The sequence below is a fragment of the Magnolia sinica genome, chromosome 9 (genome assembly GCF_029962835.1).
Source record: "Magnolia sinica isolate HGM2019 chromosome 9, MsV1, whole genome shotgun sequence".
Taxonomy (NCBI): Eukaryota; Viridiplantae; Streptophyta; class Magnoliopsida; order Magnoliales; family Magnoliaceae; genus Magnolia; species Magnolia sinica.
Genome location: NC_080581.1, coordinates 60466677 through 60538765, shown reverse-complemented (window position 1 = coordinate 60538765; position 72089 = coordinate 60466677). Strand labels below are relative to the sequence as shown.

Sequence of the window (72089 nt, the reverse complement as noted above, 5' to 3'; positions counted from 1 at the left end):
TTTTTTTTAAATCTCATTCCATGAAATGATCTCCTAGGATGGTCAGCGTGGATATAATACATAAATTATGATGGGCCCACAAAACTATGCCTCCGTCCATCCAAGTCTCTATAATTTGGAAAGATTACCATGATTTGACAGTTAGTTGTATCCAATCAGCTGGTCATACATCACCCTTCTCAATAATCAGTTTGATCAAATAATTAGATGGACCACCCTTACATGTTGTGTCAAGGCCGTTGATTGGCATGGGAGAAATAGTAAAGTGTAGTGTAAACTATAGTAAACAATAAATTAAAATAAGGAAACGACCGTCGATCTGAGGGTATTTCGCAAATCCGGCTTGTGCAACCCGGCATGGCAGGGTTAGGTGGCTAAAGTAGCTCGTTCTACCCCAAAATCATAGTTTACGCCCGATAACTCATTCTAGATTGTGAGATACGCCCGATCTAAGGTCCGACAGTCCGGATCACTTTTACCGCCAACCGGGCCTTTTCTAATCCATCTTGGCCATGAAACTGTCTGTGACCTGCTCTACATCAGTCCTCTCGACTTCAAAAGAACTCATCCTGCTCTAGTTTATGATACTCGGTCAAGTCCGCAATATTGAAAGTCCGTGAGATCGCCATATCATTTAGAAGATCAACAACATAAGCGTTATCATTGATCTTTCGGATGATTGGTATACGTCCAATCTTCTTATTCTTTAACTTATTGTATGTCTCGGTCGGAAATATATCTTTACGCAGATGGACCATAACGCGGTTCCCACATCATGTACCAATTGCGGCCAGTAATACCACTCTTCTACAAGAACTCATGTCTTGTCTCACCTAGGTGTCCACCGAGGCCACCTCCATGTAGCTCCTGAATAATTTGCTTTCTCAGAGAACTTTGGGGAATGCACAATTGATTCCCTTTAAAGAGAAAATCGTTCTTTATATAAAGGTCACTGGGGTGACCTTTTTGACACTTCATCTAAGAATCCTTGAAGTCCTCGTCCTCGGCATACAACTCTTTGAGACAGTCGAAGCCAACCACCTTGTTGCTCATCGTAACAAGTAGTAATGCACAACGACTAAGTGCATCAGCCACCTTGTTCTGCTGCCATAACTTGTGCTTCATAACGAACGTGAGTTCCTGTAAAAACGCAACCCATCTAGTATGCACACGATTCACGTTAGTCTGACTATTAATAAACTTTAATGCTTGATGGTTGGTGTACAGAACAAACTCTCTTTGATTCAGATAATGCCGTCAATGTCATAGTGCCTGAACAACTGTGTATAATTCAAGCTTATACATCGACCACTTCTTTCGAGCTTCACTAAGCTTCTTGCTCTAGAAGGCTACTGGCCTGCTTCCTATGATAATACTCCTCTAATTTCAACATATGAAGCGTCATACTCAACCTCAAATAGCTTGTCGAAATTAGGAAGCACCAAGACCGGTGTTGTGGACAAACGATGCTTGATCTCATGAAAGCTCTTGTTAGCTTCATTGGTCCACTAAAACGGTTCTTTTTTCATGCAATCTGTAATAAGCACGATTATTGTCCTAAAATTTCACATGAATCGACGATAGAAGGTCGCTAACCCGTGAAAACTCCTCACCTCATGAATTTTGTTGGGATTGGTCATTCCCTAATGGCTCGCACCTTTTCATCGTGCACACCGATGCCAGTAGACATTATAATAAATCTTATGAACAACAGGTTGTCCGTTAAAAAGCTACACTTCTTCACGTTGAGGTACAACTTGTTAATTTGTAGGACCTGCAACACCTACCTGAGATGTTTCCTGTACTCCGTCTCATCCTGGATATATATCAGTATGTCATCAAAATATACTACCGCAAATCAACCAGTGAACGATTTTAGAACTCGATTCATCAAATGCATAAAAGTGCTTAGTGTGTTCGATAAATCGAAGGGTATAACCAGCCACTCATACAACCCTTGGTCTTGAATGCTGTTTTCCATGCATCACTGGGTCGAATATGAATCTGATGGTATCCGCTCCTAAGATTTAGTTTAGAGAACACCTTAACCCCTTTTAATATATTGTAATGCTCCGAAAATCGACACCCGAGTACATAGACTTTAATCCCGAGTTCTCAGGTGTTAACCAAATGAAAATGCATGTGTGACCTCGTTCAGATTCACATTTATTTCACATACTAGCAATCAAAGTAGCGTAATTCAATTTAGCGGATCCAAAGCGAGGTAGAGATAACAAAAATCAGAAATATAGGGGTAACAGTAAAAATATAATTCCAATAGTAGTGATCGCCTAAAATGGGAATTATACAAATCACAATGAACATACCCAAAACGATTAAAGTGTAAAGTTTTCAGTTTTTGCCCAATCCTCCAAAACATGATGGAGGTGGCAAAAGTTGATATAAGCCTACTCGTATGAGGTCTCGCAAGTACCTGCATCAATAATATGTTTGGTTGGTGTTTTAAAGCACCATCCCAGGTGGGAGTGAGTAACTAACTCAGTGGTTTCATTAGTTATAAGTCACACATGTTATCGACTCAATCAGCACAGTTAATGATAAAACAAGAAGTCAACCACTTCTTAGATACTCTTGTTAAATGCATGAGGGAGATTATGAAATGATGCATGCACCTCACAATCCAACGCTCCCTTATAAGCGACTTCAACGCCTATTTCGCAAATGCCAACACTTCCTCACAAGTGACTTCAACGCCTATTTCGCAAATGCTAATACTCTCTTATCACGTGACTCCAACGTCAAATCGCCACATCCTATCTAATGCAATGCGATTGATGTATATGTTAGCTGAGTAATTATAATATTCCATTCATCCATCATATTGACGAAGATAGGATACCAACGTTATATCACAAATCCTTATCCGGATCAAGTGGCTCGTTACTGTATGTAGCAGCTCCTTACCGGCGTCTCTTGATCCAACTTTAGATGTCACCTATTTATCTTACTAATCAATAATTTCAAAGCTACAGCATGATACCCAAAGGTATAAGGATCAACTCGGTATGGATCGTCACCCAAAGACCGAGTATGATCACTCAGTTTTGAGATGTGACCTTGTCACATAAAATCAAACTACTATAAAGGAAATGACTCGTCACCCAATTCCATTCACCACCGAGTCGTTCGAACGGTACTCTAACACACAACCATCGGCCCGGTAATTTGACATGGGTCATTTGAACAATGGTCTATCACCTCCATTAGTGTTCACTGGTTACTACGGGGAGGCTCGTCACCCTAGCGTATGCCGATAGCTCGGACACGGTATCCCATACCACCATGCCCAACTCATAAGTCTTAGGGGGATCATATCGCACTAACGGTTGTGAATGAACTCACCCATTGAGAATGAGGTATCATAGATTCCATTTAGTCGTATCATACATTGTGAACATACATGATCAAACGGCTGGTAGACTAATTTGATTTACCTAGAAAAATCACGACACAACTGGCATTGGATGCAAGCATCTCATGCAGTCCAACTACTGTCGGTCATCCATTTTCAACCCGAGTCAATCAAACAAGCATAAGGTGGCCTCCCAAATTCAGGCCACTCACTTAATTATGGCAGTTAGTCAACTGACCCAACATTATAAGCAACCTAAGCATCACTACAAACTTAGCAATTCATTATGCTGTCAACATATATTCAATGACATAACCACATAGGCATTTTATCAAACATATGAGCATCCATACAACGCTCATCTAATCACCTAGGCATTTTATCAAACATATGAGCCTCTATGGAATAACACATTCACTAGAATATTTAATCAAATATGTAAGCATCAACAAATCAACACATCCAATCAAGCATTCAACTAAACATACGAGCATCATTAGAATAACGTATTTAATCATGTAGGCATTTTATCAAACATATAAGCATCCATATCCAACCAATAACATATATTATATAAAAAAAAATCAAAATGTTAACATATTAGTATATACAAATTCATCTACAAGCATCTAATCATTAACTGAGACCTTCAAGGGTCGATAAATGAAAATCTAGGTATAATGGTCCGCACCTTATGATGATTCGCCCGACTCATGGTGCTCGTAGGGTTGGGATATTAGGAAAGATTGTCGAAAAGCCTAAACAAGCATATAAGCTTGTGAGATTAGGGATAAACAACTATTGAACCCTTTATTATAAGTGAGATTCAACACTTACCTCAATCGTTGTCGGGAAAGCTCCAACGATGGCCCCGATTACGACGAAGTGACTATAGAGAGGATGAGAGGGTGGATGTGCACTAACACTCACACCCCAAGCTCTCTCTCTCTCTTCTCCTTTCTCCTCTTTCTCTTTTCCATTTCTCTATTTTTCTCTTGCTCTAAGGCATGAAATTTGTATGAGAGGAGGGGGTGCCCAAATGAAAGTTTTATATAGTGCCAAATTTGGTATAAATGGCCTTAAGGGCTGGATTTTTACTATACTAGATTTAAGGGAGTGCTTTTCTACCCTTTGGGGGCCACTATGGGGTGTAGGAGTCGACACTCACCGTTAGATAGTTGGCCCTAGTGATGATCTATGCACAGACATAATCAGCCTATCATTTGGACACGTCGATCGATGGGTATGATCAGAAGTCTGTTCAATGATCACCAATGGTCGATCGGGGCTACGACTATATGGATATGTGTGAAAAAATATCGTTAATCAGTATTCCAATTTTGACCATGAATTGACGGTCCAAAAGTCACAACTTCGTGGAAGAACAAAGTAACTAGTTTCACTTAAGTTCCAAATTTTCACTTAAGGCATTCACACATCTCATGCACTTGGCTTGCGGGTCCAATTTGAGCAATTCGAGATGCGACCTCGGCTCGATGTCTCGTGATGGACGTCAAGCCCACTAAGACAAACGTCTTTCTATAGTATCGAGTTGAATGGCCCACTAACGAGCGGTTTAGAGTTTGTTTGGATAATCAAGGCATTTCTGGAATGAATCATGTATCAAGATTTCATGTGCACAATGATTAGGGCTTGGATTATCTAAGTTCATAGTGTGACCTATTTGCTGCTAGCAGAAATAATGATTCGAACATAATTACCTTAAACTATTGGTTCGTAGGCTAAATGAGTAGTTGGGTTGATTTGGTTTACTAATTAAGATATGACCTCTACCTTTTTCGATTTTACGTAGGTCTTTATTTAGTTACAGTTGTCTCAATTAGTCAGTGATAGGTTGGCTAAATCTGACCCCAGATGAACAAATCACGAGGCTAGATTTGAGATTTACGTGATCAGGTGGATTTGTTAGCTTCCTACGGCTAATTAATTGGGTTTGTATGGTTCTTTACTGGTATCACCCGCGTATAAATTAACATTGAGTGTTAATGGTCAATAAATGATAATATAAGTTAATTATATTAAAAATTTTCAAGGGTTTTTTGAAATCCAAAATAGTAGGATGTTACACATGTCAAGCATGTTGTCTAACTGTGGTAATAGGAACCGATATTTAATGGTAATTTTGTTAGTTGTCAGGCTATCGACACACATATGCCAGCCTCCATATTTTTTTAGCGTTAATAATGCTGGTACGATATATAAGCCCATGCTCTCTCTCAAGAGACCCTTATGGATCGATTCCTCCACTTGCCCTTAAAGTATCTCACACTCCTTTCGACTCATCCGATAATGAGGCAGGTTGGGCAAGCTAGCCCCAAGGACGAGGTTTATGTGATGTTGGATGTCCCTCATGGGGGCAATCCATCAGGTAAATCTTCAAGCCAGACTTCTTTGAATTCGTTTAGCAATAGTCTTAAATTTAGAGGAATATTGTTTGAGGGTTCCCATTCCTTGCCCTTCACCACTACGGTATATACCTTGCCGGTATCCTTGGATTCCTTCATGAAATCCTGAGTGGTGAAGAGGGAACTCCCCTCTACTTTAGAGGCTTCCAGGTAATTCTCTGGTGCCATAGGGGTAATGATTATTTTTCGACTATCCTTGACGAATATGTAAAAACTGGCTCATCCTGGATGGGTCGCATCACGGTCCGACTGCCAGGGTCGACCGAGTAACATATGGCATGCTTCCATATCGACCACATCACAAAGTATTTGATCCTTATAATTTTTGCTAATTGAAAATGAGATAGTGCATTGTTCAGTTACCTTGGTCTCGTTTACCTTTTTTTATCCATGTAGTGTCCCGATTTCCACGTAGCCAATTACACTCACGCCTATACATGACATCCACCTCTCGAGGGATAAAGTAAAATATTAAACATAACGGATCAGTACAAGTGGAACAAATAAATAAATTTCAGGGATGAAATTTTGTTTAAGGGGGGTAGATTGTAACACCCCAAACTTTTCAATACTCGAGTATTAAAAGTCCTCGAGTGTTACCATGAATTTACCCTATTATGTATATATGTACGGTACCAATCTAGCTAACCTAACCCTACATCCATCCTCCAATGTGAATCTGACCGATTAAGAATGATCTTCATTCATAAATCAAGTCATCCGACCGTTAATCATGTGGTCTGATATATTTACCTTCCCATGACTAAATAGGTGAATAGCTTTTTATCTATAATGATTTAGATGTAAGTTCTTATGTAATAATTGTTTAAAAATGGGCATAGAACCATGTAGAACCATTAGATTTCACAAAACTCTTAGATCAGCAGTAATTACAAAAATGCCACTAACAAATACCCCTGAATTCTAAATCGCATGTTTTCCACTATCCGTTTAATGTGAAATTTTATATTATACATAATTATCATAAATTAACCATACACGTCAAATTTCAGCCCTTAGATCATAGTTAATTAGCTACTTGACCTCTACATCTGTCCGTACACTTATCAAATCAAGATTCCGATCCGTTCATCTTATTCGCCCCATATGAATATGCTTAACCTACCATTAGAATTATAATATGAGGAACTTACACGTGTACAAGTCACTCGAACCTAACGGTATACACGTCGTACCCCTAATCACTCCAGAAACTTATTTTATGTATATCTGTTTACGAAATTGATCGTACATATACCTGTATGCACTGTTAGAGTACCAACCATCAAGTTTTTACATTTTTAGCATATCATCTGACCACCCATCGCATTTGGATCTCCCAAATAGGTCTTCAGAATATTAGGATAATCTAGTCATTTTGAAGATTTTAAGTTATATGTCCAAACCACCAGGTAATGTTTCAACTAGATATGTAAAACCTCAGTCCTGAAGGACGAAGTGTGTTAACCATTTAAAAGAACATCTTGGACATCCTTGGGAGATCGGGACCCAAACTGGACTGATAAAAAGAGCATGAAAAATAGTAGATATCTGCCAAATTTCAAGGTGTTTGGATAGTGTACTCTAACATAATTGATGTCGGAAGGTGATTGAGGAATTGATGGTAATTTTGTAAATAAAACTAGCACCATGCATGACACTATTCAACCAGTACTAAAGATTTAACTGAGTATCAATTCCCACTTATTTAGATAGTGCAGCCCACTTGATTTACGAAACTTCCTCATCTTTTATCCCGTGTCCTAACATAGTGGGACAAATATGATGGACGGAGTGGATTGCTCACCAAACATCACAGTGGACCCCACTTGATGCCATGACCAATATGTATCAATGTTACGTTGCCTCAACAGGCATGTTAGAGCAGAGGTACAGTCCGATTGTCAAATGTGTTATGGCCCACCCAAGACTTAGATTTATCCCATATTTGACACCATAGCTGGGCATGACCTTGCAAAGATGATGGATGGAATGGATTTCTAAGAAGGTCATCAAAAGTGGACCCCACTTATCAACATCCAAACCGGATTAGAGTTCTTTCGTACACAGTAATGGCACCTACGAAAAACCGTGAGCATTGGAGGAAACCCATGCCAAAACATCAGTGTTTTCTTAATCTATCCGTGATATGGACTGTCTGATCTCTAAAGGAGGGAATTCTGACCCTTCCCAACTCGAAAAGGAGATGGACTTCAAGGAAAAACATGACATTCCTCTGATACTTAAGTGGCATAGCCGCATCATGCGGAACTATTTTGAAACCCATCCTGAACTCGAATGTGCCTCATACTTTAGCTCTTAGGACAACATGTCATGCCAGAGCTAATGAAGGGACTGGATCTTCCAAACGACTGTGATTGTGGACCCCACCACTAACGTGGAAACAATCTATCTGCAGCAGACGCGAACAATAGGAGTCCCAGCACACCCGGACGTTTTTGCACGTTGAACAGCCCAGCAGTGGATCACAGCTTCGATATAGACCGTTAAAACCCAGGTAGAGGGAATCTCGACCACTTCCAAGAAGTCGGATCGAAAGAATAGGGTTGATACTCGCTCCAATTTTGATCACATGCAAATATCCTCTTGTTCTTGTTGCACAGGAAATAAGGCTGCGTAAACGGGACTTGCGAGAACGTTTGCAAGAAGAGTCTGGAAGACTCATTGCATCAATATAAATAGGCATTTCGTTCGTTGTTGGAGGAAGCACGTGAGAACATTCACAAGAAGAGTCTGGAAGACTCATTGCATTAATATAAATAGGCACTTCATTCGTCGTTGGAGGAAGCATCGCAAGAGAGAACAAGAAAGAAAGAAAGAAAGAAAGAAAAGAAAAGAAAAGAAGGGAGAAAGAAGGAAGGAAAGAAGGAGGTCAGCCGATTGTTGAGTCATCAAACCAAGGTAGGCCAGCAACGCTCCCCCTAACTTTCTCTTTCCTTTCTAACTGTCCAATACGAAACATCTCAAGCTAATTCAAGAAGAGTCGACTCAGCCTAGAGGTTCGAGTGTGGACTCGAATCAAGGTGAGCAGAGGTTAAGCCTCTCATTCTCACAATCATAACTGTAACATACACACCAGCCTAAAACAAGTTACTGAAGAAACTAACCATTTAAAATTGTTAAAAACCCTAGGTTAAGAATCCAACCCTACATCACGTACTCACTCTTAAGGAAGACACGGACAATAAAGGTAAGGGTTTTATCCTTTAAGCTTACATTAATTTAAGTTGATATATTTATCCTCCCCTTTTATGCCTTCATGCTATTTTACCGTGCATTTTACGTACCTTTTGTCTTTATTGAGTTGATGCTTTTTATCTTGCCTTTACACTTATCCTTTACATGCCTTTTATCTATCCTCAGATTTTCATTACTTTCCCTTTGTTTTCATTTTAACTTGTTATCATCAATTATTGGCCCTTTTGAGATTTTTACATAATATCCGTTGTAAGGAGCTTTCCTGGATTCATGAGAGGATATGGATACAAGTCTTGCTCTTACCTTATCATTGATTTGGCTCTAACACTCTCCGTATCCAAGAATCGACAATGGTCGCTCTTCTACTTATGAGTTGGCCATTGCCACCCTTCTTAAAGAATCGTGTTAGGGTCAAATATTGCATATTAGACCCCAATTATTACCTGATTTTATGAACACGATACTGTTTAATGGCCTATTTTAATCGTGTTTGTGCTGCAAGGTGAATTTAGGAGCCTAGACTGAAAAAAGGGTACTAAAAGTTTGGATTTAATGCTCTAAAGTCACCAAGGCAAGGGGTGGACCCCGGGGGACCGAGATCGAAGAATTTACATGAAGAGATCCAAGAAAATCAAGCCATTTACGTTAAAGAGGCGAGGCCTAAAAATCATCCAGAATGAAAGATCACAGGGTTCCCACCATCCGTTCAGCTCGAAACTTTATATATGGCCTGCGGACCATAAATTAACTGTACACATCAATTTTCAACCATTGGATCCTTGTAGAAATGGCCCAACGGACAGATCAGCCCATAAATCAGCAATCTAGGGCCCATCTGATATCTAGATATGCTTCAATTTTGGTCTCAACCCCTTAAATTAGATGAGGAAGCAGGTGGACAGAGTAGATCTTACGTAAACATCACTGTGGGCCCCACACAAAGTGCTACACATGCACCCCTATGGTGCGCTCGCAGTGCACCATACGTAAGGTTGGATCAAACGCCGTTTGACCCGACAAGAATTAGAATTTGAGAGGGAATCTCCCTCCTCTCTCGCACAGGTGCGGACGGACGTCCACTGTGTTATGTTGTGACCCACTAGCATCATCCCAATGGATGATCCAAACCGTCCATTATGATCGGAGGCCCAAAATGACCATACCCTAAGTCTCTCCACATGCTTCCGAGCTGTCACGTGCACCCTGTTTTGAACGCAAATAGATGGGCTGCGGTGGGATGACTTGTAGCCAGCGTAGATGGGCCGCATCAAAGGCAATCCAAAATTGTCCCTCTCCAACAGAAATTCTACCGCGCATCCAATGGATGGAGTGGATTTATCCGTCGACTCCGATCATGGACCCTACCAAGCATCAGCACAAGAGCATTTCACAGCCAGTGCACGTCCGTGAAAGCTGGAGGTTTCGACTCGTAGTGTGATCTCGTTCTACTTCGGACCAATAATCCGAACCGTTAAGATGGAAGCTAAGCAAAAACAGTCCGCAGGGACATCATCTCTTTACAAAAACGCACCTGTGTACGAATACCATGCCCAACACAAGATGGGTTGTGTTTGCCTTTTTTTGTGAAAGGAGTGCATAAGGTTGCGCACTCCACCGACTCTTAGCCGACCGCCTCTTGTCCACACATGCAACCGACTACCCGTATGCCTATAAAAGGAGAAAAAAGAGAAGGAGAGAGAGGAATCCAAGCTTGGACATGTGGGGCAGCCGTGGAGGCGTGGGGCGGTGTCACGCTCTAAACCCGGAAATTGGATTCACAGGAATCCCGATCACCAAAGCCAGTGCCGACAGCCTTCGTAGTGCCCCATTCTCGGCTCTCAGCATAGCATACGCCAGATTCCGATCCTGGTATCCTATAAGGAGGATTTTGCAACATACATTTGTCTCGTAATAAGCATAACCACAAGTTTACCCAAATCACAAAGGCAATATCATCATCACATATCCACTAATATAATCATTTGAGTACAGTGCTAAAAGGGAAATACATATATCGAAATTAAAGCTTCAAAAGTCAGCTACATGCTCCAAGCTCCACGCTGCTGCAACCTAACGCCACATGCACTCATCTGTCGTGCATAAGCTTATAGAAAGCTTAGTGGGTGGTGAAAGTGTGTGTATAAGGTAAGTGCCAAGTAAGCAATATCAGAGTAATCTGAGTAAGTGGAAATATACTGGTAAGTCCATAAGTACTATCAGCCGTACCAAGGCTATGCAATACAAGGCATGAATGCTAATAGCCATATCAAGGCTATGCAATGAAACATATAATAAGACAATAACAGATGCCAAGGATGTAATGTAATATGCAAATCCTGACAAGTCACGAATACCATCAACCTCATCTAGGTCATACATCAAACCTGCGGTATCGCACGATCATGTGGGGATAACTCCGTCTCACAAGGAGTCCCATAAACATCTCAGCCCAATGGCATCTACTTTAATCAATCATCCATCACAACATGCATACGAATGATGGGGGTCCACAGAAGGACGACGAATATAGTCTAAATATCAAGATAAGCTTACTGATTTAAAACGTGTCATGATAGTTAAGGAAAGAATCCAACTTTTAGCCACCACAACATCGAACGATGCAACCGATGTGGGACAAAGTTCTACCTTCACTGTATACACAGTAGCCTGCCAATCACTGGTAGCTTGCCTAGGCTCCTCAGGCCCCGTCCACATCAGTGTCCGCCCACGTGCGCCCGCCCACATGTGATCACAGTGATGGAGCGTCACAATATCCCCCACCGAGGGCAGATTCGAGTCTAAGTGCAATAAGTGGGCTTCCTTACCCTCTCTATCGCGCAATAAACTGGACTTTTCTATGGGCCCAATATATACACAAGGTGGCTCCAAGGTGTAGGTATCATAATGCTATGTTGTCATATACTCATAATCGGTATTGATAACTGGCACTGATAATTAGCCTCGACAATCGGCCTCGGTATTCGGTATTGATAACCGGCACTGATAATCAGCCTCGACAATTGGAATCGGCCGAACAAGGCCTAAGGGAGGGTCACAATGTAGACATTAAACCATCATTGCCAAACAATGTGGTCATTTAACCAACATTGCTCCCAAGGGGTAGCCCATACAAGGGATTCGCACATAACTTAACGGGCCATACATATATCATACTGGGCCTCAACCATGGGCTTTGAATACATCACAATGGGCCTTGCCAAATGGGTCGAAAATACATCGCAATGGGCTTCATCATATGAGTCGGGAATATATCACAATGGGCCTTGCCAAATAGGCCGAAACTATATCACCATGGGTCTCTACCCATGAGCTCCAAATACTTCACAATGGGACTCAACCCACGGGCCCTAATACATCACAATGGGCCTCAACCCATGGGCCCCAAATACAGTACATCGGGCCTTATCAAATGGGCCCCAAATACATCCAGATGGGCCTAATCACATGGGCCTCATATATATACCAAGGTGGGCCTCAACAACTAGCCTTATACATATCAAATGGCCCATGTACAGCTAGCAGGTGGGCCCGGCACAATAGGTGGGCCTTGCATACACGACAGGTGGGCCTTATGAATCACAGAATGGGCCCCACCAGCTGGATATACTATGCATACATTATGGTGGTCTCATGGATGAACTGTGTATATAATACATACATCACTATGGTCCCCACCGTCCAGATAGTTGGACGGTGTGGATATAAAACATATACATCACGTCGGGGTCCACCTATACAACAGGTACATCAAGGTGGGTCCCATTGATCTGAACAGATGGACGGCTTGGAGAAATATATGTAATCACGGGGACCCTCGAGCGAACGACATGGAATAGAGCACATGCATCAAGGTGGGGTCCACGTCCCCTTACTAGACTAATGGAGTGGATATAAAACACTTACATCAAGGTGGGTCCCACCAAACTTGCTGACGTCAACACACTAGCTGGAAGGCTGGTGTGGGACCCGCATAACTTGCTGTCGACAATACAGCAGTTATATAGCTGTGAGGGCGCACTGGCCAATTCGTCCACAGAGGTGGGTCCCATGTGGGGGCCCACCATAATGTTTATTTACCGTCCAATCTGTTGATAAGGTCACACGGACCTGAATGAAGAAGAAAAACAAATTTCATAATGATCCAAAACTTTCATGGCCACAAAAAGAGTTTCAATGGTAAACGCTTAATCCTCACTATTCTCTGCCGTGTGGGCCACTTGAGTTGTGTATACGGCTGATTTTGGGTGGGGGCCCACTGCCCTAAGGGGCCTACCTAATGGGCGGTGTTGATGTTCAACCCACATCATGGTGGGGCCCACGGCTGGGACCCGTGGTCCCTGCCCACTCGTCAAACGCAGGATGTTGTTGCGTCCTTTCATGGTCAGCAGCAACAGCGCTGCTGCTGCTCCCTCTCTCTCTTATATTTTTTTTAATGTTTTCTTGAGGTTTCTCATAGGTGAGACCCGCATCAGGGGAATCCGACCCAGCCATTGGTTTTTATGGCTTAAAACATACCCATCAAGCCCAATATTCAATATATTTTGAGGTACAGAAACATTAGGGTGGATTTCAACGGCAGACACACTATTTTCTATGCTATGGCCCACCAGATATTCAGATTAACCTCATTTTTTGGCTCAACACCTAAAATGAAGTGGGGAATGGAATGGGTGGCATGGATTGGATCCATATGTCAGGGTGTGGACTGTATGAGTGGCCCACCCAAAAACATTAAATCAAACCCGTTTTGCAGTGAGTACACCTCACTGTCTGTTCACTCGTCACAATGTCCAGCATCCCTGAACGCTAGACGGTTTAGGCATGACACATGTACAAGGTGGGCCTTGCTCTGGTGGGCCACCAAATGCATGGATTGTGTGGATAAGACATACACTAAGGTGGGGTCCATCCAAGTGAGCCACATGGCCACATCATCACACACAAAAAAAATAAAAAAGAGAGGGGAAGAGAGAGAAAGAGAGAAGGACACGTGTGATGGAGGGCTCCGCCACTATGAGCCCTCCCTTGCATTCAATCATACATTAAGTGGGTCCCAATACATGTGGGCCCACCAAATCAAAGATCAACGGTGGAGATTCCTTCTCCACCAAAATAAAAGGTCTAAATGACCTTTATTCATGCAAGGAAAAAAATAAATATCATGATGGGGTCCATGGAGAATGGCCCCATCATGGAATGATCATGAGAATCAAGGTGGGCCATCGGCCACACCTAAGGTCCAAAATGAGATCCATACCATCAATCGGTAGGCCTCACTTGGCTCATCATCAAAACATGAAAATCTAGCTTATAAAGCACCCACCGTTCGATCTTCTTGGTCCGATGGAATACCGATCCCCTTGTGTCCGTCTTTAATGGAGAGAATGAGAAATGAAGGGCTAGGATGATGGATCTTGAGATGGAAAGTGGGCCAAACAAACTCACTTTTCTCTCTTGAAATGCTTGGACGTGCACCTCTTTGGTATTGCTTGGAAATGTGAAGAGAAAGAGAGAGAAATGGTGGTTATAAGGGAGAGGTGATGGATGGGAGTGATGGATGTGAAGTGATGTTGTACTTAACATGTATGGGTGTGTAAGAGAGAGGGTGAGAGAGAGTTGACTTTGGAGTTGCTCTTGTACTTGACATGAGGTGATTGATTGAGTGATTGATTGATGAGACATGTTGTAGAGATTCTCTTGGGATTGTAAACGCGCGACGTTTTCTCGAACTAAACTCGAGCCCACTTCTCCTAGCCCGAGTATCACCTCGACGTGCGAGACACGGCATCGGAACCATGGCGATGGCGCGGTCGCAAGGGTACAAGTCTCAGATCGAGCCGACTCTAGAATACGGGATATGACTCGGGGTCGCGCACAACTGCCGATAAAAGATCGCAGGTCACCGAAATTTGACCGGGAGGACTGCGAAAGCCTAAGGAACGGTACGGGCTAGGATACGGGTCTTACAGGCGGGCCGACAATTAGAGTTTTTTCGTCTCCTTTTTATTCTTTTAGTTTTGATTTTTTTTTCTTTACTTAGCTTGATCATGTCTACATCTGGCTAAGCCTCTTAGCTAGGGCTAAGAGGTGAAGCTTGTTGTGAGATGAGAGACTTTTCTTTATGCCTTTGATTTAAATTTAACTGATGTTGATTCTAGTTTGATTATATGGAATGCCTTTAGTTTTTAATGATTTGTTGTGACTCAGATTACAATGGATCTGCAATATCTTCTGGTTTTTCTATGCATGAATAGAGGTTATGGTCATAGGAGCCCTGTTGTTTACCATCGTCTCACGGTCATGGTTGGATGATGGAATCCTTTCCTACATTCATAACTCTCTCAGATTGGATGTGGATTGGTTAAATTCTGTTGTATACTTTGTCTCCTGTGCATGGTCTTGTGATGGAATCAAGTCTAATTCTCATACTTCTCATCTCTTGAAAACTGGATCAAAGGATGTTCATAGTTGATTTTTAATATTATACTTTCCATCTAGATGAAGATAGGACTCTGAGTCCAGATTTGTTCTTGAATAAAGCATAGATCTCCCTAATCTCTACAAGTGGATCCTCTGAAACCCTAGTTTCCTACTCTTAAATTGTACAGATTTTAGTTAAAGTGTTTCACCATTATCCTCTTAATTCTCTTGATTTAGATTACATCTTAGTATAGTTCTAGTTCGAGTTACTTTCAGATTACGTACAAGGTTTAGACCTTGTGGATTTGACCTTAGTTTTACCGAGATTATTACTACATCACAACCCTATACTTGGGGTGTGAGCAAGTTTTTGACGCCGTTGCCAGGGATTGATGGTTACATTTTTCTAAAATTAACTGGTTTTAGAATTAAGTTAAGATTAGAGTTTTCTAACTTTAGGTTTAGATTTTTTTTGTTTGATATTTAGAAACTAACCTAACTTTCCTGTTTTGTAAGACCCTAAGATAGACTTCTAAATTAGTAATCTCTTTCTAATTTTCTATTTTTATGATTAGGTTTTAGTTTCTATTTTTAGAAACTTTCTAGTTCTAGGATTTCTTTTTTCTTACTTTCTAATTTTAGGTTTAGAAACTAACTTGTTTTTAGAAACTTTCTATTTTTAGAATTTCTTTTTAGGAACTAATTTATTTTTAGAAACTTTCTAATTTTTAGAAACTAACTTATCTTTCTTTTTTTTTAGAACTTCCTAACTTTAGGATTTCTATTTTTAGAAACTAATTTCTTTTATTTCATTTTGCAGGATTTTAACGTAGGAACTCCAATCTGGTAACTTATTTCTAACTTCTCCTCTTATTTTCCATATTGTTGTAGGATCTTTTCTTTTATTTTTCTTAGAATTATATTCAGAGTTTGGGTTTCACCATGGAAGAGTGGGTATGTCAATATGCTGAGATGGATAAGAGTTATTGAGGAGGGATGTACAATGGCTACAATGTAATTTAACCTATATCTCAAGATTTTTCTGAAACTATCATCGAGAACTAACTGGAATATTATACTCCATCGGTTAAGAAGTCCTTATGCGATCATAATTAAGGGAATGCGGACTATTATCAATCATCATATTCTCCCACATATGATCCGTATGACTATAACCAGTGAAAACATTAAAATTGGGAAGACGAACCAACAACATGTTATAATGATTATTCTCTTGGATACCCTACCTTTGAGATCCAACCAGAAAAAATTCAAGAGGATTCATTTCAGCGTAACATGGATTGTCTTGCGAAAATTAGAAAAACATTGGAAGCGCTTAATTTGCGCCTCGATAAGATAGTGGAGGCTCGTTCATCCCAACCACAACCCAATCCAGAAATACAATGCAAGGAAAGTGATCTTAACTCGCTTTTGAAGAATTCTGGAATTTGGAATGAAGAGTTGGATTATGTTAATGAGCATATGGTTCAATTTCTCGAAGAGTCGATCTCGATGACGGTTCAAAAGAATGATCAAGAGACGTGGGTGTCTTTCAAATATAATGATGATGACACACTTCACTCACATGACACACTAGGTTTCAATGATGAGGGAGAGGTTAGTTTATTCGAACCTCAACCCAATTTAGAAAGAGAATGTGAGGAAAGCGATCCCATCCTAAGAGTGTATTGCATTGAATTGGAAGATGATGCATATTGGGATGACGATCATGAATGTGCAACCCAAATTTCCCTGGAATCAATCTCAAGTTTGGTACAGGTCAATGATCAAGCATTACATGAAGTGATCGATCATAATGAGCTACTCCACTCACCTGTATAACATCCTCGATTTTCACTGTTTTGGATTTCCATTCTAACTCTTATGAGACATGTTTGGACCACTCCCCTGAATTGAATGATGATATGATTCGGGAGAGGGACGAGTTGCTCGATATGACTCTGAAATTTGAAACCACCCAGTTAAGGCCACCATCTGAGCTGTCAAGTTTTAACGATTCAATGCCTCTTCTATGTAGTATCAATGAACAGAGTCCTCACATTAATACTTCGTCTACTGACCCTCAATCTGTTTGTGCAGAGCTAGAGCAAGGAGCATACTTCTATCTACTTTTAAAGACGATGGATTCTTTGAGCATCTCATTATAGATTTTAATGTAGAATTTCTCAACTCTTTGGATTATTGCTTGGCACACTTTGAAGATTCAAACGATCCTATGATAAAAGAAATAATGGATGCCTTACAAGACAATACCTCAATGGTTATCACAGATCGAGGGAACTTATACTCTGAAATCCTTTCCTCCATAGATCTTGAATGCTTACCATTAAAGGAGGAGGAGCTGGAAATTGAACCGGAGTTTGAAACTTCAGACTGTGTTGAGACTACATCACTTTCTGAATTCTATTTACTTGTAGTCTCTGATTCACCATGGGATATTAACGTTGACACTTTTTCTTTCACATGTGAATCATATATACTTTGGTTACCTCAAGCGATGGAACAACAAATTTTTGCTGAGGTACATAAATTTTTCTAGACATTCATGCTCCAGGGCATCCAAGCCTATTGCAAAAAGGGCTTCTGGATGATCCTGTTGAGAAACATACTGAGAAATTTATCCAGATATTGGCCAGAAGAGGAACCTTACGACATGACTGAGTAGCTTTTCCCCTGCTTTCATAGGACTAAGGTACTTTGCTTTATGCTGTTCTAGGATAGTCAGCTTTATGCCGTTTTAGGATAGTCAGCTTTATGCCGTTAGGTTAGTTTGCTTTCTAAGTTGTTTTAGGAGATGTTGCTTTCGTTGGTTTCACTCTTGTACTGACCTGCTCTCATGTTGATATCTCTTTGGAAAGACTGTTCAATTTCCTCGTCAAGTACTATCTTCCATCACTTCTCTTTTACTTTTGTTGTCCCATGTGCATTGCGTGCTTATTTCTTTTACATTGAGGACAATGTAGATTTCAAGTTACAGATGGGAGATTAGGTTACCTAATCAGTGTTTTCTCGGTCTTGAGCAAAAAATTGTGAAATTTTTTTGAATTTTTTCTGAAAATTCTTGTGAATTCGAAGTGATTTTGACGGCCATATTTGATTTAGAATTATAAGATACTTAATGTTGGTAATTTATGACTCTTAGATTCGGTCATTTGTTAGATTTAACAGTTAAGTTCGAATTATTAATTCATTATTAGAAGTTTTAAACATTGATTGAGTCATGATTTCACTTGTCACACCTAGCTTACACATTATAGCTTCAGTTCGATATTGAATTGTTAACCGGGTAATCATTAGGCATGGAAGGAGCCAACCTGGAGAATTTATCCATCATGTTCATTTAAAAAAAAAAGTTGTCCTTAGAAAGGGTTGGGCGAATGATCTTCACCATAGGTTTGCTCCCTATAGGTGAGGGATCGATTCCCCAATGTTAACATGGCGTGAAAGCCGCTGATAAAAATGAAATTGAATTGTAAGACAAGTTTTGGTTTTGGTTCGGTTATCCAGAGTGTTCCTTTTGGATATCAATGTTATCATGAAAATTGACGATTGGACCTTTAATAGTGATAAGTCAAGGCAACACTATACACCTATGGAACTCAATGTTTAGAATTCTTCTGATGGATAGATCAATACTTTAAACTTGACTATGAAGTTTACTGTATGCTTGAGTCTAAGAGAAAGTAATGCCCAATATTCATGAATCTTAGAATTCTATTGACTAGATTGTTTTTCAAAATTCACTTGGGTTTATAGAAATTGTCCCGTAATTCTTAAAATATTTTTCACATACTTTCCTCGAGACTAGCAAAATGCTGGTTGGGGATTGTGTTGAGGGTCAAATATTTCATATTAGACCCCATTTATTACCCGATTTTACGAATATGATACTGTTTAACGGCCTATTTTAATCGTGTTTGTGCTGCAAGGTGAATTTAGGAGCTTGGATTGGCAAAGGGTACTAAAAACATGAATTTAACACTCTAAAGTCACCAAGGCAAGGGATGGACCCCAGGGGACCGAGATCGAAGAATTTATACGCCAGAGATCCGAGAAAATTAAGTCATTTACGTTAAAGAGGCCTGAAAATCATCTAGAATGCAACATCATAGGGTTCCCACCACCTGTTCGGCTCGAAACTTTATATATCGCCTGAGGACCATAAATTAATCGTACCATCAAATTTCAGCCATTGGAACCTTATAGAAGTGTCAGCCCATAAATCAGCAATCTAGAGCCCACCCGATATCTGGATAGGCTTCAATTTTGGTCTCAACCCCTTAAATTAGATGAGGAAGCAGGTGGACGGAGTGGATCTTACATAAACATCACTGTGGGCCCCACACAAAGTGTTGCATGTGCACCACAAGGGTGCACTCGCAGTGCACCATACGTAAGGTTGGGTCAAACGCTGTTTGACCTAACAGGAATTCGAATTTGAGAGGGAATCTCCCTCCTCTCTCGCGCCGATGCAGACGAACGTCCGTTGTGTTATGTTGTGACCCACCACCATCATCCCGAAGGATGATCCAAACCGTTCATTATGATCAGAGACCCAAAACGACCGTACCCTAGGTCTCTCCATGTGCTTCTGATCCGTCACGTGCACCCTGTTTTGAACGAAAACAGATGGGCTGCGGTGGGATGACTTACAGCCAATGCAGACGAGCCGCATTAAAGGCAATCCAAAACTGTCCCTCTCCAACAGAAATTCCACTGCGCATCTAATGGACGGAGTGGATTTATCCGTCGACTCTGATCATGGACCCCACTAAGCATCAATGCAAGAGCATTCTGCAGCCAATGCACGTCCGTGAAAGCCAGACATTTCGGCCCGTTGTGTGATCTCGGTCTACGTCGGACCAATAATCTGAACCGTTCAGATGGGAGCCAAGAAAAAACCGTCCGTAGGGACGTCATCTCTTTACAAAAATGCACCTGTGTGCGAATACCAGGCCCAACGCAAGATGGGTTGCGTTTTCCTTTCGCTGTGAAAGGAGTGTGTAAGGTTACGCACTCCACCGACTCCCAGCCGACTGCCTCTTGTCCACACACGCAAGCGACTACCTGTACGCCTATAAAAGGAGAAGAAAGAGAGGGAGAGAGGAATCCAAGCTTGGACGTGTGGGGCAATTGTGGAGGCGTGGGGTGGGCCGACAATCAGAGTTTTTCCTTCTCCTTTTTATTCTTTTAGTTTTGATTTTTTTTTTTTTATTATTATTATTTTTTACTTTACTTAGCTTGATCATGTCTACGTTTGGTTAAGCCTCTTAGCTGAGGATCAGAGGTGAAGCTTGTAGTGAGATGGGAGACTTTTCTTTATGCCTTTGATTTAAATTTAACTGATGTTAATTCTAGTTTAATTATATGGATGCCTTTAGTTTTTAATGGTTTGTTGTGACTCAAATTACAATGGATCTGCGATATCTTCTAGTATTTTCTATGCATGAATAGAGGTTATGGTCGTAGGAGCCCTGTTGTTTACCATCATCTCACAGGCATGGTTGGATGATGGAATCCTTCCCTATGTCCATAACTCTCTAAGATTGGATGTGGATTGGTTAAATTTTGTTGTATACTTTGTCTCCTGGGCATGGTCTTGTGATGGAATCAAGTCTAATTCTCATACCTCTCATCTTTTGAAAACTAGATCAAAGAATGTTCATAATTGATTTTTAATATTATACTTTTCATCTGAATAAAGATAGGACTGTGAGTCCAGATGTGTTCTTGAATAAATCATAGATCTCCCTGATCTCTACAAGTGGATCCTCTGAAACCCTAGTTTCCTACCATTACTTTTTACAGATTTTAATTAAAGTGTTTCACCATTATCCTCTTAATTCTCCTAATTTAGATTACATCTTAGTCTAGTTCTAGTTCGAGTTACTTTCATATTACGTACATGGTTCAATCCCTATGGATTTGACATCAGTCTTACCGAGATTATTACTACATCACAACCCTATACTTGGGGTGTGATCAAATCGGTCGTGCCGCTCTCCTAGTTATTGAGTTGACTTTAACAACTCTCCTTATATTCGAGTTGACCTTCGTCACTCGTATCTTATTCGAATTGGTTATTGTCACTCGCCTCTTTTTCCATCAGGGCTCAACAGGTATCTTAATATTCTTGACCTTCCATAGATTAAGGAATTCTCTCTTGGTGTAAGTATTATATTGGGTATCGCTCCTCTAGCGATCGATTAAATATTATGGACGTAATACGTTTTCGGTAGCGGCCTTGGGGCGACATGTAATTTCTTGTTTCTCGGGTTGATGGTGCTTGCCCTAGTTAGTGTACGCGAGTCATTCTATATACATAGTACATCACAACCCTATACTAGGGGGGGTGGTTGTTGCAAATAACCGCTCCAATCTCTGGGGGCGTATTCACTCGGTCATGTGTTGTGGCCGTCTTGGGATAACCGCATAAATCCATGTTAAATGTGGGGACACGCTGGCTAATCTCTGTAGTATGGGATGCGAGACGAGTCGGATAACTATAGTCATTATCCACATTGTGGCGATCGCTAAGGATGATACACAGCATATACTTTGCTAGGCATGCATCTCATATAGATTGCTTGTGCATTGATACCTCTTGTAGTGTGAAGTACTTGACGTTTCAGAACCTTTACATTGTCTTTATGAATTTCTTAAATTACTGTTAATCTTAAAGGATAACCATCACTATGAGTAGGGCATTGGCCTTCTCCCAACCGTACAGTGATGTAGGTGACATACAGGCCGAGGACTCAGAAGACCAGACCCTAGCAGAAGACTTTACTGAATAGACTAGAAGAATTAATTTATAGTTTTATTACTTTATATTTCCGCTACGCAACTCAGAACTTATAATAAGCTCTCATTATGTGAGCATTTGATTATTTATTTCATTATGGAATAATAAATTATTCTTGTGAATGTTACCTTTTTGAATGTATCTGGATGTGATCGAGACATGATCTCCAAAGCATTCAAGTTTTACATTATTAACACCTGATTCTCTCAGGTACAATTATAAACTCTGGCCGTGAAAACTCAGGATGTTACAATCCAACTAATTGAGTATGGGGAATGATGTTTAGTGGTTGGTAGGTGCAACTTGTTTACCATCACTCTTGAGACGATGTTCTTACTACTACTACCATTGTCTATGATCACATTACAGACCTTTCAGTTGATAGTGCAATGCATACGGAATATATTGTATTGCTATAGATATAATTCCTTTCGTGGGGTATACAATAATTGCCTCAATCGCCTCACAACTAGAGATTCGCCACAATCCTCATCCATCAATTCATCGTCATCTAGTATTTCTACAGTGGCTTGTTCATGTTCATCAAAGCCATGGTCTTCTTCTGCGGTCTCACATTCAGTGCCTCATTCATTTATGGTTAAGTGTGTTGCGAGACGTTGGGGACATGTGTTTGATAAATGGCCCGATTGGCTACAACGGTAACAATTATTCGACCTTGGCTGAACATAAGGATTTGGAATTCTACTCGGGCCCACTGTTGTAGGTGTTACACGTTAAGGCTTAGATGAGCGGCTCCCTGTATCACAGTTTGCGGTTGTAGGAGGTTGATGATATTCTCCTACCGGTTCTTTTCCTCGTGTCAGCAGTGGATCCTGCGCGGTACCCATTATAGGGGTTTGAAGGATAAGGTCGATTCGAAACTCTTACAAGTTATGTTTCTGCCCTACCTGTCAATTGAACCGCTTCATCCACGATCCCAACTGGGTGCATCTAAACTCGATCCTGAATTGTCGATCGTAAACCTCTTATAAATCGTGCCACCTTCTGTGACTCAGATTTTGACATATCGTTTCATGTTGCTAACCGCTGAAATTCTTTAGTGTAATATGTGACGGTTCGATTTTCTTGTCGGCAATTATGATATTGTTAGAATAATATATGCTCATAATCACTGGGGAGAAATCGTGATCGAAGAAGACGTCTCATCCATAGTCATGATAAGATGAGCGCCTTATTCTGGCAAGCTCGTGAGAGTTGTAATTGCTCCCACCATACAGAAGCAACGGATTTTATTTAATGCTACCAATTTTACTTTTTTATGATCTGACATGTCCATGTAATCAAAATATTTCTCTACTTCAGCTAGTCAATCGAGAAAATCTTGCATGCGTAATAAACTATTAAAACTAAGAAGTTCAGCCTTACCTCGATAGTCTCTTTCAGAACGATTTATATGATTGCCTACATGGATTAGTCGTCGGGCAAAGCCTTCATTAAGGTCTCATCATTAGAACTTGAATCATCTGGTGTAGTCCTACGGTTTGCCACTGGTAGTGCTCTACATAAATCAGGGTTGTGCCGTACAGTAACAACAAGCGATGGAGCATCGCCTAGGGCTCAGGGTGGAAGTAGCACATCCACAAGACGGTCGAGGGTTGCCTACAGCCCTTGCGTGGTTAACTAACTCTTTCGGTAGAAAGATTCCATTCTTCCCGTAAAATAACGAATCTTTGGATCACCGTCCACAGGATTTTAGCTCATACCTTCGTTGTTTGTCATCAGTCTGAGGAAATCCTCGCTCTAATACCAATTCATGCAGGGATGAACATGATAAGGTCGAGCATCGTCTTTCTTAAGAGGATAACTATTCTGAATCCATGGAATTTCTCTGAACTCCTCACAGAGACTTCTCGAATCCACGAGAAAGAAAGCAAGCAAAATAGAAAACAAATTCTATAAAATTCAAAATTGATTAACTAATGAAATAAACAAGTTCACAACCCTTTAAATAGGGATACCAAGCAATGGGAGAGAAATCGGAAGCAAACTACAACTAAAACTCCTAGAATTCACAACTTACTATAAATAGTAAACTTACTATTTATAGATGGTCGTGATGTCTACTAGTGCGCAAGGTTTTCGGCCAAAAATAGTAAGTGTTCTATTTGGCTTCACCAAGCTATCCTCCTAATTATTCTAAGCTCTTTTCATGTTGGGCGCAACTCCTAAAGCCTGACGGATGAAGAGTTATAAGCAAACTAAAACTTACTATTTATAGTCAACAATGAATTAAAATAGGGAAACAACCGTCAATCCGTGGGGTATTTTGCAAATCCGGCTTGCGCAACCCAGCGTAGTGGGGTTGGGTGGCTAAAGTAGCTCGTTTTACCCAAAAATCATATATTTTATGCTCGATAACCCATTCCGGATTGTGAGATACATCTGGTCTAAGGTCCAACGGTCGCCTTTGTGATCCATCTTGGCCATGAAACTGTCCGCGACCTGCTCTACATCACCCACCTGGATGTTTGTTTGTCATCCTACCTGTCCATAATGTTACACAGGCCTGAATGAAGCCAAAACACAAATATCTGATTCATTCCTGGACTCCGAGAAGTATTCAGTATCAGGCATTCAATCTCCACTGCTTTATGTGGTGTGGTCCATTTCCGACCTTGGATCTGCTTCTTATTTTCCTTTTTTTTTTTACTTTTTTGTTTTTTTGTTTTTTTTGGTTTTTTTTTTTTTAAAAAAAAATCTCATTCCATGAAATGATCTCGCAGGATGGTCAGCGTGGATATAATACATAAATTATGATGGGCCCACAGAACTATGCCTCTGTCCATCCAAGTCTCTATAATTTAGAAAGATTACCATGATTTGACGGTTAGTCGTATCCAATCAGCTGGTCGTACATCACCCTTCTCAATAACCAGTTTGATCGAATAATTAGATGGACCACCCTTACATGTTGTGTCAAGACCGTTAATTGGCAAGGGAGAGATGCCTGCATGCCGGCATTCCAGTGATGGGTTCTCTCGAGCAAGGACTTCTCACATTCCATATCAGTGACCTCTTTTTAAGACACTGAGCTTGCTTAAATGCCTTGAAATTTAAAGGAGAAATTATTTTTATTTTTTTACTTGAAATAACATTTTAAAGAAAATTAATGGAAATGATATGCCATTTTCAGCATTTGTGTTTTGACCAATTTTCTCAAGGAGAGAATGGTTTAATTTTTCATGCTTGTTGTTAGGCAGTCTACTTCATTTCTATGGAAGATTTAGGATTAGGTATACATATCAATAAATGTCCATGGACAATGGCTTATATATCATACATGTTTGAAGTTAGATAGGATCAAGTAACTACGGTAACTCACAAAGTTAAGATCATGTGAGGATGGGCCCTTGTCTAAATGCATGGAGTTGGGATCAACTAATGATGGACCCCACATACACATATTTAAGATCATCCATCGACATAGTTGGGATCAACTAACAATGCCCCAAGTGAAATTAGAAATAGTTGAGATGGACTAACAATGGACCTCACATGGTTAGGATCATCTAGCGATGAGCCATAAGTGGAAATACACATGGTTAGGATCATCTAATCATGGGCCTCACATCAAGGTATTCCGCCACGGTAATGGTAATCATAACAGCCACCACTGTTACCTAAATTATATAGGGGTCTTTCTTTATTAAAAAGAAAAAATATATATCCAAAAACCTATATCCATCGCATAACAGACTATTGCGAGGCCATTACGGGAGGCCATAATGGCAGTTACAAGTCATTTTTTTCCATGACGACTGTTAGACCTCATAATGTGTAATGGTTGTCACCATTAACTTTATGTAACAACCTTTATAGCCCCATAACTGCCGTTATAGCACACCATGCCCCATTTGTTAAGGTCATTTAACGAAAGACCCAATATGAATATACACATGGACATGATCCAATAACGATGGGCCCATCACGGTTAAGATCATCTAATGATGGACTTAACATGGAAATACAAATGGGCACGATCAACTAACAAAGGTCACACGTTTAAGATAATCTATTGAGGGGTCTAAGATGGAAATGCACATTGTTATTATTAATTAACAATGGGCCAAATGTGGTTAAGATCACTAGCTATTGCCCCAGGTGGATACACAAATGTTTAAGATTGACTAACTATGGGCCCACCTGGTTGAGATCTTCTCATGATATGCTCCATGTGGAAACATGGTTTGTTAGTATTAATGATGTGTCCTCATGGTTAAGATTATCAAAATGGTGAACGAGAGAGTAGGGTTGACAAGGGAAAGAGAAGGGAAATTAATTTTCCTCTCAAACAAGGAAATTGTATTAATTATATACTTAAAATGGAAATTAAAAATGGTCATTTGCCTTTAAAAATTGGAAATTGATTTCTATGGAACTTTTGAAAAACAGAAAATAGAGTGGAAATCTTATTTCCAAGTAAATCAAATTCCATGTTCCGTTTCATTGAATCCAAAATGTTGTAAAGAGCATTTTTTAAGGAATCCAGATCCTTCGCTTGCCACAAGCAGGGATTTCCTGCTTGTTGCAATGTGATTGGTCCATGTCATCACTGAAGCTGTCAGCACAACTGCATCAAATGCAGTCGTTAATGATGTGGCTCAATCACATTACAATAAGCAGGAAATTCCTTTTTAATATGTAAAAAAAAAAAAAAAAAAAACCACCCTGCTCGGTGGTCAAGCTAATCAATGCACCTGCTTTCTTTGGGTAAAAACATAGTTAGCAAAACCTCCATACAATAAAAAAAAGTGTAGGAAATGTTTCTGTTTAATTCAATCTCAGTCGTTAAAAAGATGGTAAAAAATGCTGTCAAAGAGGGGGGGAAAAAAAAGGCCAAATTTTTGGAGAATGGAAGGTTCATATTTAATCCTGTTTCAGTTCAGAAAAGACAGCCAAAAAGATACATGCATATATGCGTGTTGTATAGAAATAAGATAAAATATGGATTTTTTTATTTTATTTTATTTTATTTTATATTTTTTACACACCCCACACACTCACGCTAGTGGAATTTCACCACCAATGGGTACTCGAACCCTTGACCGGGAGTTGAAACTCCTGAGAGTCTACCACCTGGAACTTCAATTAAACTGGAAAGATTTTTGTATGCATGAGTATACGTAGTTAATCAAATGGCTGAGTTAAATCATTCTTTGTGTCTCTCAAATCCTACATTTCAAGTTTTATATATATATATATATATATATATATATATATGCTTCTTATTTGTGACAACAGTGGGGCACTTGCACTGTTATGTAAACCCTATGATAACTATAGGATATCCACATGAACATGTTTACTATCATGTGAGGGCTTTTAAGAATTGTATCCTTATTTAAATAAATTTAAAAAAAAATAAATAAATAAATAATTACCGTTCCTGGTGGTATCAAAATGCTGCTGAGATTTCTCTATTTCAAAATATATTGAAGATTTGGATAGCAAAGAAAAAGCGGGATGTTGTATTTCCCTCATAACAGTAATACAGTAGGTTTTCTAGCTATAGGCCCAGCAAAAGAAAAAAGGATCCCTGATCTCTTGTCTATTGTCTATTGTCTTATAGATCCTCTACTTACTTGATGCTAAAGGAAGTCTTCAATGGACATGCATTTTCTTGTGACTAAATCTTGAGCATGATTTGCTTTGAGGTAAATGGGAGGCTGTTGGTTTTGCGTGCCTGAAAAGTCCATGTAACTATGACCATGGATCTAGATAATCACCTATGTTTCAAATACGTTTTAAATATCATATTCAATGAGTAAGAACTTTAATGTTTTGTTATCAAATGGGTTGAGAGCAATTTTTATGTGTCCACCAAGAAGATGAGAGTGGATTCTGGTACACGGTTTTTAAGCACACTAAATAGCCATCATCACTTTAACAAGTTTGAGCAACTTGTGATCATGTTTTATGGTCATCCTGTATAATGACTAATGAGAACCGATGATGAATTAGGATGGATAGTCTTCACCATTGGGTCTTTTGTACCTTTCCCTACCCTACGTGGGAGGTGATTGTCCATCATGTTTGAGGGTAGTGCTTAGGCACGATTGGACACTTGCATTGAAGGATCTCAACAAGTCTTTAATATGGAAGGGCCATCATGTCCAGATGTACTATCCTACTCATATACTAGCTTTGACTAATCCTTTTACCAAAGGACATGTAATAATTTTGGAGGTCTTGTCGTTGTGTTCATTGGCTCACTTTGTGAGATAACAATTTTGGATGACAAATGGGTGTGGTTCGGCCCATACATTTAAGATGGGGTTAAAATTTTAGGTGTAGGTGATTCTTTGACATCATCGCCAACACCGTCCCATGTCTAGTAACGTGAAAAATTAGAAATTTAGTTTCTTTTCAAGATTTATATATTTAGATCTAATTAGGGAGTGGTTTCGACCACTCTTTAATTTTCACAAATCAAATCCCTCAATTTAGGATAAAAATTGGGAAGAGGAAAACATGCATAAATATTGTGAAAATTAGAATATATACAAAAAAATAATAATAATAATAATAAAATCTCTCTCTAAAAAAAAAAAAAAAGAAAAAAAAAAGGATCTAGTTGGGGAGCGGATTTTGACCATTCCTTTCAAATTTTTGTGAATCAAATCCCTCAATTTGGGAAAATTTTGAGAAGGGAGAAAATGTGCAAAATATTGTGAAAATTGGAAAAGAATTTATTTATTTTTATTTTTTTATTTTTTTTTAAGATGAACTCGTTAGAGAGTAGATTTTGATCAACTCCAAATATCAAATCCACCAATTTCGGAGAAAAATTGGGAAGGGGGAAAATGAGCTTAAATGCTACAAAATTTAGAAAAATAAAAATAAAAAGAATTATTTATTTTTTGATTTTTTTTTTTTTTTTGTGGGGGGGGCGGGGTTCTGATTGGGGACTGGATTTCCACCACTCATCTTCAATTTTTAGAAAAAAATAATAATAATTATTTATAATTTTGAAAATGCAAAAAAAAAAAAAAAAAAAAAAAGAAGAGAGAGAGAGAGAGAGAGAGAGAGAGAGAGAGAGAGAGAAGAAAAGAAAAGAAAGAAGAAGAAGAAGAAGTCTTATTTGTAAAAAATAATGACCTTGTTTCATGAAAAACTTTTTAATTTTTTTTCTATTTACAGATGGATGTTAATGAGCGATGTGTTGTATTTTTAATAAAAACTTATTTTTCGGGGTTTTAAAATTATGATAAAATAAAATTTAAAAAAAATGTTTTCTTTAAAAAAATATAAAAAAAAATAATTGTATTATTTTCATAATTACGTATACATGTATGATATATTTACGAGTGGATACTTGATGGATCGATGAATGGAAGTATCACGCATAACTGGATAGATAGGTGTGCATGAACCCATGAATGCATGCATGTATATGCAAATGGATGTATGGATGGTTGGTTGGTTGGAAGGGTGATGGATGATCTATGTATATATGTATGTATGATAAGTTATAGTTACTATTGCACTTGTTTTCTATAAAAACATATCATCTAAAGCCCCTATTAAATGAAAACTATGTACGGGTCTTTTTTGCAATTTTTATTTTTATTTTTTTTGTGTTCCTAAATATGTAAACATGATCTTTTAGCATCTCCTGAAGTTTCAATGAAAAATTACACATTTTTCTCAATGTTTCCCTAATGCTTCTCCTCAATCAACAATACTTTTCTTGATATCAGCGATACCATCAGTGATATCGATACATATTTCCCATCCCCAGTAAACAATACATGTAATGAAGCGGAAAACCATGAACAGTGTGTGACACATGCAGTACATGCAAGGGAATTTAACTTGTATGGTGGCACACAGGTTTAACTAATGAGAAACACATTCTCCTTCTAATGTGGTAAAATGCCTTGAGAGGGGAAAATTTTTGACAAGGGAAAATAAAAAATAAAAAAATTTGTTGATTTTCCATTAAAATGAGGAAGATGGAAACACATTTGCATAAAAAGGGAAAATAAATACATAATAAACACACTTCCCCAAACAACAGACAGTTAGATGGGAAATGGCATTTCATTTCCCTCTATTTCCAAAAACCCAAACAAGCCGGAGAAAAAGTTTTGAAGCCATATATTGATGTAAAGCTGGCTCTAATGTTTCAACGAGGAGAAAAAGTTTTGAAGCTATATATTGATGTAAAGCTGGCTCTAATGTTTCAATGAGGGAAATGATACAGTCAGGCACCCTATCGATGCCACACAATCAGTGACATACAATAAGGCCCATTCAAAAGAAAAGAAAACATCTAAGAGGCCGACCAGCTGTAGGACACCCATCACTGACCATTCCAGCATGTGGAAATCCCCCTTTCAACACAGCTCTTGCCCAAAACGAAAGAGGTAAAAACAAAAAACATCTAACCCACAATTAGAATTTCATGCCAAAAATATAGACACATTTGCATATGTAAGAATCCTAAAACAACCAAAAGAAAAATATACACAGGAATGCCGACAGGATTTGACACATGCATTGATACATTTGAAATATATTGCCATTGCCTTGCTCCTATTTTTTCATGTTCTTCGACGACTTTATATTCAGCAAAATATCACTCAAGATCCATGGAAAGCTCAAGAAATTATTAGTACCTGAACCATAATCTGGGTGGTATGTCACATGATACCATGCAGAAGCCATCTTCATCCGTTCATGATCCTTGCACCCACTCCTAAACCACCCTAGAGCCTCCTTGTGCAAGCTCCTGACCGCAACCACAATCCGATCCTTCATTTCTCCATATCTTTTCTTATCTCTATGCAAGTGAATTGCCCGTTTACGCAAATTACCCGTCAATATCTCCTCTTCGGTCTCTGCGCCATAATAATTCATTAATGTGCTCAACTTCTCTGCATACTGATTCTTGTAACTTTCCGCAGCTTCTTGAAAGGCCTCAAAACCACTCACTACAAGATCGTAATCATAGGCGGCCTGCGCGACAGTTTCAGACCACATGACTTCTGGGTTTTGATCATTGGCCCAATCGATTGTAGCACGGTAGAGTTTTCCTAATATGCCAGGGGAGGTGTACATGGGTCTGTCTCCCCTCTCTAGGAAATCTGGATACTCTTTGGGTTTTAGCATCCTCGGCATTTCCGCTGGAGCTCCTGTCTTTGCAAAGTCGACAGCCATGGAATGAAGGCTTGCCAATTGTAGGCATTTGGTGCTCCGGCATTTACTTGGTTCACGGTCAGCATGCACCACATGAGCGGTCGAGATAATACCGAGTGTATCATTAATCATGTAATTGACAAAGAATTTTTGAATTTCCTGCAGTTTCATGCAGATTGGGAGTGAGCAAATGAGAAGATATCCACCACTAAGATCCAAAGTTGCATGGAAAAAATGATAATGAGAAGCTCTAATATGAACTCCATTCAGCAAACCAATGATTGCTGGTGGTAACACATTACAAAATGAAAACAAGGCCTTCAGGATATCAACTAAAGAAATTAAAATTCTAATTGAGAAGGTGCTTCTTAAAAGATATAAGCCATTAAAGAGGTAGGTATTGATCTCTTTATATTTATGACATGAGATGAAAAACAACAGGTATTGCCATAATGCAAGCTTTCATGTAAGAAAGCCAATTACATAACCCAACCACCAAATAAGCAAGACCTGTCTGGTGATTGAGACCATTCAGCTAGAGGGCCCCTAACAAAAGATGGTCCATGGTGCAAAAATCATGATCATGCAAGCCATCCAATCGGCATCCTATAAACAAGGTCATATCAGTCACCAATGACTGATTTCTGCACCATGGCCCATTTAGGTTTTAGTGGTCTTAATCAATATAGTGGGCCGCATGCATGACAAAGATTATGATGGATCATGTGTAACATGTAAAAAATGAAGTGTAAGTTGAAGCAGGAAAGGATAAAGGTGTGCAAGTAGAGAAGCCTCTATTTTAAAACATTAGCAAGTGCATATGCCTAGAAAATGGGAGCAAGAGCAAAAAAGTTTTCTCACAGGCTTGTACACTGGGAAAACTATGGCTGAGTGAGATTTACCAAATGTGATTACAAGGGTCCAAATCCATGACAAGGAGAATTGGCATTGTTTTCTCCCTCATTCATAGGAAGGGTAATGGCATGGCCAATAATGTAGCTGCCAGTAGCTTTTAGAAGTGACCCTTAAGTGGGCCAAGCACCCATTTATAATCCCTCTTTATTCATTAGAAAATCTTCATTTACCAAAAAAAAAAAAAAAAAATGATCAGGATGTGTATGGTTGCACCAAATATCATGAAATTTCATGATATCTCATGATTAATCAGTCTAATTTGGTGCAAGGTCTCATGATAATTCATGAAAATTGGTACAACCAAACACACCACAGTGTTATTTGATTCACAGACATGTCTTTTCCTCTTCTAGTAATTGTTCAAACTTTCCAACGGAACCACATAGCACCTGTTTCTCTCAATATTAACTGAACCTACCTCCCGTTTTTTAAAACGTTTTGGCCTTGAAAGTAAACAATATTTCAAGGGAAAAATTGGAAACAGAAGTTCCAAACCCGCAAAGAAATTATTGTAGCATTAAAAGAGGAAGAAAGAAAAAGAAGAAGAAGTTGCAGTGCAAAACCAGTTACAGGTAATCTTTCATTAGAAATACAACATGCTAAAGGGAATAGATGAGAGAAAAGAAAAAAAAAAGGTATCAACATTCATATTTGAAGAGGACAAACTCCATTCATGAGCAAGTACAACCTTAGACATTTTAAGAGGCCAGGTTCCTTTGTGGAGTTTCATTGCATCAGACGAAAAAAGGAAAAAGAAAGAAAAAAGATATAACAATTATATGGATCTCATTCTAGTATCCCTAATAGAACTGAAACTTTATCCAGAATACCTCTAGTGTCACTTCATGATCCATAAGACGTGGCCTCTGCCCGATATAGTCCATTGGTGAATCAGTATTTGATGGGATAAGATTGTCATCCCAACATACAAAATAAAGGTCGCCGTCCAAATCACCACCGGAGCATTCATTTGGATGAGGCCTATGTAAACATGCGTTTGTTATGACACAATTGATACAAGTACATGCCACTAAATAATTTAAGTTGAACCAAAAAGCAGAAGATTGCGTTATGTGAACAGAAATTACAAACATAGAAGAAGTGTTTTAAATAGTAAATAGCACCTAGCATAGCATTCACCCCTCTAAAGCATTAGGCACAAACTACATAGCGTGTAGTGTAAGAAACACGCTACCTCTAGATTTTTAATTAAGGTTGCGCTCAGCAGCTCAAGTGCACCAAATATCGTTAAATTCATGAAATTTTGCACCAAAGTAGACTAATTAATAATGAAATTTCATGACACTTGATGCAACAAAGAACAACCTTAAATAATAAGAAAAAGAGGACAAAGATTAAGTATAAAGACAGCTAGTAATGGAACTGATCAATACTGTTACTTATATTATTTTACTAAAATCATTTAAAAGATTATAGATAAAGCCAATATTTGTATTTTCCCTTCATCTAGGTTTGTGTGACGTGATCAACAGGTTGGATGGCAAATAAACATTACAATGTAGCCTCGGACGTTTTTAATGGTGGACATTCAATCACCACTGTTTCTAGTCGTATGATCCACCTGAGATTTGAATCTGCCTCATTTTTTGGCTCATGCCATAAAATGAGCTGGCAAAATGGATGAATGCATAGAGAAAACATATACATCATGGTGGGTTTACGGAGCACCGTCCAATAGCAATTAGGCCATGCCCTGAAATTTTTTTTGGCTCATGCTAAAGCATACGGACAGCACATTGAGATGGGCCCATGTTCAGGGTCTCATCTACAAGTGGTCCACCTAAGACTTGAATTTGCCTCATGGATATACAGCAAATGCATTGAGGTGGGCCCCACATTTAAGGCGTCACTTACTAGTGGTCCACCTGAGATTTAGATCTACCTGAATTTTTGGATTGTGCCTTAAAATGAGTTTGAAAAACAGATCAGTGGCATGGATATACAAATACATCGAAGTGGCCCACCGGACCCACTAGTGGTCCACCTAAGATCTAGATCTGACTCATTCTTTTACCTTGCCCTAAAATAAGTTGGCAAACTGGTTGGAAGACATGGATATATGATACATACATTGGGTGGGCCCTACATACATGGCCCTAAAAATTTGTACGTTAAGTATATATCAACTCAAAATTAACCAATTAAATTTTGGGACCATTGTTGCTAAGTCACAGTCCCAAAATTAAATTGTTTGAACAATTTTGACCATTACTTTTGCAAACACTTGTTTTTTGAAATAAGACCATTTGATATTTTTCATTCTTCACTGTCCAATAAATGTCCACCAATCTATTAGTGGGATAAGTGCCAAAAGATTGCATTAATTTGAGGCTGATTTAGGGCATCGAATGGTCCGTCAAATCAGCCCCAAATCGGCAACACTATTTACCCAATTTTAATTTTAATTTTTTCTTGAGATCTATGGGGGGAATGATATCAAATTGTTAGGTATATGAATTACATAATAGGACACAAACGTTCTTAAACTCTGTATATTGAAATGAAATGTATGTGACTCACAAGGTATGTAATACACCAATACTATAAATAATTGTAAAACCTGAAAATATGAGAAATTTTGGAATTATATTCATTATAGTAAATTTATATTGATATTTATATAGTTAGAAAATTAAATATGAAAGGTTTGCAGTCAATTCCAGGTTGTCACTTTCATGAATCCATCAGACAACCTGATATAGCATTCTCACCAAAGATTGGACTGTTACACTATTATAAACATGTTCAAAATTATAAATGAATGCATATTTGGAATATTTAAAATTTTCTGAATATTTTTTGGAGAAAATAAAAAATAATAAATCAACTGATACAGGGCGTATCGCCCGTTACACCCCCCGTATGGCTTGTTCCACCGATTCAGCATATTCTTAACGGTGGGCGCCCCTCGTTACGGCTATGGAACACCTTGATCTACACACAATTATGTCCAAAATCATATAACACAGATTTTTGGCCTAAACGAACTCTAATTCATATCGAAACGGTTCCCCCATCACATATGACTTTCTGGGTATATTCAACCAAAAACTACATCTACACAATAAAACCAACATAAAAGAACAACTTTATACATCACCTCCTGAAAATAAATAAATAAATAAATAAAAATCAGCAGGCCTTCATTACTTGTCAAGGCATCTATGCTCCTCTCTTTTTTAGGGTGTTTTCCTTCTATTTGAAGAAGGACGTAGAAAACATGTTTTTTGCACACAAAAACAGCAACTTGCTTTCCCTTAAAATTCAATCAATCCCTTACATTTTTTAAAGATCCCCAAAGTTGAATCTAGCAACTTGGGAGTGGATTGGAGAAGATCATGGGGCTTAAACCACTTCTAACACGGCTCTTATACCATGTAGATTAGTATAGAGATTGAAAAAGAGGAGAAAGAAAGAGAAAAAGAGGAGAGAAAAGAAGAAAAGATGAAGCAAGAAAGGAATGGGTTAGGGTTTCATGTCCCTACCCCTTTTTCTCTTTTGTTAAAGTAATTAAAAAAAAAAAAACAAATATGACAAAAATACCCCTGTACAATAAACTTTATGTCCTACATATCCCAAGATTAAAAACACTAAAAGCCTGTTTGGAACACGGGATTAAATGGTATGGAATTGCATTAGATGGAAATAACACCGTTATCACACAATGATTGCATGTCTGGAAATACCATGGTATTTTGACCGGCCAATCCCAATGCCTTGGATCAAATTCTTCCTTTAGGAAAAACATTGTATTAGGTGAAACCTATGCGTGGTGGATCATAGAATTGTAATCGATAGACTGGATTTCACAATTAATGCCCAGTCACATATATGCATATGCAACTTGAATGTCACATATGGATGGACAACGTGGACATGCATCAATGTGGGGCCCCACAGATGTAGTTGCCGGAAATCCCACCGTATCTACTGTTGGGAGTGGATGATATGATACCTGGACTAATCCAATCCTTTTCCTCATTTCCAAATGCCAAATGAAATTTGCATGCAACCAAATGCAATTCAATACCACCTAATCCCATGTTCCAAACCGGCCCTAAGAAACTTGAGGACCATAGGCCCATAACCAAAACCAAGAGGGCCAAGGGCCCATAGCAATCTGTTAATGGTTGGCTTTTGTGATACTTTGAGTCTTATGTGTGTAAATGTGTCGATAGCCATCCCCTGAAGTTCCACTAAAAAATTCCACCCTTTTCGCAATGTTTCCCGACATTTTCCTCAGATAGCAAGATTCTATCGGGTATTCTATGATATTATCAATTTTTATTCTAGAAGGTGTGAAATTATCGATAATATCGATACATGTTTTGTATACCAACTCATCAATACATGTAACGATCCAATACTGATAAAGAGTTTCATATCCACAATGCAGCGAATAAGATCACTTGTTATCTCCTTTTGAAAGGAATCAACTATATTGCTTAAATAATTTCTTATAAAGCATTAAGAACAATGAAAGAATCTGAAAATGCAAGAGAAATGCGAAGGCTACTTGTGAGAAGAGGATGTAGAATCCTTCTCACACCACTGCCATTGTGGCATGTAGATGCAGGATCTAGGCCTTTCATCTGGTGGACCTGACCATGTGCTGTGACCTGAAAACTATTTTGATCAGGTAATCAGTGGAACACATCCCACAGCTATGAGAAACATGGACAAGTAAAAATTGGACCAACAGTCCATGTTCGGTGTTCATCTCAGACCTACCAAATGATTGTAGGTGCTTGATTTACAGGCCAGGGACATACAGGACAACCACCCGATGACCAGCATAGATCTGGAAGATGTGCTACATAGTCACTTCGCAGATAGCGTTAGCAGCCTTTAATCAAAGTTACACCTTCTCTTGGATCCTTACTCTTGCTCGGGTGGTAGACTCTCAAGAGTTTCAACACCCGGTCAAGGGTTCGAGTATCCATAGGTGGTGAAATCCCACTATGGCGTGAGTGTGTGTGCGTGTGTAAAAAAAAAATAATAATAATAATAATAAATAAAAAATAAAAATAAAAATAGTTTATTCCTTCTCTTGAATTCCGAACAGATTACCATATTTTGATGTCATAATCCTCAAATTTACCCATATTCATAAAGATTATATGATCAATTATAAAAATTCAAATGGAAGTATGACCCCATGAGGAGAAATGTATACACATCATTTGGATAATCTCAAACGCTCCAAAGAAAATGGCTTCTACAAGAAGATTAAAACCTCAATTTCAAAGATATAGCAGGAAATAGATTAAAGAAAGTTTATGAGAGTCTCTGCATACCTTTCTCCTTTCTGAGGGAAGACGATGCAGTCAATCAAACCCGTTTCCTCTAATGCCAGTTCATAGATGGCCTGCAGCACTCTAATGTCACCTGGATGGAGGCAAGGGTTTTTGGTAACTACCACTTGTCCTACTACTACCGAAGTTTTATCATCGACTGTTTGAAAGAAAGCTTGACCACTATTTTCCAATTCTGCCCTTGTCAGAGTCACACGGATATATGCCTGACCATAGTTTAGTGTGCCCGTTTCATCCAAGCAACCCAACAAGACCCGCCCTTTTGGCACAAAAATTCGGCATTTGCTTCTTATATCAGATAACTGAAATTCTCGGTGCGCCTTTAGCATCATCAAGAGGTATGGCTCAAGATTCGGTTCATAACCCTGCAGCAACATTTTAATTAAGGTCGTTCTCATATCACCTCCCACCATACCCTCCAAAACATTCAAAGCAACATCTCTATTCGTCAACATTTTGTCTAAACTATGCATTTGTTCAAGCTGCATTGACTCGAATTTCTTGTCCTCAATACCCAATGTAGACAAGAGACAGACAATTTCGCGATTCAAATAGCAGGGCATAGATTCAGACCATTTAGTGACACATAGCATTGTGTTCTTTGAGTCAAACTTCCGCATGCTTCGGCGCAACGACAGCTTCGAGAAGGAAGTACGATCGACAGCTATAACACCTTTATAGCCACCATATCTGATCTGGAAAGCCGAAGGTGTTTGATTCAAACCGCACTTCTGAGCAACTTGTCGAGCAAAAGAGAAAGAGACCTTCCCAATCCCATCCGAAAAACAATACTTTATACCGTCAGTGACAACCTCGATGTCAGGAATAATATGAATATCTTGTGCCGGAATACTAAATGTCTGCAAGGAAGAGCTGAATAATTGACCCATTCTTGCTGCACATTTGGATACGCTGCGGATTTTGTTGAAACAACCCATCCACTCTCTAATGCTTTCTGCACTTACTTCATCGTTAGAAGCAAACATCCAAACAGAATTAGAGCGAAGTTGGCTCGCTGAGAAGGCTAGAAACTCAAACCTTTTGGATCCAATAACAATCCCATCTCGAAGAATAGATAATATCCGATAATATATCGGAGTTCTATAAGGGGTGGACAATAGACCATGTTCGATTCTTGTTGAGAGGGCATCTGAAGGAAGCCTATTCCAATCTTCTTCAACGAAAGAAACTCTTAGAAAGTCAGAAGCATATGCAGCATAATGCTTTACCACGTAATTGGAGGTTTCAAGCTCGGGACCCAAAAAGAAAACTTTGCATGGAGTCACAAGGACTCTGTGGCAACTCATTAGGTTCTCAGCAGGTAATGTGTTTTGGCAGAATGGTGGAGGATGCTTCTGAGTTCTCTTCATGCCATTTAGCTGGTCTTGGAAAAACTGCACAGGATCATCACAAGTAGACTGCATCTTATGCAACTTCAGAAGGATCATATTAGCAGTTTCTACTGTCAAACCGCTTAGGATGTCCAACAGCTTGGTGCCCACTGACGTGCCACATATTTTTTGAGAATGAATGAGAGAATTGATTTGGAATATGATCTCATATGCCAAATTAGAATCAGATGGGCCATTTAGGATAGGAACTAGTTCAGATGCAGAACAAAACGGCTTACCCTGTTTTATAACTAGGTCCCCATATTCTTCGTAATATGGGAAACTAGTAAGAACTTCTGTTGCTGATAATCCATCTGGAAGTTCCCAACATAAATAAGATGACTGCCCAATGGACTTCAATGATGAAAAATCTGTTGTGCGAACCCAAAGGAAGTCAAAATCTTCCTTACAGATATGGTACCGGTCACTACTGAACTTGGAAGCTAAAGTAGGCCCAGAAATTTTGTGGTAGATCTTTGGTGCGTACTTGAGCTGAAAAATTAGAGTTTTAGGTAAGATAATCTTCATGAGATACCTTGTTCTTTGCACCAAGAAATGACTGTTAGATGACAGAACAATCAATATGAAAGTAAAATCACCACAAGAAAATTTTCCACTCAATTAAGCATTTCCATAACAAATCAATGATAGAAAACAAGTACAAAAGAAGTGGAAATTTTTCACTACAAAGGGATTCAGGTGAACGGCATTTGTTCAGAGTACTGAGTTTCTTGAACCAGAAACAACAAGGTGTGAGGCGTATACATAATTAATTATCCGTCCTTTATTCTTTGGCATTTGTGTATATATTATGGGAACCTATTATTTTTAGCAAATTCAGGAATAACTTTGCACCTTCTGTTCTCAAGATAACATATAGCTTGGGGCAAGGTCAGACGTTTATACTTCTCCGTTTTTTCCTTCTACTTGTAATATTCTGTTTACTTTAGATATTCTTATTTACTTGCGCATTTTGCAATCTCTTTCTTTCACATTTGTGTAGGTTCAGAGAACTGCACACCTAGAAAATGCAAGCATGATTTTTTTGTTTGTTAGCAAGTTAATAGAAACTATAGCTAGCTAATTTACACAAGCCTCAAGAAGAACATTACCACTTTCAGCCAAAACAGCAAAACCATATCAATTTGGTGACCATATTCAAGAGCTTTATCATTACTTTTGGTTTCCAACATTGGCTAATCACTAATCACTTTGGTAAAGCCCAAACATTTGAAGTTTGGATTAATTTCTTAATGTTTGACGCCCACCACCACGGTTTGTAGACAAAAGAGCTCAGTTTTCATGAGCAAAATGAACTTGTGTTCAATTAGTGTTGGAAGGGTGGTTCTCAATGATGTTGCTATGTCCGATAAATATGCCAACCCTTCCTGAATTCCACAATAGCAACGATGGAGACTCTCAAATAGGGATGAGATGTATGGCTTGTTTACTTCAGCATCAAGGTCTAAAGTCTTGGTACAGGGTTGTGGGGAGGCCTCCCTCTTGAAAAATGCCCTACTGGCTAAGTATGGTTTGCCTCCTAACAGCTGAGATGTTAACCTTGCTTCTGCTAACTCTTTCTTGGGCCGTGGCCTTCTGCATGAAGTTTTCCATTTCACAATCGGTAATGATGATAAGGTGAGATTCTAGGAAGATATGTGGTGCTCTGAAGGCCCCCTTGCAAAGCTATTCAAAGATTTGTTTGGGATTGCTTCTAACAGTGGAGCTCCAGACGATTACTTCTAACAGTAGAGCTACGGGCAGTAATTGCCTTCAGCAGGAGGGAGGTAAAGTGTTTCAGTGCATCCTTTTTTCCTTGAAATCTCAAAGAGGAAGAGTTGGAGTTCAGTGCAGTTCCTAGCAATTTTGTGTTCTTGCATATGTGCATTTGTGCATGGGTGTGTGTGTGTGTGTGTGTGTGTGCATTATAATCATGGTGTGCCAAAACGGTTACGTATCGGCCGTAATGGCCGATACATAACGGTAACGGTGGGAACCGTTACGCATTTCGGGGTCGTATCGGCCGTTACCCAATTTTGTAACCGTATCGGCCGATACGGGCCCGTTACGGGGTGTAACGGCCGTTACAGGCCCGTAACGGTAACTTTTTTTATTATTATTTTAAGCTCTGTTTTTGCTTTTTTTTTAAACCTCTTGCTTCCAAACTGTTTGTCACTCCTTCTACTACCAATTTTGACCAACCTTGGCTAGGTACTTGAGATAAAAACATATTATATTAAAGATTTTTTTTAATCAAAGCTCGGTGGGCCATTTTTCAGAAATTTGTCAAAAATAGGTATTTATACTTTTTTTAATATGTTTTGCTGTTTTAATCATGTCATATGATGTGTTAATCATAGTAGAACATGTTAATATGCATTTTACAGATTTGGGGTGCCATTTAATAATTTTTTATATTTTTTTCTATTTACGCATGAATTTTAGCCCCTTTTTTTTAAATTTGAAAAATCAATTTTTAATGGTTGTTTTGCTGTTTTAATCATGCCATTTGATGTGTTAATCACAGTAGAACATGTTAATGTGCATTTTACAGATTTGGGGTGCTATTTTATATTTTTTTAATATTTTTTTCTATTTACGCATTTATTTTGGCCCTTTTTTTGAAAATTCGAAAAATCATTTTTTAATGATTGTTTTGCTATTTTAATGATGCCATATGATGTGTTAATCATAGTAGAACATGTTAATGTGCATTTTACAGATTTGGGGTGCCATTTTATATATTTTTTATATTTTTTTCTATTTACGCATTTATTTTGGCCCTTTTTTTGAAAATTCGAAAAATCATTTTTTAATAATTCTTTTGCTGTTTTAATGATGCCATATGATGTGTTAATCATAGTAGAACATGTTAATATGCATTTTACAGATTTGGGGTGCCATTTTATATTTTTTTATATTTTTTTCTATTTACGCATTTATTTCGGCCCTTTTTTTGAAAATTCGAATAATTTTTTTTAATATGTTTTGCTGTTTTAATCATTTCATATGATGTGTTAATCATAGTAGAACATGTTAATATGCATTTTACAGATTTGGGGTGCCATTTAATAATTTTTTATATTTTTTTCTATTTACGCATGAATTTTAGCCCCTTTTTTTTAAATTTGAAAAATCAATTTTTAATGGTTGTTTTGCTGTTTTAATCATGCCATTTGATGTGTTAATCACAGTAGAACATGTTAATGTGCATTTTACAGATTTGGGGTGCTATTTTATATTTTTTTAATATTTTTTTCTATTTACGCATTTATTTTGGCCCTTTTTTTGAAAATTCGAAAAATCATTTTTTAATGATTGTTTTGCTATTTTAATGATGCCATATGATGTGTTAATCATAGTAGAACATGTTAATGTGCATTTTACAGATTTGGGGTGCCATTTTATATATTTTTTATATTTTTTTCTATTTACGCATTTATTTTGGCCCTTTTTTTGAAAATTCGAAAAATCATTTTTTAATAATTCTTTTGCTGTTTTAATGATGCCATATGATGTGTTAATCATAGTAGAACATGTTAATATGCATTTTACAGATTTGGGGTGCCATTTTATATTTTTTTATATTTTTTTCTATTTACGCATTTATTTCGGCCCTTTTTTTGAAAATTCGAAAAATCATTTTTTAATGATTCTTTTGCTATTTTAATGATGTCATATGATTTGTTAATCATAGTAGAACATGTTAATGTACATTTTACATATTTGGGGTGTCATTTTATATTTTTTTTATATTTTTTTCTATTTACGCATTTATTTCGGCCCTTTTTTTGAAAATTCGAAAAATCATTTTTTAATAATTCTTTTGCTGTTTAATGATGCCATATGATGTTTTAATCATAGTAGAACATGTTAATGTGCATTTTACATATTTGGCGTGCCATTTTATATTTTTTTTAATATTTTTTTCTATTTACGCATTTATTTCGGCCCTTTTTTTTGAAAATTCGAAAAATCATTTTTTAATGATTCTTTTGCTGTTTTAATGATGCCATATGATGTGTTAATCATAGTAGAACGTGTTAATGTGCATTTTACATATTTGGGGTGCCATTTTATTTTATTTTTTTATATTTTTTTCTATTTACGCATGAATTTTGGCCCTCAAAAATAATTGCAAACACCTAAATGTAAGATATTTTCATATTACATTCATTATAATATATCTATCATTGATAGTAGATAGTTAGAAAATTAAATATATGAATTTTGTAGTCAAATTCAGGTTATCTAGTTCATAAATTCATCAGACAGTCCGATACAACTTCTCACCAAAGAGTGGACCGTTACACCACCATAAACATGTTCTAATTTATAAATGAATGCATATTTGGAATGCTTAGAATATTCCGGATTTAATCCATATTTTTTCATATTTTTTTAGCAAAAAAAAAAAAATTTGCGCCGTTACGCCCCCATATCACCGTTACGCCCCCGTATCCGTATCGGTTTTGGAGGTCACCGTTATGCCCCCGTATCCGTATCGGTTTTGGAGGTCACCGTTACGCCAACCGATACCGATACGTGACACCTTGATTATAATCCTACAAAGTACCATATGTTTTTGTTCCTCATAATATAAGTAGCGTAAGTCATTTGGGGCTAACACAATAGTCTCTTTGCCCTAAACATTCTCTTCTCCCTTCTTTTCCCCTCTCTTCTCTCTCAATCACTTCTCCTTTCCCTTCTTTCTCCCTTCACCCTTTCTACTTGGTATCAGAGAGTACGTTCCAATGCTGATTGGAAGTTTCATTGGTGGGGTCCACTACTAACATCATCATGCCATACAAGTGACATTAACAATGTAATGTCAGATGGCCCCATGAAGAAGAAAAACGCGGATCTAGAAGATAATGATTTTAGAAGAATTATGGTAACTTTTCCCGAATTTTTTGGCAAGTATTTGGTAGTATTTTCCTTGAAACAGAAAAATCTTGGACAAGGGGTCTTATTTGGTTTTTTGTGTCTTGCTTTTCTGAAAGTCTTTTGTGGAACTTTTCCACATTGATTTGATGCAACTGACCAATTGCCACCTCTGGAAACAAAAATCATCTCATGTCGTTGAGATTTGAGAGATTGGTGATGACATTTGTGAAGTAATGTTGCCTCTATTCGCATGATAGATCTATTCACTTGGCTTTGTGACTGGTGGTCGTCATAGACCTAGAGGGGATGGTGGTAAAGGTGGGTCAGATCATGGTGAGTGACCTGGATCTTCTCGCTATAGTGTGGACCGTGGTGATGTAGCTTAGGTGTGGGCCATTCCAACCCTAGTCGTGGTAATGTGGGCCTAGACCATCCCGGTCTTTGTCGAAGACGGAGGTTATGAGAGGCAGTTATGCTGGTTTTCTTTAATAAAATTTCTCTATCATCCATTAAAATAAAATAAAATAAAAGGAATCAAGTCTTGATATAGGAGAATCTATCAGACAGCTCTTGAAGCAAGACATGATGGCACACTACACATCAGACAGTAAAAATGACAGTGTTTGTAAAATCATGAATTCTCCTCCATCTAGTGTTGTATTGGCTATACGTATTCTCTATCGTAATGTTAGGATCAAGAATCCAATGAGTTTTGCATGATATGTATTGAACTAGAGGATATTTTAAACCACATATGAGAATAAGAGAGGGTCCCCCAATGTGATAGAATGATGAAACATATTGTTGTTGAATGGCATTCAACAGATTTTTCTATTTAGGTGCATTGTTTTCATTATTGTGTCCGTTTATGCTCCCCTCGCTGCTTTAATATTTGTTTCCTCATGCCATTTTTAGTTCATTATTTTCACATGATGTATTTCAAGACTGATTGTCAGCCCAGAATGGATTAGAAACTTTCATTATATCCAAATCTTGGTGAACATGTTCTCAACCATCCAAGGGGATCAGACCCCTTATCTACCTAATGAGATTCTTTTTAATAAACAGGGCCATCCATCCATGTCTCTAGTTATGGTATCGGTTTCAAATGGTATAAGATATGTTGTTTCGATCAGAGAAAAAGACAATGAAGCAAGACCTGATGCTAAACTGCTAAGCCAACAGCTCCATACTCGAACTTAGAATTCCAAAAAGTTGAGATCAAAAGACAAGATAAAGACGAAATAAATTAATAACAGCTCAAATGACCATTGTTTTCATTCAAACCAATATTCAATAGAGATGGTGTCCACAATTTGGAATCCCAGCCATTTATCTGTTGGGTGCCCAAAGTGAAAAGGTGACTCTACAATGTATACCCCATCAAATAATCATATCAACTTGACTGCTAGCCAGTAAGTGGGCAATTAAAAATGATATACAGCCACCCGTCCACTTGAAACTGGAAACACCCCATCGCTCATATGGCAGGGATTGCCCGACAGGCAAGATTTCTGTTCCATTTCCATCCACGGTGGGGCCTACAACTGAATAATTTTTATCAGCCCACACTGAGCCAAACAAAGCACTAGTGGTTCAGGCCATAGACTATACAATACATCAAATCATTCACCAAACACAAGTGGACCCAAGATTAGATTTCCAAAAGCTCACGATAAAAGGGGATCACCCAATGTTTTGAATAGCGCCCGTAGCGTCACGGTAGCAACCGTAGGGTCGCGGTAGCACCTGTAGTATAGTGGTGCATAGCTATGATGTTATTTCGAGTTAGCAAATAGTGTAAATCCCTACAGGGGTCGTAGCATATGTGTAGCGTATGTAGTGTATGCGTAGAGTTGGTAGCGTCATAGCATGCGCATAGCATATGTAGCATACGCTATGCCTTTTTTTTAATAAATGGTAATTATATTTTGTATTTTTAAAAAGGTAACTATATTTTGTATTTTGTACTTAATACTCTCAACCTTTGGGATTTTAATTTCTTTTCGTACTTGTGACTAGTGGTTTCAATTAGACATTAATAATTATAGTTTGCTTCAACAGTTGTTGATTTGATAATAATTTGATTTGGTTTATGTATTTGAATTGGCTTTTTAATAAATGATGATTAATAACTAGTTTGAACAAGCTTATACTTGAAAATTTTAATCATTTTTCAGACATTTTTATATTTTACATTTTTTCTTACTATTTTTCATATTTTTTCTTACTATTTTTCATATTTTTTCTATTTTTAAATTAAAAAATAGAAGTATCATGTAGCTTACGCTATACGCTACAAAGGATTGAACACTATGCGACACGCTACCACTATTTAAAACAATGGGATCACCATTTATACACCAAAGATTCAAAATTCTTTTCTAATTTACTAATATAATTTACAAAAAAAGAAAAAAAGAAAAGAAAAAAAAGAGTAGTAATGCATTAGTTAAAGTAGAAAGGATTAAATACTTGTACGAATCAAGGCGACGTAGTTCAAGGTTTTGAGGAAAAAAAATGGATAGTCACTCTCACACTGCATTATATGATTAGAAATGCCTATTAAATTACAGAATAACAGACTTAATTTACCTACAAATTATTTTTTTGCAGAATAGCCAATGTGAAAGCTTAAGCTAATTGCCTCTCCTCTCTTGGTGGACAGGTTAGAGTAGTTGCTAAGGATTTTATATGTGAGTCCACTGTTAGCTTTTACCCTAGTATGCTCTCTGACGAGGGGTGGGATTGCTTGAAAATTGATGATCCTCCTTTTACCCGCATTTCTTTGGAAGAGGTTTCCCTCGAAGAATCTATTCTGGAGGAAGAAGTTCAAGCGGCTGTTTTCGATCTCAGGAGGGATAAAGCGCCCGGGCTGGACGATTTCCCTCTTGCCTTCTTCCAAACATTATGGGATTTGATCATGTTGGACCTCCTTGGTTTTGTGGAGGTCTTTGTCTAGACTGGGTGGCTTTCTGCTAAAATGGGCTGCTCGTTCTTGGCCCTCATCCTAAAGGCCTCTAGAGCCAAGAGCTTAAAAGATTTTTTACCTCTAACTCTTATAGGCAATCCTCACAAAATTCTGTAAAAAAATTCATAGCCAGAGGTTAAGAAAGGTGCTTCCAAGCATTATCTCATCCTCCCAAGGTGCCTTTATTTCCAGGATGCAAATTTCCAATAGCCCTTTGGTAGCTCACGAATGTCTAGACTCATTCCATAAGGCAGGACGAAAAAGGGTGCTTTGTAAGTTGGATTTGGAGAAAGCCTACAACCATGTTGATTGGTCTTTCCTAAATTAAATGCTAGCCAGGCTTGGTCTTGGAGAGAAGTGAAGGAAGTGGATGCGAGCCTGCAACTCCTCCACTAGATTCTCTATTTCGATCAATGGTTCCCCATTTGGGTTCTTTAAGGCTTTTAGGGGCCTGAGGCAAGGGGATCCCTCTCCCCATTCTTATTCCAGGTGATCTCAGAAGCCTTGAGTGATATGCTATTTAGGGACTAGTCAGCGGGCTTGTTCAGTGGTTTTGAGGTGGTGAATTCCTCCAATGTATTAGTCATCTTCAATTTGCAGACAATACCCTTCCCCTTGTGAAGCAATTGAATCCATGGTCAACCATTTGTGATTATCTGTTGGTTTCAGGTAGTCTTAGGTCTAGAGGTGAATCGGGCTAAGAATGAGGTCATTGGGGTTCATTTAGCCTAGCAGGAGGTCTCCCGGTTTGCTACCTTGTTTGGTTGTCAGGTTGGCTCCTTTTCAACGACTTATCATGGCTCTCGTTATGTATTAGCATCATTGAGAGGATGGAGAGAAAACTCTCCCTCAGAAGACTAAATTGTTATCTTTGGGGGAGAGAATCACTCTTATTAAAGCTTCCCTCTCCATCCTTCCAATCTACATCATGTCCCTTTTCTGTTGCCCCAAATATGTCCTTCTTCGCATCGAAAAGCTTTGTAGGGAGTTCCTTTGGCAAGGAGGTGCCTCCTCAAGGAAGTTCCATATGCTTAGTTGGAACGACGTCTGTAGACCTTGCTCCGGTGGTAGTGCCAGGATCAAACGGTTGGACTTGGTCAACTCAACCCTTTTGGGCAAGTGGGTTTGGCAATTCAAGATGGAGGTCTCTAGCCTTTGGAGGTCTATCATAGCTGTCAAATACAGGACCTCCCCGATGGGTTGGTGGACTAGGGAGTCGTCATTGTAGGGCGTCCTTTCTTTGAAAGTCAATTGCCCCAATGGCTTCGAAGGTCCGTGCTGACCTATCCTTTGTTGTGGGTGATGGGATTAGGATTCGCTTCTGGGAGGACACTTGGTGCGATGATGTTCCCCTCCACTCAGTCTTTCCAGCCCTTGCTAGCCTATGCCCTATTGACGGCATTTTGGTTGCGGATTGTTTTTCAATCCAGCCTTCACAAGGTATGTGGCTTCCCCTGTGCCATAGAAATATGCAGGACTCTTAAGGTGGATGACCTAGTCTATTTGCTCTCTCACCTGCAAGGTATCCAACCTATCCCGGGAATCAAAGACCCATTCTGCTGGCAGTTTGGTGAATAGGACTCCTATTCAATGCGTTCCGTATACTCCTTGTTGGCCCAGCCCGGTCCTCTGATGGTTGCAGGCACACAGCCCCAGTATGGCAGTATGGTGCTCCTCCAAATGTTGTTGTATTCACTTGGGTCGCTGGAAGAATAGAATGCTTACGATCGACAGTCTCCACAAAAGAGTTCCCACCCTGCCTAACATCTGCCTCCTATGTTTGCAAGACTGAATCTGTGGATCATCTCTTTATCCACTACATCTTCGTCTTAGAGGTCTGTTCTTTAACTTCTCGGCTAGTCTGAGGTTTCCTGGATAATGTCGGAGTCCATCGGAGGCCTTTTTAATTTGTGGCATGATGGTGGAGGGTTAGTTGATCATCATAAATGGAGAGTGGCCCTTTTAGTTGTGCTTTGGGCTATATGGGGCAAAAGGAATTCTCGGTGTTTGTGTAATAAGCTCAGGTCCTCTGTTGAGTTTTTCAATAAGGTCATGATGTATATAAGGGATTGGACCCCTTGATGCATTTTAGGTTTTGGGCCCTTGTTGTGTCTTAAGGGTTTGTGGTCCTTGTTGGTTTTTGTTTTCTGTTTGGGTTCAGCTGGGTGTCTCTGGTTCAGTTGGGTGGGTTTGTAGCATCTCCTCTCTTGTTGTTTAATTTTTGTTTCTTGTGTTTTTTGGTCTTTGGTCTTTGGCCTTAATAAAAGTTTCATCATCTTTCGAAAAAAAAAAAGAATAACCAACTTAAATGTTTGGATGACAGCCATTATATAGAGGAATAACAGCCATAATCTACACAAAACCTTCCTTCTAAATATAACTGCATTACATAATAGTAGGGATTTTCTAAGCCCACACATGCATGTCAAGCACACCAGGTAAACACAACACATGTGTCAGCATAGCAGACAGCTTCACTATCCAACCCATCCATTAGGTGGGTCCCACTGTGTAGATGTTCTTGATCAAAACCAAATCTGATTCGCCAAACAGGTGGGCCAGAATATTAGAAATAGGTGTACAGGTTAGAAAACTTTATCCAAGTATTTCTAATCAGTACATTGGTTTAGTAAACTGTGGCCCACCTAACAGATGAAATGACCTGATTCCTGAACCAGGGTATCTGCATAGTGGTATCCCTCTCTAGCTGGATTGGTCTTGCACCCGTTCGCCATGCCGACACATGTGTGGCGTGTACATAATCTGCATTGTGCACGCATGTGGGCTTAGCAAAGTTCCATTATGGTATATAAGAGTGTTTCTCAGTAAGCAAAGCCATTAGCTTCCCATGGTCTGATCTCTTCTATCTACCCCGCAAAAGCCATTAGTTTCCCATGGTCTGATATCTTCTATCTCCCCCTTTTTCAACTTCATAACAGCGTTTCTCAGTAGGCAAAAGCCATTAGTTTCCCATGGTCTGATATCTTCTATTTCCCCCTTTTTCAACTTCATAACAGCCATTACTGCCATGATGACATCATAACGCCATTTTTCAAACCACAGCACAGATATCAGTTTCCTGTCGTTTGGAACCTGGGAAAAGTACATTTGTGCTTGGAAGCTGCAAAAGGGGTGAAACAGGTTCCATATGGAATCCAATTCCAGCGTAGGCCCTGTTTTGACTTCCTGGCTAAAACATGAGTTGCAAAATCCAAGGGAATGAATTATCTCCCAACGGTCACAAATTTGAATTTCTTTAATAGATACATGGCAATTCTTTCCCACCATCCACCAACAGTTTCTGCATTCCACAGCATTGAATTCCAGGTTTCCAAACGACCCATAAAAATATATAGCAAAAAATTAAAAGTAAAAAATTTAATTACTAAAAAGAATTACTAATTGAATTAACATAAGAAGAATACCTTTAAAAGAACCACGTTGGATTCGAAATCCGCTCCTGCACCATCCAAACGGCACCTAAAAACCCCAATCAAATTCACAAACTGAATCTCCATCTTATACAATTCCTCCCCACCGCCGCCTCCTTCAATTCCCGGCACAACCACTGAAAACTCCACTCTCTTCCGCTCAGGCATCACCTCCGCTCTCACCCCAACCCTCCAAGACTCGACTGCGCCCATCCAACCGTTCCCTCCCAAGAACCCCACATGCAGAGCCCCTCCCTCCACCCGATTCCGTGCCTCAGTCGGCCGCACAACAATCTCCTCGAACGACGGCGAGATCTCAAGGCGGGTCCGCTGGAACTCGAGCTTTCCCTCGGCGGAGAGGAGGCGGGCCCGGGCCGCGGACTCGGGGGCATCGAACTGGACACGCCCGACGCCTCGGGATTTCCAGTTACTGCGATCGGTGGCGATCTCGCAGGCGAAGACAGTGGATTCTCCGATCAAGGATTCAAAGAAGGCAAAGAGCTCTGAGGCGATTGCAGATAAAGGTATGTTGGAGACTCTTACGGTGCATCTCTCTCTGCTGTTGGTGATGGCCATGGCCAGAGAGAGTGAGAGAGAGAATTTGGGAGTTGGGCTTTTGGCGGGGTTTGGGGTTTAACAGGTGTTTGAGGACTCTGGAGTAGGGCTGTCAATGGGCCGGATTAGGGCCGGGCCGAGCTCTGTCCCAGCCCGGCCTGTAATTCTGAAACAAAGCCCAAATCCAGCCCGGGCCGTGACGGGCTGAGGTTAGCCCGATTACGGCCCGGTACATTTACACAAAGACGGACCCGAGTCGGCCCGAGCACCAAATATTTTCGTGAATAAATGTTATTTTGGTGTGTCTCATGTGTGAGAAAGAAGGAGAGAACGAAAGAATAGGGAAAAATTAGGTTTGTAAAAGATCTAGCGTGCCCGACCGGATTCATGGGCTCTTGGGTGCTAAGCCTTAGTTTGGCCCAATTTACAATCGAGCTCCTAATAGGATACTTGATCCGCACACATGTCAGGTTGGTATGTAGTGTAGTTATTTATTCAGGGTGTTGACACGCCTCCTTAAATAGGACTAAATGGATTCTTGGACTTCAGTTCGTTATACCCTATTTATGTTCATTCCAGCTAGAGCCAGTTTGAGAGGTCCCTCTCATAATTTCATTAGTTGCTTAGTGTATTTGAGATATACAGAAATAATTCAAGAAGATTTTATGATGATATAGCTTATGTCTATCGAATGATGTCATGTCATCAACAAAGTAATGATAGTCCAGCAAAACATGGTTGAGTTGTTAAGGAAACTTGGAATAGCTATAGCAACTGTCAAAGTGGAAAGTATCTAGATGTTCAATTTAAGGCTATAAATGACAAGGGAATTCAATAAAAGAAGGCATCTCATACCAACCTATAGACACCCCACTCAAGCTTGCAACTTGATAGAGCATGGATGATCCTTAAGAATTAAACCTAAACCTTAAACCCTACATAAAACCTCAGCCATTTCCAAGCTTAAGCCCAAAGCCTAATTGAACTCAAGTTATTATCTAAGTCAAGCCATTACTTGAGCCAAGCCATACCCAAGTCACTACCTAACCCATTCTATACCTAAGTCGTTTCCAAGCTAAAGCCCCAAGCCCAAGCCTTTAGCCACCCTCCGGGAACGAATGAGCCAACCGGCTAAAATACTGAAGTGAACAGTAAACGGCGGTAATCGGATTACCGTCCCTTCTCGAAAAATGTGCCCCAAGCTACAGCTATTGTTCTCCTAAAAGTCAACTGTGTTGGGACTTACTTCACCCCAAAATTCCTACTATTTACTATTTTACTGAACCCTTTAACTCATTAGGAAGTGCCATATGGCATCTTCATTCCCTCCACCAATCATTTGCAACCATATCTTTGTTTACCCTTCATAAACCCTAGAATTACCCAAAAAATCATCCCAATGGGCTATAAAAACCCACATCCTCTCTTCATTTCACACCAACCAACCAACATAATTCCTATTATTTACCATTTTACCGAACCCTTTAACTCATGAGGAAGTGTCATGTGGCATCTTCATTCCCTCTACCAATCATTTGCTACCATATCATCCTCTTTTCATTTCACACCAACCAACAACCAAGCAAGTCTCACAAAGATAAGGAGAGAGAGAGAGAGAGAGAGAGAGAGAGAGAGAGTGTGTGTGTGTGTGTGTGTGTGTGTGTGTGTGTGTTTGAGGGGGGGAGAAGTGCTTAAGTTCTCAAGCTCCCATCTTCTTCAACCCCTTCTAGCCTCCTCCAACCCCTCTCTTAGCCTCTTAGTCATACTTAACTCAACATTTCCAACCATAGCGTAACCAAACCTCCAAGTCTTTTCGAGTGCAAGCTAAAGATCGTACCATCATCACTAGCATCCATACTCTAGTTTAGGCTACAACTTATCATAAATAACGGATCTAACACAATGTTACACATTCATTGAATCATTAGTGCGCAAGAACTAATCTTAATCATCAATAGTTCATGAGATCTTGTGAAGTAAAGACTATAAATTTGTACAGGCAGAGCAGGTGTCTAAACCCTTCCATCTCTCTAACCGTAGTCCCTTGCTTAGAATCTTTAGTTGTAGATCAAGGAGTCATTTTAGGATGGGGAATCTCTAGATTCTCTATCATAACATTTCTCTAGTGTTTAGTAAACCGTGTAATCGGATTAATTGGCTAGTGGTGACTCTAATCAAATATAACCCTTTCTACCACATTTAAATGTCCGCCAACCCATGAGCGTGATCCGTCAAGGATCCGGTATCCACAGAATGGTGAGTCCACTAGAGATTTTTTAGTTCCACTAGTTGTGATCTAACTTTAAAAAATAGGACTATAAACTTTTAGGGATTATAGTTCTTGTGAACAACACTTGGATCAACATCTACAATTCATCCCAATCTTTAAAAAATAAAAAAAAAAAAAAAAAAAAAAAAAACAACTACCATAACCTTCCACCGCAGCCCAATACAAACTCAACTAGAATAACCATAGCGAACTACAAGGAAGAAACTCTTCCTGCCCTTGAAATACCCAAAGCCTCGCTTTCGCAGACAAATCCAGCAGAATTAGTGTCAGTCTCTTACATCCAAGAGCTTACCCAAAATACGAGGATCATACAAAAAAATGCTTCTCCAACTAGTGTAAGACAAAAATCCACAGATTCTGACAGCCAACACCCAAGCTAGCCTAGCACAACGGTAACAACCACAAGCTTTCGCACTTCTTCCAGCCTCCAGTTCGTTCCAACCGCGGACGTTAGGATCCACACAAGACTTTTGATACCCTCCTGGTAGAGACCTTTAGCCAAAACAACCCTCCACCTCATGACGTTTCTTCAATTATCCTCCCACAAATGGGAGCTATTTCCAGTCACATTGCATAGCTGAGATTTCCAGTCAATTGCAACATCCTCTCTCTAACTGGAATTCCAATCAATTGATATATCCTCCTGCAACTAGTGTTTCTTTACAATATTTTTTTTCAATCCCAGACCAACAAACTCCCTACAATGGAAGCAATCGCTAGGTCTAATCTCCTCCAAGGAGTCCCAGGGGCGTTAACAATGCCAATTATTATGAGAGGGGGACAGTTCATGGCTAACAAGGAATAAAACTCTCTCGTATGATCCCTTCAAAATCGAACAAATCTGAGAGCAATTGCAAGAGATGGAGATGAAGCTACAGAAGAAACAGGGAGTGGATCTTCCATCCACCAAGTTTAGGGACCTTTGTTCATTTCTTAATGTAAAGTTAACTCTATACTTTAAGGTATCAAAATTTAAAAGATATAATGGTATTGGGTGTTCTATAGACCACCCAAGAGTATTTTATGGAGAGCTCGATGCCATAGTAGGTAATGATCGAGCATTGATCCGTCTGTTTCAGAAGTCCCTGAAAGACGATACATTAAATTGGTATATCTCACTAGACTACCATTGAATCAAGTCTTGGGAAAAAAATTTCTCAAGCATTTGTCAATGGTGTAAAATCTTAACATCTTGCTACCTTAAGATAAAAGAATGATGAGTTATTTTCAGCTTATGTTGGACGACGATGGGCAATAACCACTAAAATAAAGGCACCCATCAACAATGAGGAGAAAATCTCTATAATTGTCCACTCGACAAATTCGAGTATCTCTGGATACCTTGTCTTGTATCCATATGCCAACTTTATTCAACTCATTCGCGCCGAGGAATAATTCAAAGATGAAATAAAGGGCTAAGACGATCTCCCCTTATGGCCTTATCAGGCCACCTCGATAGAGTCAAAAGTAGAAGGAAGTCCTATCAGATAAGAGAATGTCCTCCATCCAACAGAAGAAGATAATCTTGTTACCTTTACCCAAGGCACACCAATTTTTCCTCAACAGGGACACCACAACAGTGACAACAACATCCAAGATGAAATGCACAATACCCTAATCATGGTTGACAATATAGGGATGGCCTAGGAGCTTAGACGATTCACACCGATGACTGAATTTAGTGTGAAATGCTAATGCACTAATCCAGGTGCAAATTCTTACCCCACTACCGCCTAGGCCTCCACCAAATCCTTTGCCACTAACCTATAATAAAAATGAGTATTGTGCATATCATCATACCAAAGGTCATACAACATATCACTGTTTCAACTTGAAACTTGCAGTCCAAGACTTGATCGATTGAGGAAGAATTTCCATGAAGGCCTCTGATGCAGCTGTGAATAACATACTCCAGAATCCCCTACCACAACATCAAGCAAGCCCTAGCACATCAAGCACGTGTTTCATCAATATCATCCGGAAAGAATATCATCTTCATCCAGTCTAATTATCCATGACATCGACTCTCATTCGGAGTTTGATGCTTTCATCCTGTAAGGGGCACCCCTAACAAATCCAATTTTGATGCCCCTCGTCTTACAATGGGCACCCCCAACTAATCTAGTTTTGGAGCCCCTTGTCTTGCAATGGGCATCCCCAACCAATCCAGTTTTAGAGCTCCTTATCTTATAAGGGGCACCCCTAGTCATTTGAATCTCAACACTCATCATTCTATAAGGGGCACATCTACCCAGTCTAATCCTTGTGCCCTTAAATATGCAAGGGGCATCTCCAGCTAATCCAATCTCCACACCCTTAAATCTACAAGGGTCACCTCCATATCCACTCCAGTTCTCATGCCCTTGGTCTTACAAGGAGCACCCCTTGCCTATCTGACCCCTATTCTAGCCATCACCTTCCAAGAAGAAGCCCCTTCCTTTAACAGCATGCCGCATGCCCTAAAAGAGTCAAGGCCAAGCTTCATTCATGTAATCCCTGTCGAAGTAAGAGGCTCTACTCCTCAAGGGGACCCGTCTAAGTCCACTTAGCTTTCAGTCCTCCAAGTAGGGAGTTTAATTAGTTACTCCAATCCCTATGACTCTGTTCTTTGTGACTCTAAGCTTCTAGTACCTCAATCCTCGTTGGTTCCCGAAAGATAGATGGTTCTCACCCCTTGTCACGCCCTAAACTCGAAAACCGGGCTCACAAAATTTTCAATCGCGGAATCCGGTGTCGACAGCCTCCGTAGTACCCCATTCTCGGTTCCCAGCGTCCATACGCCAGATTCCGACCTTGGGATCCTACAAGGAGGATTTTTCAATATATATTTAATTCATAATAAGCATAACCACAAGTTTACCTAAATCACAAATGCAACATCATCATCCAATATCCACTAATATAAACATTTGAATACAATGCTGAAAGGGAAATACATATGACAAAATCAAAGCTCCAGAAGTCCACTGCATGCTCTAAGCTCAACGCTGTTGTAACCTAACGCCACCTGCACGCATCTATCGTGCATAAACTTATAAAAAGCTTAGTGAGGTGGTGAAAGTGTGTGTACAAGGTAAGTACCAAGTAAGCAATATCAGAGTAATCAGAGTTAGCAGAAATACTGATAAGCTTATAAATCATACAATATCAGAAATACTGGCAAGATCATAAATCATACGATATTAGAGTAATGCGAAAATATATTAATAGGTCCATAAATACCATCAGTCTTATCTAGGCTATGCGATGCAGAAATATAATAAAAACAATATTATATACTGATGAGGTAATGTAGATCAGCTATGCAATGCGGGGACAGTAAGCTAAATATCAGATGCCGATGATGCAATGTAATATGCAAATCCTGATGAGTCCACGAATACCGTCAGTCGTATCTAGGTCGTATAAATGCATAACATAGTAACCCCAAATACCATATGTTGCGGATGTAATGTGATATGCAGTGCGAATGGAATGACCATGCTGGAGTGTAAAGTCGGGATGATAGTACGTAGTATCGCAGGCTATGGGGTCCATCACATTGGGCTTCTATCCAAACCAGTCCTATACCTAAATTTGGATTGTCAAACTTAATGTGGTAAACTCCTAATCTCAGGTTAGTCGCGTGCCCTAATCGAAATCCTGGCCATTGCGAAAGTATATGTAACAAATAGTTGCGCACCACCAGGCCGAGTGGATAGTGAATGAATGAATGAATGAGTTTGTGACTCCTGCTCAATAAGTCTACATATCAGTACTGTTCATCTCTGGGATTATCATCGGGGTTTAGTACACTCCAAATGGCACTGCCCCTCTCCCAACAGTACAGTCCAAGTGAGCGTAAGAAACCTCACCATCTGCCCGGCCAATAGTTTGCCAATATCTATCCGGCATATCGATAGCGGACCCATTTACGAGCTAGTCAAATTCAGCCTAGTTATACCCCCTACCCTTGAGCAAGTAAGGTCACACCCCTTCCCAACCGACCACGACACAGTAGGAGACGCGGCCTCCTGGTATTCGGCACTCAAGCGCTCATGTATCCACTCGGTCTCGACGTTGGGGCGTCCTCTGGTACCAAGAGGGTTTAGAAATTTTCACCTAGGGTCATCTATGACAGCCCAATGCTAGAACAAATTTTCGGTGTCCTGTCTGGCCATTCACGATATGCCTGTGGAGGCTATGACCCTGATGTCACTAGGGCGTACAGTAATCATAATGCATGATGCATGAGTCATACAATCCAGGCATGCATCAATCCTGCGCATACTGTGCACTCATATAAGATAACTTCCGCCTATCAGGAATCTCATAACAAAATGCTCAATGACATATGCAATGATCAACCACATCTCATAACAAACATACAGATGATGCGTATGGGCATGTATCATGATGCTATGCTGTCACATACTTATAATCGGTATCAATAACCGACATCGACAATCGACCTCGACAATGCGGACATTTAACCAATATTGCCCTAAGGAATGGCCCACATAGATCCTAACATATAGTGAACGCATGACCTCACACAAGGGCTAAATATACAACACCATGGGCCTCACTCAAGAGCTTAATACACATCACGATGGGCTTTTCACATGGGCCTAACATACATCACAATGGGCTCCATCACCTGGCCCTCAAATGCATCACAATGGGCCTCATCACCTAGGCCTCATATACATCACCTTGAGCCTCAAACACGTGCCAAATGCATATCACAATGGGCCTCAAATACAAGTCGCATATCCATCATAATGGGCCTCGACAATCAGAATTGGAATCGGCCTCAATCGGAATCAGCAATCGGTCACGATAATCGAAATCGATTAACAATCGGCCTTAACAATCGGGATCGGCAAATCGGCCATGTCAATCGAAATCGGCAATCGGTCACGATAATCGGCCTCGATCGCTAACCAGCAATCGACCATAACAATTGGAATCAATCAATCGATAATCGGAATCGGCAAATCGGTCATATCAATCGGAATCGACAATCAGTCATGATAATTGGCCTCGATCGCTAATCGGCAATCGGCCACGACAATCGGAATCAATCGATAATCGAAATCAGCAAATCAGTCATGTCAATCGGAATCGGCAATCGGTCATGATAATCAGCCTCGATCGTTAACTGGCAATTGGCCACGACAATCAGAATCGATCGATAGTCAGAATAAAAAAATCGGTCATGTCAATCAGAATCGGCAAATCGGTCATGTCAATCGGTCATGATAATCGGTCTCGATCGCTAATCGGCAATTGACCATGACGATCGGAATCGATCGATAATCGGAATTTGTAAATCGATCATGTCAATCGGAATCGGCAATCAGTCATGATAATTGGCCTCGATCGCTAATCGGCCATCGGCCACGACAATTGAAATCGATCGATAATCGGAATCGAAAAATCGGTCATGTCAATCGGAATCGACAATCGGTCATAATAATCAGCCTCGATCGTTAATTAGCACTCGGCCATGACAATCGGAATCGACCTATACAATTAGCCTCGACAAATCGGAATCGGCCTTGATACTCGGCCTCGACAATCAAAATTGGCCTCGATACTCGGCCTTGACAATCGGAATCGGCCTATACAATTGGTCTCGACAAATCACAATTGGCCTTGATATTCGACCTTGACAATCGAAATCGGCCTCGATGATCAGAATCGGCCTCGATACTCGGCCTCGACGATTGGAATCGGTAATCGGCCTCTACGCAAGGCGGGATCCCTAGATGGACAGCCGATGATGAACCAAGCAATATTAATGGGGCCCAATCATTTAGGGTAACCCACTGGAGAATGACAAGAATGAGCCTAACCAGGCCTAATGGAAGGTCACAATGTGGACATTCAACCATCATTGTTCATCAATGTGGGCATTTAACCAACATTGCTCCCAAGGAGAAGTCCACACAAGGCCGAACACACAGTGGGCCCACGGCCTCACACAAGGACCTAATATACATCATCATGGGCCTCACCAAAGGTCATGAACACATCACAGTGGGCTGCATGATATGGGCCGCACTAATGGGCCTCATACACATCAGGTGGGCTGCATCAATGGGCCGCATCAATGGGCCTAATACCATGGGCCTCAAAGCACAACAAGTGGGCCTCATGGGTGAGTCACAAACACATCAAGGTTGGCCTCATGGATAAGATACAAATACATCAAGGTGGGCCTCACAGATGGGCCACAAGTACATCAAGGTGGACCTCATGGATGGGCCACAAATACATCAAGGTGGGCCTCAAAATGATCCGAGAACAGGGTGGACGGTGTGGATACAACACCTACATCATGGTGTGGTCCACAGATGGCGTCGATAAAACACTTACATCATGGTGGTTTCCACCGTCCTATAGACAATGAGGGTAAAACCCATACATCAGGGCCCACATGCATCCTCAAATGGACGGTACTACAAACATCCTAGGTGGGCCCCATGCCTATCCGAATGAAGAACGGCCAGGATATACATCACATGCATCAATGGTGGGATACAGAACTTGCTGACGTCAACTGCAGCGGCAGCAAAAATTGCTGGCCGTCTGGCCGTCCAGCAGATGGACGGCCCAGATACAAAATACATAAATTAAGATGGCCCCACCTGCTACCAGGTGGGCGGTTGGATAAACACATACTTCATGATTGGGCCCAGAGAACAGATGGACGGTAGGGATACAATACATACCCATGATCAGACCCACATCTGACTGACGTCCATGTAATGGATAATTGGATATAGCACATACATTATGTGGGACCCACAAAACTTGCTGACGTCAGTCCAGCAGCTATCTGCTGCTGGATGGACGGTCTTAATAAAACACATATATCATGTGGGCCCTACACCGTACGTGTGAGACTGGATGGTCTGGATCACCACCGTCCAGCCATCCCGTTCCACATCATGTGGGTCCCACGTGGGGCCCACCATAATACAAGGCTGTTAAAATAATATAATATATTTTAGTATAGTATAATATATTATATTATAAATATATATTATAATATATTAAAATGCATATGAGGCTCCAGCGTCCAGCGTCCGGTCTGAATGGACGGTTTGGATATTGGAATGAGTACATCAATGTGGCCCCACCTCCACACGTGGGACACGTGTGGAGTGGGTCCCATGCCTTGGAAAAATAGATGGCTGGCGTGGATAATCACATACCTCATGGTGTGCTCCATGGTACACCGTCCAGGGGTAGACGCTTGGATATATAATACATAAATCAAGGTGGGTACCACCTACCCACACATATCACACGTGTGGGATGGGCCACTCCATCAACAGATGGACGGCGTTGATGAAGCATGCACATGCATCTCGGTGGATCCCGCATAATGGACGGCTTAGATAAAACACCTGCCTCGAGATCCAGACCCACAGGCTTGTTGAGGTCAATCCAGCAGTTATGTGGACGGTTGGATATACTGATACATCACAGTTGGAGTCCCACCGTCCCAACCATGGACGGTGTGGATAAAACATAAATATCAAGGTGGCCCCACCCCACACGTGCAGGATGGGTCCCGCTTGAAATTTAGATCTATCTCATGCTCTGAATAATGCCATAAAATGATCTCTACAGATGACTGGACGACATGGATTTAACACAGGCCTCATGATGCGTCCCACAAGACTGTCCAGGAACGGACGGTGGAGCAGCAGCTGCTGCTGCGTGGGACTCACATCTGATGAACGGTTTGTACATAAAACATATCTCATGGGTGGGTCCCACGTGGTGGTCTGCCAGCTGTACGTATCCAGCTGATATTAGTGTTTTCTCTTCGCCCATATGGATGGCTTAGATGGAACATATGCAAGGTGGGGCCCACAAACTTGCTGATATTAATACATCAGCTATATAGTTGGTGTGCAATAACCAGCCAATCCAGCCCCTCTAACAGGTGGGTCCCACGCTGCATCAAGTTGGTATCTATGTTTCCCTTCATCTGGGCCGTCCAGATGGACCGACGGCAAGGTGGACCATACTATCACCATCATCATCATCAAAGGAAGAGAGAGAGAGAGAGAGAGAGAGAGAGAGACGGATGGAGGGGCCCCGCCACTATGGGCCCCTCTATACAGTGCTTTCATCAAAATGGGTCCCACCACAAGTGGGCCCTCAAACCATCAAAATCAAATCACAAATCACCCACCTCAAGATCTCTTCTTCATTCCTCCACCAACGGGTTCTAGAGCTCCAAGGCAACAAGATTCAATGGTTGAGATTGATTTTGGAGGGTGGGATTGGGTGGTAGGGAGTGGGCCATGCCAAGCTTCTCTCATGGAGCTTGGTCGTTAGAGTTTCTCCTCTCCTTGGGGTTGCTTCAAAATGGAGAGAGAGAGAGAGAGAGAGAGAGAGAGAGAGAGAGAGAGAGAGATGATGGGAGATAAGTGATGGGAGAGAGGGATGGGGAGTGATGGAAGAGTGTACTTTGTTGTAAGAGAAGTTGACTTTGAAGTACTTGTGTAAGAGAAAGGATGGTTGCTTGCACTTGACATGTGAACTGATGGATGTGTACTTGATTGAGGTGATTGATGGGACATTCTCTTGGGATTATAATCACGTGGTGTTTTCCTCTAACTGAACGCAGGCCCACATCTCCTGGCCCGGGTATCGCCTTGACGCACGAGATGCGGCGTCGGAACCGCGACGACGGTATGGTCGTAATGATATAAGTCTCGGGCCGAGCCGACTCAGATCGACAGAATGCAACTCTTGGTCGCGTGCGACTACCGATAACAGATCACGGGTAGCCGAAATTCGACTGGGAGGACCGCGGAGGCCTATGGAATAGTACGTGCTAGGATATGGGTCTTACACCCCTAACTATTTTAGAAGACAAGTTGAGGGAGAGATTGATGTCGAGATCCAGATCAATTTAAAAACATTAACCATCACTTTTCAGGTCTTGGACATCTTAACTTCATTCCATCTCCTTCTCAATCGGTCTTGGCCCCATAGAATCGGTGTCATCTCTTCAACTCGTCACTAAAGAGTTAAGTACACCTTTAGAGAAATGGTGCTCACCATTCTGGCCGATTCTGAATAAATTCTATTGGTAGAAATAACTAACCCTAGAAGCCTGTCATCCTAGTTATAAACATACATAGCTCTGACGAGTACATCCCGTACTATAGTCTCAAGTTCAGGACTATGAATTACATTCCTCTTGTGTGTCACATCAGATCAAATTATGTCTTTCTCTATGCTAAGTATTAAATCTTCTACTATTAGCTTGAATACCAAGATTTTACTAAAGACATTAAAGCTCGAGAGAACGCATGTAAGAGAAGATTGAGATATCAACCTACACCAAGTGAGAAACCAAAGCATACAGGTGCTAGAAGAAGACGAGATTGTCAAAAGGAGTGTAGTCCCTTCATCGGTACGTGTGAGACCCGTATCCTAGCTCGTACCGTTCCATATGCTTCCGCGGTCCTCCTGGTCGAATTTCGGCAATCCGCAACCTGTAATCGACATTCGCACAGCCTTGAGTCGTGTCCCGTATTCCTGATTCGGCTTAATCTAAGACTTGTACCTTAGCGACCGTGCCGTCGCCGTGGTTCTGACGCCGCGTCTTGCGCGCTGAGGCGGTACCTGGACAAGGAGATGTGGACCCGCATTCAGTTCGAGGAAAATACTGCGCATTGCAATTCCGAGAGAATCTCTATGAAATATTACATCAATCCATTAATCAAATTTCAAGTACAACACCCATCCCCAAGTACAACCACCCCTCCCCTAAGTCAACTCTCTCTTACAACCAAGCACACATCCATCACCCATCACCCATCTCTCACCCATCACACCCCATCACTCACCCATCTCTCTCTCTCTTACAACCTCTCTCTCTCTCTCTCATTCTCTCAAGCTCCATGAGAGCAATCCAACGTCGAAGCATGAGACCTCCATGAGAGAAGCTTTATGTGGCCCACTCCCTACCATCCAATCCAACCCTTCAAAGCTGATCTCAACCATTGAATCGCGCCCCTTGGAGCTCTAGATCGCATTAGCGGAAGAAGGACAAGGGGATCAAAGGTGGGTGCTTTTGTTTATTGATTTTATGATTTGAGAGCCCACATATGTGGGACCCATCTTGATGTATGTATTATATAGGGAGGGCCCACAGTGGCGGGGTCCCTCCCCTCCATCACACGTGTTTCTCTCTCTCTCTCCCTCTCTTTCATTTTTTTAGTGATAATGTGGCCATGTGGCCCACCTAGGTGGACCCACCTTGATGCAACTGTCCATCATATACCCATCTGTTGTATTGACAACAGCAAGTTCTATGGGTCTGTATCATGAGGTATGCGTATGGGACCCACCCCACGTGTGGGGTTACACCATGATGTACGAGTTTTATACCCACGTCATCCACTAGGAGTGGGACCCACATGAGGCACGTGTGGTGTCCACACCGTCCATCTGGGACGGTGGGACCCACTGTGAGATGTGTGTTTTCACCCATACCACCCAACCTCCTTGGATGCTGGAGGTTGGAAAGGTAAACAGAAATATCAGCTTGATTGAAAATTGTTGGTGGGCTGCTCATGCAGGCCCCACCTTGATGTATATATTTGATCCACACCGTCCACCCAATTTCTTAGCTCATTTTAGGCATTGAGCCGAAAAATGAAGTTAATCCGGATCTCTGGCGGGCCCTATAGTAGAAATCAATGGTTTTGGGTGATATAAATTTTTAAGGCCTGCTGTGATTTTTTTTTACTCACCAAAACATACCCAATATTGGGCTTATTAGACCCGTCATGAGTCATAGAACCCAGCCGTCGGCATGGATCCCCTTGGCGTGGGCCCCACCTATGAAATACCTTAGAAAAATAAAATAAAAAAATACATAAACACATGCAGCAGGTGCTGCTGCTGCTCGTCCAGATGACGCTGCAGCAGCGTCCTGCTACTACGTGGGTAGAAATGGGCAGGGATGTGGGTCCTAGATGTTGGCCCCACCGTGATGTGTGTTGGGCGTCAACACCGTGCATTGATGGGAGCCCCTTTTTGCTGTGGGGCACCCCAAAGATCTGCCATGCGTGGGCAGCTCGAGTGGCCCATGTCACAGGAAACAATGTTAGATTGAACGTCTGCCATTGAAACCCCTTTGGATTTCCAAGAGCTTTGGATAAATATAATATTTATTTAATTATTTTTTTTGGTCTGTGTGACCTTATCAACTGTGGATGGAAAATAAACGTTATGGTGGGTCCCACGCCCCACGTGGGACCCACTTGTGATTGGATTGGTTTGGCTAGTGTACCACACACCAGCCCTATAGTTGTTGATGTGGCAGATTATGTGGAGCCCAACTTGGCGACATGTGTGGGGTCCACCTTGATGTATGTATTCTTCACCACTCTGTCCAGTGGCTGGACATGTGCACCACCATGATGCAGTGTTTTATTTGCACCGTCCATGCAGTGACATACCTTGAAGCAATGCTTCATCTGCACCATTTATCTGTGGACCCCGTTAAACGTATGTGTTGCATCTGCACACTATCCATCCACGATGGGGCCAACCTTGATGATATGTTGTATATCCACACCGTCCAGACCTTGGACGGTGGGGATTGGATTGGCTGGCGCACCTCACTCCAGCGATGTAGCTACGGTACCACATCAACAAGTTCTGAGGACCACTGTGATGTATTTGTTTCATGGCCCATTGGTGCGGCCCATGCAATGCATCCCACTTGATGTGTAAGGCCTAGGTGGTGAGGCCCATTATAATTGTATTAGGCCCATGGGACGTGGCCCATTGTGATATATTTTCAGCCCATATGATGAGGCCTAACTTGATGTATATGAGGCCCATTGGTGCGGCCCGTTAATGCGGCCCACTTGATGTATATGAGGCCCATTGGTGCGGCCCATTGACGCGGCCCACTTGATGTATATGAGGCCCAGTGGTGAGGCCCATTGATGTGGCTCACTTGATGTATATGTGGCCCATATGATGCGGCCCACTTGATGTATATGAGGCCCAGTGGTGCGGCCCATTGATGCGGCCCACTTGATGTATATGTGGCCCATATGATGCGGCCCACTTGATGTATCCGAGGCCCAATGTGATGTATTTGTGGCCATCCATTGAGGCCCACCTTGATGTGATGCATAAAGGACCCGTGTGAGAGGCCCATTGTGATGTGTTTGGAGCCCATGGGTTTTGGCCCATTGTGATGTATTCGGAGCCCATGTGTCGTGGCCCATCTGATGTATATAGGCCCATGTGATGTGTATTAGGCCTATGTGACGCGGCCCATTATGATGTATGAGACCCTTGTGTAAGACCCATTATGATTGTATGAGGCCCATTAAGATAGTATGTGGCCCATTGTGTTGTGTATGAGGCCTTTGTGTGAGGCCATGGGCCCACTATATGTTTAGTTTTGGCTCTATATGGGTCACTGCTTGGGAGCAATGTTGGTTAAATGTCCACATTGATGAGCAATGATGGTTAAATGTCCACATTGATGGGCAATGATGGTTAAATGTCCACATTGTGACCTTCCCTTAGGCCCTTTGTTAGGCCGAGTCAGATTGTCGAGGCTGAGTCAGATCGTCGAGGCCGATTCCAATTCCGATTGTCAAGGCCGAGTCAGATCGTTGAGGCCGATTCCGATTCAGATTGTCGAGGCCGATTGGCGAGGTCGATTCTGATTGTCGAGGCTGATTTTGATTGTCGAGGCTGATTCTGATTGTCGAGGCCGATTTCGATTATCGAGGCCGATTCCGATTGTCGAGGCCGATTCTGATTGTCGAGGCCGATTGTTAAAGCCGATTCCGATTATCGAGACTGATTCCGATTATCAAGGCCGATTATTGATCGATTCCGATTGTTGTGGCCGATTGTCGATTCCGATTATCGATCGATTCCTATTATTATGGCCGATTGCCGATTCCAATCATTGAGGCCGATTATTGATCAATTCCAATTGTTGTGGCTGATTGCCTATTCTGATTATTGAGGCCGATTATCGATCGATTTCGATTGTTGTGGACGATTACCGATTCCGATCATTAAAGCCAATTATTGATCAATTTCGATTGTTATGGCCGATTACTGATTCTGATCATCAAGGCCGATTATTGATTAATTTCAATTGTTGTGGCCGATTGCCGATTCCAATTATTGAGGCTGATTATGATCGATTCCGATTGTTGTGGCCGACTGCCGATTCTGATCATCGAGGCTGATTATCAATCGATTCCGATTGTTGTGGCCGACTGCCGATTCTGATTATCGAGGCCGATTCGAGGCCTAATGTGATGTATATGCGGCCCATATTTAAGGCCCATTGTGATGTACATTCAGCCCGTATTTGAGGCCCAATGTGATGTATATGCGGCCCGTATTTCAGTCCCGTTGTGATGTGTATTTAGCCCGTGTTTAAGGCCCAATGTGATGTATATGAGGCTTATGTGATGAGGCCTATTGTGATGCATTGAGTGCCAGGCGATAGAGCTAATTGTAATGTATGTTAGGCCCATGTGAAAGGCCCATTGTGATGTGTATTAAGCTCTTGAGTGAGGCCCATGGTGTTATATATTTGGCCCTTGTATGAGGCCATGGGCCCACCATATGTTAGGCTCTATGTGGGCCATTCTTTGGGGGCAATGTTGGTTAAATGTCCACATTGTCGCGGTCGATTGTCGATGCCGGTTATTGATACTGGTTATGAGTATGTGACGGCATAACATCATGATACATGCCCATACGCATCATTTACATATTTGTTATGAGATGTGGTTGACCATTGCATATGTCATTAGGCAGGTTGTTATGAGACTCCTTGATAGGCAAAGATTGTCTCATATGAGCGCACGGTATGCGCAGGATTGATGCATGACTGGATTGTATGACTCATACATCTTGCATTGTGTGTTATGACTACTGTACGCCCTAGCAATATTAGGGCCATAGCCTCCACAGGCATACCGTGGATGACCAAATGGGATACCAAAAATGTTTGGTTCTAGCATAGGGGCATCATAGATGTCGCTGGATGAAAATCTCCAAACCTCTATGGCTAGGAGACGCCCCAACGTCGAGACTGAGTGGATATATATGAGCGCATGAGGGCCGAATACCAGGAGGCCACGTCTCCTACCATGTCGTAGTCGGTTAGGAGGGGGTGTGACCTTACCAGCCTGAGTGAGGGAGCAATATCTAGGTTGAGTTTGACCAGCTTGAGGAATGAATCCGCTATCGACAAGCCGAGCTCGATATTGGTAGGCAGATAGTGATGTCTCTTCCACTTACCCGGTTGTGCGCTTAGATAGGGGTGGCAAGCTGGCGTAGAGTGTAAAAGACCCCGGTGATGATCGTAGAGAGAAACCGTACTGATATGTGGACTTATCGAGTAGGAGTTGCATATTCATTCATTCATTCATTCATTATCCACTCGAGTTGATGGTGTGCAACTAATTGTTATATACCTTCGTAATGGCAAGGATTTCGGTTGGGCACGTGACTAACCTGAGATCAGGAATCTACTACATTGAGTCTAGCTATCCAAATTTAGGTATGAGACCGGTTTGGATAGAAGTCCTTTGTGATGGACCCTAGAGCCTACGATACTACGTACTATCACCCCAACTTCACTCCAGCTTGGTCATTTCATTCGCACCGTATATTGCATTGTATCATCAGCATCTAATATTTGGCTTACTGTCCCTATATTGCATAACTGATTTACATTGCTTCATCAGTATATGATATTGTTTTTATTATATTTTTGCATCACATAGCCTGGATAAGGCTGATGGTATTTATGGGCCTATCAGCATGTTTTTGCATTACTCTGACATCGTATGATTTATGATCTTGCTAGTATTTCTGATATTGCATGATTATAGGCTTATTAGTATTTCCGGTTACTCTGATTACTCTGATATTGCTTGCTTAGCACTTACCTTGTGCACACACTTTAACCACCTACTAAGCTTTCTATAAGCTTATCACGATAGATGCGTGCATGTGGCGTTAGGTTGCAGCAGCGTTGAGCTTGGAGCATACAGTGGACCTCTGGAGCTTTGATTTTGTCATATGTATTTCCCTTTCAGCACTATATTCAAATATTTATATTAGTGGATATGTGATGATGATGTTGCCTTTGTGATTTGGGTAAACTTGTGGTTATGCTTATTACGAATTAAATGTAAGTTGGAAAATCCTCATTGTAGGATCCCAGGATCGGAATATGGCGTATGAACGTTGGGAGCCGAGAATGGGGTACTACGGAGGCTGTCGACACCGGATTTGGCGATCGAGAATTTTGTAAGCTCGGTTTCCGAGTTTGGGGCGTGACATAACTTTAATTTATCAATACAATGATTATCTATCCCGATGATAGGTCAGATTTCACCCCAAAGGATCAAATGAGTGGATTGAGTCTGACTGAGTTGCCTGAAGAAGACTGAAGCAAGAGGCATGAATTACCCATAATTAACAAGACCACAGTCTTGACCCCACCTGAGATAGATAAGCCAAAAGAGTTTTAATGCATCGTGAATGAGCTGGGAGAAATCACATCTGATACTGACTCAGAGCCTAGTCTCAAATTTATCATGACTTTTAGGGACGATGGTGAGCCTAATAATCCTTCTGGCCTCGCCTCCTGAGGAGAGGAAGTGCAGGGTAGTAGCTGGTTCATAGTCCTATGATGATAATAAAAGCCTATGTGAATAGTGCTTGGCTCCCCGAGTCGGTTAAGCCAACCCCTATTTCGCAATGTTGTCTTACTCAAGGTCCCTTACAATAATTTTTAAAAAAATTAAATCAAAAGATCTAACAAAAAAATAAAAAATACCATAATTTTCAAAAATTTCAAAAATAAAAAAACTTATAAATTTTTTTTTTAAAATCTTTTAAAAGTTTTGAGCAATAAAGTGCCAAGTATATTTGTTGAAGCACTCGAATATGAAGTCAACTAGTATGACTTTGAACTCAAAGGTTTAGATGAAGCGACTAATGTAGAAGATGATGAACCAACTCTCGGACTAGAGGATCTCCTCAAAAGTTTGAAGCCGAAAGCCAATGTTATCTCAAAAAATTTCAAAATCATAAATGTAGGATCCCCCAAAACCTTTATGGAAGTGAGCCTTAGGAATCTATTTCTCTGAAAAATAATTAAAGAGTGTTCAAATTCTTAAAGCCATGACTACCTAATTTTGCATCCTGTGAAGATTTATCTAGATTCAATCCAAAACTTGTCAACAAATTTAAAAGCAAGCCTGTCAAGCAAAAGCCACCAAAACCATACCTACATTCCATGGTGGAGTGTGTGGCCTACACATGAATGAATACATAATGGCAGAAGAGATCCTATAGCTTGATTATTATCAACTAACGATGGAGACAGATTGTGATCATCATGTTAGAAGGTACTTCAAGTGTAGGAGTGTGCACATCGGGTGCATATGTGCACTTTGAAACTCAACAATTTGACAAAGCCCTGACTATTCTCTATGTGGGGTATCACCACCAGTGGGAAAGTCAGCCCGATGGCATCTAAAAATTATGAGTAACTACTCATGATGATTGACTACTTCACGAAGTGGATGGAGGTGACATCCTTATCTCACGTAATAATGCTCATATAGAACAATATCATCGGCCATTACAGGATCCCACATGTTATTATCATTGACAATAGGATGCCCTTCATGAATCCAAAGATGGAAGAGTTCCTTAAGAAAATCAGAAGACATTTGGCAGCTTCCTTATGTACCTTGGGCCAATTGGACATTCATACACATAATTATGGGTGAAACTCTTTATAAGCGGATTGGTGAAATGGAAGTTGTCCTACAAGTTCAAATCAAAATCCCATCAATGCGAGTGGTAATGGAGAGTGAAGCCGAGGAGAGAAAGGTCAATTAAGTTTGCAATAACAAGCGCCACATCTATTAGACTCGCTAGCAAATTCTAGCTCATATGGAATGGCCCACTGATCATGCAGAAGGTAATCCTGGGAAGTGCCCTTCGTCTCAATAATCTACAAGGCAAGGATCTTTTAAAGCTAATCAACGTTGATAACATGTAGATATTTCACGGGTAAGCTTATTTAACCATGTAAGACTTATTATAGCAAAACTAAAGTCAACTGACCAAAGCTAGTCATCCTGAGAATCACTCCCTCCCATCCCCAAATAAGTACTTCGATAAGAAGGGTCAAAGATTAAAAAGAAAAGAAAAAAATAAAATAAAATAAGAAATAAGGACAATAAAAGCACACAGTCCAAGATAGAAAAAAAAAGAAAAAAATGAGAAAAAGAAAAAAAGGAAAAAAGAGAAAATATTTGACCAAAAAAGAAGCTCATCCCAACCTACATCCTCTCAGGATGATCTCAGCTTAGGTCAATAGCTTGGCTATCGTAATTTAAAAGTAGGAAAGATTAGCTACTAATTGGCCGACAAGGATGGAAATCTGATCCCTTTGTAACTGCATAAATTAAAGAAAAATTAAAAAAAAAGAAGAGGAAAGCATGCTTAAGAAAAATGGGTGGAGTTTAGATGTTTACGAAAGGGCACTCCAAGTAAAAACAGCGGACACATAGCGAACTTGATAAAAACCTGAAAGGGTGCTAAGGGTAAAAATAGCACAATTGTCAAGGAGCAGGTAAGATCAAACAATTGGGATGTGTAAAAACCTGAGAGGACACCATGGAAAAAATGATAGGAAAGTAGGATGCAATAAAAACCCGAAAGGGCATTGCAGGTGTAAACACTGAATCTCGAACGGAATCAACTCGTGGCTTACACGAGTGCCTTTTTAGAAGGCTTTTACGTTTGTATGCTTTGAAGGGGTTTTATATATGACTGGAGTCACCATTAGCTGGTTACTTCGATTCTATAGTCGACTAGACCCTGTAGAAATGATTAAGAGGAGAATCTAGAGATTCTCAATCCTAAGATGACTCCTTGATTTGCATCTTAAAAATTCAAGGTAAGGGACCACGATTATAGAGAAGGAAGGTGTTAAGCACCCACTCTTCCCATACAATTGTATGGTCTTTACTTCATAAGATCTGGCTAACTTTAGGGGTTTAGGGTTAGTTCTTGCGTACTAATGATGTGATAATGTATGTGTAATGCTTTGTTAAATGTAATAATGACGACAGACTATAGTTTTGGGTGGATAGATTCTCCTTGATTGTCCACTTGTCATGTGTGGAATCGATCAGTCCAAGTTTTTGATGAGCAAGATCTGATTATGTCTGCAAACCACGGAGCATACATTTGAACTAACCAAGTGTTGTGTGCTATGTATGCGATGCGATGTACATAGAATTGTGATGTTATATTACATGCAATGCTTATGACAAAGTATAAGTTAATTAATTATGTTTCCAATGGACAGGATGCGATTATATCAGCAAGCCATAGAGCATACGCCCAAGCCAATTAGTTGTAAGAGGCAACATAATGCAATATGAAGATGATAAATTTGATGAGCAGATGGGTTGAGGGGGAAATGAGTATTGCACTATGCTAATGTTGGGTTAGACGAAGTTAATTAAAGATTAAGTAGTTAGATTGACGACTTTGTCACAAGGATGGGATCGAGTATGTTGGATTGGACTCGGTTGGCTCGAGAGGCTAGGATTAGGGTCGGGTTAGATCGAATCGGGATTGAACTCCTTCCAATCTCACTCTCCTTAGGAGAGAGATGGGATGGCTAAGATGGTTAAGGGACTCTATTGGATTCTCTAGAGGAGAAGGGATTATTGGATCTGTTTGGGATCTACTAGATGTCTCAAATGGGAATGGGAGGGGTCTATTTATAGCCCCTAAGCTCAGTT

At 40.3% G+C, this 72089-nt stretch overlaps 1 protein-coding gene across 1 annotated transcript; it reads right to left on the bottom strand.

The window, feature by feature from the left end:
• Positions 1-30598: 30598 nt before the first annotated feature.
• On the bottom strand, positions 30599-51128 carry LOC131255493 (RNA-dependent RNA polymerase 2). The gene is made up of 4 exons (XM_058256236.1): positions 50373-51128; positions 37681-39581; positions 33193-33343; positions 30599-31606 (listed from the first exon to the last, which is right to left on the bottom strand). The coding sequence occupies exons 1-4, from the start codon at positions 50952-50954 to the stop codon at positions 30845-30847; spliced, it is 3396 nt and encodes a 1131-aa protein (XP_058112219.1). The 5' UTR covers positions 50955-51128; the 3' UTR covers positions 30599-30844.
• Positions 51129-72089: the final 20961 nt, after the last annotated feature.

Coding starts and splice junctions, on each gene's coding strand:
- LOC131255493 (XM_058256236.1), bottom strand. CDS start 50,954: ATGGCCATCACCAACAGCAGAGAGAGATGCACCGTAAGAGTCTCCAAC. Junction 39,582..50,372: donor CCAACGTGGTTCTTTTAAAG/GTATTCTTCTTA, acceptor CTAATTTTTCAG/CTCAAGTACGCACCAAAGAT. Junction 33,344..37,680: donor TTCCCTCAGAAAGGAGAAAG/GTATGCAGAGAC, acceptor ATGTTTACATAG/GCCTCATCCAAATGAATGCT.